We start from the raw sequence: 54,722 nt of genomic DNA, 5'->3' as shown, positions 1-54,722 counted from the left end.
CCACCAACTATATTGCATTAAACAGCCTACTCAAGAAGAAAGCAGGGTTGAAGCAACTATTCACCAGTGATGATTGGGCCAACCACAATTTTAGCCGCTCAAATACAGGTCGTTTGGTGGAAAGTATAGTGCTTGATCATGCTTTTTGGAGTCAAACAGAACATGTGTGTCAAGTGTTTGAACCTCTTTACAAAGTTTTACGGATCGTTGACACAGAAGTGTATCCTACTATGGGGGCTGTATATGAGTTGATGCGTGTAGTGAAGGATGAATTGGAAAGAAAACATGGTGCAAGGTGGGTCGTAAAAATAATTGAAGACCGATGGTATAAAACATTATACCACGATTTGCATGCAGCAGGTATAAATTATGTCATAATTTGCAATTCATTTCTTTAGTTGCATAAGTATTATTTATCTTATTAGAGTATGTGTTTCTTTGAACAGCATATTATTTGAATCCCCGATACCAATACAGACCCGGTGTTGGAGATGATGGTACCCTTATACGTGCTGTACATAATGTATACTCTAAATTAGACCCTGCATCACCAGCAGTTGGCCAATTTGGAAATGAGGTACACAATTACTTAAATTATAATAATTACTTTGTTGGATTAAACTAACACAATTTATTGTATTCAGCTAACATGGTTTAAAGATGCAAGAAGAACATTTGGAGAACTAACATCAGTTGCTGCTCGAACAAATATGTCTCCTAGTGAGTATAAACATATTTCACTATAAGTTTATAATAGAATTTGTTGGAGTTATTAGGCTTATCAACATTATTTTTCATTGTAGCTGAATGGTGGATCATGTATGGGACCGATGCACCAACTGTGAGAAAGTTAGCAATAAAAGTATTATCACAAACAGCTTCCTCATCAGCTTGTGAAAGAAATTGGAGCACATTTGCACTCATCCATACAAAGCAAAGAAATAAGTTGGCTCATAGTAGCTTGGAAAAATTAGTTTATTGCTACTACAACATGAAGCTTCAAATTCGAGATAAGGAAGCAGAAATCGATCATGTCGACCGTGGTGACCCACTAGATGTGTTTGATATTGTTGGTGAAGATGATGATACGGAGGGTAACCAACTTTTTCAATGGATTAGACCTCTTCATTTAGATGATGATGAAGGCAACCCAGCTCCCAGAGTTGCTGAAGAAGCACGTAATGAAGGGATAAATGTAGAAAGAGTATTAGAGGAGGAGGTGGGATCTAGCAGCGCTGACTCTTTCGAAGAACTTTTGCACCCAATGCCAAGCAACACTGGAATTCCACCTTTTTCCAATCCTACACAACCACAACATCGTGCTGATACTAATGATAGCTCTAGTACAAGATCAGGAGACTCACCTACCACAGGAGGTGGGAATGATGAAGGAGGTAGTGGAGCTGGAGGTAGTGGAGCTGGAGGTAGTGGTGGTGGATATGGAAACTATTATGGACCACCACCTCCCGGATATATAAGCCCCTTCACTGGTGAGGCAAACTTCACGCATGCAACACAAGATGATGACCATGGCAGTAGGCGGGCAGGACTAGGAATTGGTGCCATAGGGAAGGACTATACTCGCAGAGAAAGAGGCAAAGGGATTTTGTCAAGTCAAGAAGATGACTCGTTATCTAGAACTTCAGACTCTTTTGGATTGGGAAGTAGTAACTATGGTTATACTCATAACCAACCATTTCCCTACCCTTCATATCCCATTCCTGTTGGGATGGAATCGAGCGACTCATGGAATCAATCCCAGCCTCAATCTTCAAATGATTTTTCTTATGGACAACCTCAACCAATCTCGGATCCATATGGGTGGCATATTAACAATTACATGCAAAACTATTTTGGGGATTTATCATTTGATAACTACTCTTCACAATACACTCATTCTACACATAGAGATGATGAAGATAGTGACAAATTTGAACCTCATAGGAACTCTATGTGGTACTAAAGTGTAAAATATTGTACTAATTCATTATATATAAATGATTATGGTGTGTTTAGACTTCTTTCATTAATTACTACATATTTTCTACACTCATAATATTTGTCAGATCGCTATATAATCAACTTGATAATGTTAAATCCATCATGCAATGCATTTCCTTCCAATTTTTTGTGATAAACTAATAGATAATTGACTAAATAAACATCCTACAAAGTTTCAATACAAATTTCCAAGTTTTTCTTACAATTTCCGTGGTTTCCATGTAATTTTTATCGATATCGATATTTTACCGATATTTCCATCGATATTTCCGTGTTTTCGGACTACCGATATTTCCGATATCACCGATATTTTCTTCCTTGATTGTGAGTCATCATGACAGCAGTCAAATGCAGGGGTAAAATGGAAAAAACCAAAACGGTTAAACGAACTGACTAAGAGAGAAAAGTTAAGAGAGAAAAGTTGTTAACCCTAAATAGAAATTTTGTTGAAATATACCCAAAATAAACGGCGCATAAAAGGAAGCACTGAGCCAAAACCCTAATTACAATCTACACTACACGGCACCCGCAGCAGTCAACTCTCTCCCACTTTCTCGTCCAGTCGTCTCCTGCACCTCGAACTTCAACAGGTACGACTCTCCTTCGTTTCCAAACCAAAAATCCGATTCAAGTTAATTTTTTTTTTTTTCACAAGTTCATAAATCGATTAATTTAAGCTGATAATTCAGTAGCAGAATCGCTCTGTTTTCAAATTTCAGCTTTATTTTGAGAAATCGTTTTTGTTGCTGAATTTCGTATTTTTGTTTTCGGATTCGGCTAAGAAGCTTTGGAGGTTATGGCGCCCACTGTCAAAGTAGTTTCGGAGCAAGAGCAAGCAGCCCCAAGGCTGCAGATTTACTCCACCTCTGATACTCTCTCTTCTTTCTGGAGAGGTACTCTTTCTCTCTCTCTCTCTCGATATATCTTACATTCAGTGGCGGAAAGCGGCAAAGTTTTGAAAGGTTAAAAGGTTTTAGAAAAATTTAACAACCAAATCCTTTTAGATAGCAGACAAAATTAATGTTATTTATAATTTGTTACAATTGTTGCCGTCGAGGTTTCACGTCGCATATGATCATTATCAATAAAAGCAAAAACATCTGTCTCAATGTAAACATCCAAGCTACTCACTCAACCATTGATCTCCCATTTTGTTACGCAGTGGGGTTTTGACAATATTCATAAACGCTCTCCACATGTAAGTTCATTTTAAGTAATCTGAGTAATCCGAAAGCGTTACTAAAAAAGTGTGATAATGCCATAATCGGGACCTAAAATGGAAGTAATCTGAAAGCAAAAGAGAAAAGGGGATTATTAGAAACCCGTTCTGTCCTTTCTAATAAGCGCACTGCCAAATTATGGTTCTTTTAAGCTTAATTCCTCAAATTTGTGAAATACAACAACAACAACAACAAAGCCTTTTCCCACTAAGTGGGGTCGGCTATATGAATCCTAGAACGCCATTGCGCTCGGTTTTGTGTCATGTCCTCCGTTAGATCCAAGTACTCAAGTCTTTTCTTAGGGTCTCTTCCAAAGTTTTCCTAGGTCTTCCTCTACCCCTTCGGCCCTGAACTTCTGTCCCGTAGTCACATTTTCGAACCGGAGCGTCAGTAGGCCTTCTTTGCACATGTCCAAACCACCGGAACCGATTTTCTCTCATATTTCCTTCAATTTTGGCTACTCCTACGTTACCTCGGATATCCTCATTCCCAATCTTATCCTTTATCGTGTGCCCATACATCCCACGAAGCATCCTCATCTCCGCTACACCCATTTTGTATACATGTTGATGCTTCACCGCCTAACATTCTGTGCCATACAACATCGCTGGCCTTATTGCCGTCCTATAAAATTTTCCCTTGAGCTTCAGTGGCCTACGACGGTCACACAACACGCCGGATGCACTCTTACACTTCATCCATCCAGCTTGTATTCTATGGTTGAGATCTCCATCTAATTCTCCGTTCTCTTGTAAGATAGATCCTAGGTAGCGAAAACGGTCACTTTTTGTGATCTTCGCTAGATTGCTCCGGTCATTAGTGTGGATAAGTATATAAATGGATAGAGATAAGAAAGCAAACACAAGATGTACGTGGTTTACCCAGATTGGCTACGTCTACGGAATAGAGGAGTTCTCATTAATTGTGAAGGGTTTACACAAGTACATAGGTTCAAGCTCTCCTTTAGTGAGTACAAGTGAATGATTTAGTACAAATGACATTAGGAAATATTGTGGGAGAATGATCTCGTTACCACGAAACTTCTAAGTACCGGAGTGTGGTATCGTCTTGACTTGCCTTATTTGTCTCATAGGTAGATGTGGCATCTTCTCTGGAAGTACTCTTCCTCCATCCAGGGGTGGTATCTGTAACTGGTGGAGATGCACAAGGTAATGTATCAATTTCACTTGAAGCTTACTTGTAGTTTCAGGCTTGGTCAAGCGTGATACAAACCATGTAGTAGGAGTCCCCCAAGTCGCCGGGCTAGGGGATCTGCTGAAAGAGGTGACAGACAAGGTAAGCAATTAGAGCTCTGGCTGATTGTTCACATTCTCCCTATCTTGCAGGCAGCATGAAGGATAAAGAGAAGAAAAATGAGAAGAGATGATATGTGATACTTTTGCTTTTGAAGAAGTAACTTTCCATAGGCTTATTCTTGAACCGGGCTGGAGGGTTTTCTGGTTTCCTCCAGAGTATAAGGCCGACTGAAGAATTTGAGGGTCAAAACAAGTCCATCAAATCTAGAGTACGTTCGACCCTGCTGATATGTGATACTTTTGTTTTTGACAGAGTAGTGGATGTATCGGCACGTGTGCTGTTACGCTTGTCTCCACATGCTTCCTTGTATCATTCTCACTTGCCCTATCTGTTCCTCAGGCAGATGCGGTATCTTCCCTGGAAGCATAAGATGTTGAAGATGAGTACTCGAGAGCAATGCCAGGTAAGTAATCAGGTAAGGGGTTCCAGGCAGTCAGTTCCTGGCTGGAAGCTTGATTCCAAGTGCTGACTAATTGCTCTCTTTCTCATTGTCTTGCAGGTAAGAACAAGGCCAAAAGAAAAGACAGGGAAAAAGCATGATATGAGATACTCTTGCTTTTAACCCTGATGATATGAGATATTCTTGCTCTAGTATAGCTTGTTTACAGAGGTATTATCGGGGGGAAAGAAAGCTGAATATTTCGAAAGGCTTCGTTGGGAGTGCCCTCTCAGATAAGAGAAAGGGTCGAGCATTTTTGCAGGTCTGCCTGTCCGTTAGGGATGGAGGTCGACATATATAGGAGTCTCCCTAACATCAAGTAATAATGCTATTCCTTTACCCTGCTTGGTTATAGCACGGTAGTGGGAGCTGCCAGCTTCACATGTTTTAACTCTGTCAGAGCACTTTGAAAAAGTGGTCTGTGGTATCTGGAAAGCTGATGTTGCGTGTGAAGATTACAGACAAGCTTTATCCAAGGAGATCCAGCTCTTGAAGTTGGGAAAGTGGTGCCTCTTCGGTTTTCGAACAAGCAATCCTGTCGGGGATCTGGCTCTCGAGATTCGGAGAACGGTACCTCTTCGATTTTTGAGAAAGCAATCCTGCTGGGGGTCTGGCTCTCGAGATTCGGAGAGCGGTGTCTCTTCGATTTTTGAGAAAGTAATCATGTTGGGAGTCTGGCTCTCGAGATTCGGAGGGCGGTGCCTCTTCGATTTTGGAGCAAGCAATCTTGTTGGGAGTGTTTTCTCGAATGTGAGTAAAGGTTGGGCATGTTTGCTAGTCTACCTTGCCACGAAGCACAGAGGTTGACACACAGGGACTTTCCAATTATCCAGCAGTGGTACTGTTCATTTACCCTCTGTTCGATTTTTGAGAAAGTAATCATGTTGGGAGTCTGGCTCTCGAGATTCGGAGGGCGGTGCCTCTTCGATTTTGGAGCAAGCAATCTTGTTGGGAGTGTTTTCTCGAATGTGAGTAAAGGTTGGGCATGTTTGCTAGTCTACCTTGCCACGAAGCACAAAGGTTGACACACAGGGACTTTCCAATTATCCAGCAGTGGTACTGTTCCTTTACCCTCTCTTCGATTTTTGAGAAAGTAATCATGTTGGGAGTCTGGCTCTCGAGATTCGGAGGGCGGTGCCTCTTCGATTTTGGAGCAAGCAATCATGTTGGGAGTGTTTTCTCGAATGTGAGTAAAGGTTGGGTATGTTTGCTAGTCTACCTTGCCACGAAGCACAGAGGTTGACACACCGGGACTTTCCAATTATCCAGCAGTGGTACTGTTCCTTTACCCTTGTGGGTAATAATATGGTAGCTAGACCTTCAAAATTTATGTGTCTAAACTTTGTTAGTGTTGTTTCTTTGCAATTCCTTTACCCTTCTTGGTCAAAGCGATGTAGCGGGAGCTGCAAGCTTCACGTATCTCAACTTTGTCAGAGAACTTTGGCAAAGTTATCTGTGGTACCCATGAGTTACTGTTGCGTGTGGGAAGTTGGTGATTGAACAGTACGATTCATGTGTTTTCTACTTCGCCAGAAATCTTCGACAGAATGCCCATAATTTCCGCAAAGCTGAGTGTGCGTGTGACAGGTGCTGACAAGGCTGGAAAAGTAGGTGCCTCTTCGATTTATGGGATCGGCCCTCGTGGTCTCTTAGCAGCCCAGCTTTTGAGAAAGCAAGCCTCTTCGATTTCTGAGATCGGCCTTCGTGGTCTTTGAGCAGCCCAGCTTTTGAGAAAGCAAACGCCTCTTCGATTTCTGAGATCGACCCTCGTGGTCTCTGAGCAGCCTAGCTTTTGAGAAAGCAAACGCCTCTTCGATTTTTGAGCAGACACCTCTTCGATTTCTGAAGCTTCGTCGAGTGCAGATTTTTATAGGGGCTGACATTAAGTTCCAAAGCACACTTGAATATCCACCAGTAGAAGCTTCGTTCTTGCACTTCTAAGATCTTGATTTGTCCGACCTCTTCTCTCTTCAACACCTTTGAAAATGTCTGGCCCCTCCGACCGTCGTTTTGACTTGAACCTTGTTGAAGAGGCAGCCCCGCCTTCTCCAGACAACATATGGCGCCCATCCTTCGTCTCTTCTACTGGTCCTCTTACCGTTGGGGATTCCGTGATGAAGAATGATATGACCGCTGCGGTAGTGGCCAGGAACCTTCTCACTCCCAAAGGTAACAGACTACTTTCCAAACGGTCTGATGAGTTGGCTGTTAAGGATTCTCTGGCTCTCAGTGTTCAGTGTGCAGGTTCTGTGTCTAATATGGCCCAACGCCTATTTGCTCGAACCCGCCAAGTTGAATCATTGGCGGCTGAAGTGATGAGTCTCAAACAGGAGATTAGAGGGCTCAAGCATGAGAATAAACAGTTGCACCGGCTCGCACATGACTATGCTACAAACATGAAGAGGAAGCTTGACCAGATGAAGGAATCTGATGGTCAGGTTTTACTTGATCATCAGAGATTTGTGGGTTTGTTCCAAAGGCATTTATTGCCTTCGTCTTCTGGGGCTGTACCGCGTAATGAAGCTTCAAATGATCAACCTCTGGTGCCTCCTCCTTCTAGGGTTTTGTCCAGTACTGAGGCTTTGAATGATCCCCCTCCGGTGCCTTCTCTTTCTGGGGCTCTACCGACTGCTGAGACTTCTCCTAAGCAACCTTTGTGAAGAGTCTCTCTTGTTTGTTTATTTTGACTCAAGTATATGTACATATTTGTAACTTATCGAGAATATCAATAAATAAGTTTTCCTTCATTTCAACGTATTGTGTTAAATACACCAAAGCCTTCTTCGCTAAGTTCTTTGAATTTTCTTTTGTTGAAGCTTGTATGTTGAAGCTTTGTGAGTGGAGCATGTAGGTTGAGGTAGTGTTCCCTTAATTTCCCGAGTGAGGAAAACTTCTCGGTTGGAGACTTGGAAAATCCAAGTCACTGAGTGGGATCGGCTATATGAATTTTAGAACGCCATTGTGTTCTGTCCTGTGTCATGTCCTCCGTTAGATCCAAGTACTCTAAGTCTTTTCTTAGGGTCTCTTCCAAAGTTTTCCTAGGTCTTCCTCTACCCCTTCGGCCCTGAACCTCTGTCCTATAGTCGCATCTTCTAATCGGAGCGTCAGTAGACCTTCTTTGCACGTGTCCAAACCACCGTAACCGATTTTCTCTCATCTTTCCTTCAATTTCGACTACTCCTACTTTACCCTGGATATCCTCATTCCTAATCTTATCCTTTCTCGTGTGCCCACACATCCAACGAAGCATCCTCATCTCCGCTACACCCATTTTGTGTACGTGTTGATGCTTCACCGCCCAACATTCTGTGCCATACAGCATCGCCGGCCTTATTGCCGTCCTATAAAATTTTCCCTTGAGCTTCAGTGGCATACGGCTGTCACACAACACGCCGGATGCACTCTTCCACTTCATCCATCCAACTTGTATTCTATGGTTGAGATCTCCATCTAATTCTCCGTTCTTTTGCAAGATAGATCCTAGGTAACGAAAACGGTCGCTCTTTGGTATTTCTTGATCTCCGATCCTCACCCCTAACTCGTTTTGGCCTCCATTTGCACTGAACTTGCACTCCATATATTCTGTCTTTGATCGGCTTAGGCGAAGACCTTTAGATTCCAACACTTCTCTCCAAAGGTTAAGCTTTGCATTTACCCCTTCCTGAGTTTCATCTATCAACACTATATCGTCTGCGAAAAGCATACACCAAGGAATATCATCTTGAATATGTCCTGTTAACTCATCCATTACCAACGCAAAAAGGTAAGTACTTAAGGATGAGCCTTGATGTAATCCTACAGTTATGGGAAAGCTTTCGGTTTGTCCTTCATGAGTTCTTACGGCAGTCTTTGCTCCTTCATACATATCCTGTATAGCTTGGATATATGCTACTCGTACTTCTTTCTTCTCTAAAATCCTCCAAAGAATGTCTCTTGGGACCCTATCATACGCTTTTTCCAAATCTATAAAGACCATGTGTAAATCATTTTTCCCATCTCTATATCTTTCCATCAATTTTCGTAAGAGATAGATTGCCTCCATGGTTGAGCGCCCTGGCATGAACCCGAATTGGTTGTCCGAAACTCGTGTCTCTTGCCTCAATCTATGCTCAATGACTCTCTCCCAAAGCTTCATTGTATGACTCATTAGCTTAATACCCCTATAGTTCATGCAATTTTGTACATCGCCCTTATTCTTGTAGATAGGCACCAAAGTGCTCATTCGCCACTCATTTGGCATCTTCTTCGTTTTCAAAATCCTATTGAAAAGGTCAGTGAGCCATGTTATACCTGTCTCTCCCAAAACTTTCCACACTTCGATTGGTATATTGTCTGGGCCTACTGCTTTTCTATGCTTCATCTTCTTCAAAGCCACAACCACTTATTCCTTTCGGATTCTACGATAAAAATAGTAGTTTCTACACTCTTCTGAGTTACTCAACTCCCCTAAAGAAGCACTCCTTTCATGTCCTTCATTGAAAAGATTATGAAAATAACCTTTCCATCTGTCTTTAACTACGTTCTCTGTAGCAAGAACCTTTCCATCCTCATCCTTGATGCACCTCACTTGGTTTAGGTCCCTTGCTCTAGCTAGTTTATAGATATCCAACTCTCCTTCTTTGGTATCTAGTCGCTTATACATATCGTCATAAGCCGCTAACTTAGCTTCTCTCACAACTTTCTTCGCCTCTTGCTTCGCTTTTCTATACCTTTCACCATTTTCATCGGTCCTATTCTTGTATAAGGCTTTACAACATTCCTTCTTAGCCTTCACCTTTGTTTGTACCTCCTCATTCCACTACCAAGATTCCTTTTGGTGTGGGGCAAAGCCCTTGGACTCTCCTAATACCTCTTTTGCTACTTTTCGGATACAACTAGGCATGGAATCCCACATTTGGTTAGCCTCCCCCTCTCTATCCCACACACTGGGTGATTACTTTCTCTTTGAAAATGGCTTGTTTTTCTTCTTTTAGATTCCACCATCTAGTCCTTGGGCACTTCCAAGTCTTGTTCTTTTTTCTCACTCTTTTGATATGTACATCCATCACCAACAAGCGATGTTGATTAGCCACGCTCTCTCCTGGTATAACTTTGCAATCCTTACAAGTTATACGATCCCCTTTCCTCATTAGAAGAAATTCTATTTGTGTTTTTGACGATCCACTCTTGTAGGTGATCACATGTTCTTCTCTCTTCTTAAAGAAGGTGTTGGCTAAGAAGAGATCATATGCCATTGCAAAATCCAAGATAGCTTCCCCATCCTCGTTTCTCTCCCCAAAACCATGGCCACCATGAAAACCTCCATAGTTGCCTGTCTCCCTGCCCACGTGTCCATTTAAATCTCCTCCTATAAATAACTTCTCCGTCTGAGCAATTCCTTGCACCAAGTCTCCAAGGTCTTCCCAAAATTTCTCCTTCGAACTCGTATCCAACCCTACTTGAGGTGCGTACGCACTAATCACATTGATAAGTTCTTGTCCTATTACAATCTTGATTGCCATGATTCTATCTCCTACCCTCTTGACATCTACAACATCTTGTGTCAAGGTCTTGTCCACGATGATGTCAACACCGTTTCTCGTTCTATTTGTGCCCGAATACCATAGTTTAAACCCTGAGTTTTCTAGATCCTCTGCCTTACGACCAACCCACTTAGTTTCTTGTAGGCACATAATATTTATCCTTCTCCTCACCATAACTTCTACTACTTCCATAGATTTTCCCGTCAAGGTTCCTATATTCCACGTTCCTAAACGCATTTTGCTCTCTTGAACTCTACCCTTCTGTCCTAGCTTCTTCACCCTTCCCCGTCTAATAGGATCAAAGTACTTCTTTTGTGTGTCCTGTGTAAAGTTGATAGGAGCATATGCTCCCAAACAACTTTGAGTGGAGTCGTTCGAAAAGAAGTTTCTATAGCCCCCTTGCTCATTTAACACTGCATCCGGGTGCCGATGGAGATACAGCGACCCTTGCTCACTTATCACTGTGCTCGGGCCACACAGCGCGCCACTTACGGGTGACGCCCTAGCTTTAGCGCGATTTCGTTCTGGATTCATTTTCATAAGGATTCGACGTGATCATGGAGTGCCGGTTGTCGACTACCTGACGCCCTCCCCCTCCTCCTTTATCCGGGCTTGGGACCGGCAATGTAAGATAAACTTACACGGCGGAGTTAAATTTGTGAAATACAAATAAAAAATAATTTCAGCTAATTCAAAAAAAATGCATCAGAAACCAGCACAACCTATCATCGAGTTTGCATCAAAACAGTCAAAACAAGAACAACCCATCATCACATTTTCGTAAAAGTATCGAAATTTGCAGCTAATTCATGTCATAGACGATCAACAATCAAAAACCTAAAATCCCAATTCACAAATTCGATGAAAAGGAGAAAGAAACCTTGCGCCTTTGTAGCTTCACTGGTGCTTACATTTGATCATAAACGCCTTTTTTGCAGAAAAGTATGAAAAAGATGCCAAGAAGTACTGGGATGTGTTTTACAAGCGGCATCAAGACAAGGTGTGTTTTCAATTACTTATTTGGTTAGTAAGTTTCACCATAGCTACTTCTGTGGTTGCCGGCCCCCGAAATTAGGCTCTGTTGCATTCTTCTGTGTGCCAATATCTGGTGCCCATATCCGAATTCTGATTTTGCCTGGTGCGAAATAACTAACTGCGAATTTCTTTAATCAGTTCTTTAAAGATCGGCACTACCTGGACAAGGAGTGGGGCAAATATTTCTTGGTGAGTGAAGAATTATGATGGAGATATATGTGTAGGTTTTTGGTTTTGTAGTTTCATATCCATCCAACAGTTGCATAAGATTTTAACTTTTGTTTTTATATTTTTTATCTTTTTGACTATCAGGGCGCTGGGCGGAAAGTTATTTTAGAGGTAAATTAGTGTGCCGGTCATGCATGTTACTGTTGTTGTCTAATATCTCTGTATCAGTAGAGATCTTGTGGCATTATGTCACATATATGCCTCAACTTGATTTGGAAGAAGTATAATTTACTTCTCTTTTGTGGCAAAGTATTTATCTTAGTTTGTTAAGTGCGGTGATCTATTCTACGTTTCTATATAGAGGATCTCTGACCATTTTCCTGGAAGGACGTTACGTATTGGATTATTGATTACTGTTTTCAATGTACAGGTTGGCTGTGGAACTGGAAACACTATTTTCCCACTGGTAACGATGTATGCAGATGTTTTTGTCCATGCATGCGATTTTTCAACAAATGCTATTAACTTGGTTAAGGTATGGTTTTCTTCTACATTTAGTTGCTGATTCCATGGCAAAGGATATTTGATTGAATATGTTTGACCAACAAAATGCAAGTAGACGAAAAATAGTAAATTCAGTTTAGGTTGGTAGTTGGTACTGAATAGCCATGACAAGTGATGCATGACAAGTTTTATTGCAGACGCATAAAGACTTCACAGATACCCGTGTTAGCGCATTTGTTTGTGATCCTACCATTGATGATCTAAGCAAGCAGATTTCTTCATCGTCCGTGGATATTGTAACCATGGTATATGAATTGAACATATTGAGCAACTTTCCCCAGTGGTTAAATTTGACGAGTGAACTTTTTTACTTAGTAAAGTTGCTGACTTGTTTAAGTAGATTTTTGTGTTATCTGCAGTGTCTCCAGAGAAGATGCCTCTGTTACTGAAGAATATTAAGAAAGTTCTCAAGGTAACTGATGGTTCTAACAAACTTTTATTTCAAGCAGCTCTTTTTACGGAATTAGTGTATGCCTCTTCATAGGTGATGAAATTTGTGGATTCCTTTTTCCCAGCCAAATGGTTGTGTGCTGTTTCGTGACTATGCTACTGGTGACCTTGCTCAGGTTCCTCTCCAATATGCGTGTATTTTGAAATTCATCCTTATTATTGATTGATTGTGTCCTTTTTTTTTTTTTTTTACTTTTAAAAGATGGTTATAAGATACGGAAGTTTACTTGTAACTGTATTGGTAATGGACAGGAAAGACTGAAATGCAAGGACCAAAAGATAAGTGAAAACTTTTATGTCAGGGGTGATGGCACTGTAAGGTTTTCTTGCACATGCTTGTACGTTGAGCTAGTTTTTTCTCCGTTCTCAAGCTTGATTGTGATCCCTTATTATATTTCAGCGTGCTTTCTACTTTGCTAATGAGTTCTTAACAAGCTTATTTAAAGATAATGGTTTTGATGTCGAAGAACTTGATTTGTGCTGCAAACAAGTTGAGAACCGGTCAAGGGAGTTGGTTATGAATCGGTAAACGATCCTATTTTCACTCGTAGGTTGTGTCCTGTATGTGGATGAGGATTGTCACTTTGATTAAATCCTGCTCTTCCTTCAGGTTTTTGTTCTATTAATTAATCTTCTCTGATCAAATTGTAATTCTTGTTTTTTTATTTCAGACGTTGGGTTCAAGCCGTATTCCGCCTTTCAGACAATACAAAGTCCTCTACCAAAACGGAAGCAGCAACCAAAGTAGGTGATCTTGGTCAAGAGAAAAGCGAGCTAGAGGTCAATGAGAATATCTTGAAGAAACCTGTGAATGATTTGGATGTTGACATTTCCGACGGTGTGGCGGTGGACATGTTTGGTGTCTTACCTTCCAATGACAACGAGGTAAAATTTCGTCTTTTTTCCTTCTACAAATATGCTTAAATTTTCATAATTGTTTGCAGAAATAGAGCTTTTATTAGGTTGTGATTAGGTTGTGGCTCGACTCATTTAAGGCATTCTTGCTCTTAGGTAATTGAGCTAGAGCTAGGTGATTGGACTTGCAAGATTGAAGTGTTATCCAAAGTGTATCAACACACTTGCAAATCAACTGGTTTAATGTTGTGGGAATCAGCTCGGTTCATGGCTTCTGTTTTAACCAGAAATCCAACTATTGTCAGCGGGAAAAAGGTGTTGGAGTTGGGGTGTGGCTCCGGGGGCATTTGCTCTATGGTTGCCGCTAGATCTGCTGACCTTGTGTTTGCGACTGATGGTGACTCAAAAGCACTTGACCTACTGATGCAAAATGTCAAGTCGAATCTTAGACCGCCATTTCTGGACAAACTGATTACAAGAAGATTAGTGTGGGGAAATAGAGATCATATAGAAGCCATCAAGGAAGCTAATTCTCAAGGTTTTGATATCATCCTCGGCACAGACGTCACTTATGTAGCTGAAGCAACCTTGCCCTTATTTCAAACTGCAAAGGAGTTAATTTCATCGGACAGAAGCACCGCTGGGGATTTCAAACCGGCCCTAATCCTTTGTCATATTTTCCGTCGGGTAGATGAGCCTTCCATACTTTCAGCTGCATCCAAATTCGGGTTTAAGCTAGTCGATAAGTGGCCTATAGAAACTCCTCCTTCATCACAAAGCATCATCAAATCTTGGTTCCCTGAGAATGGTTCGGAGAATGTCGAGAGGGGAGCATTACATATCCTGTACTTCCACGCATAGCGAATTTCGTGACTCGATATTTATATTTCTTTCTTCTGTTATGACAGATTATATCAAGAAATACAGTCAATGTTCAACATTCCAGCCATTTTGTTTTTGTTGTCACGTTTTGTACTAAAATCTGTAATTTTTCTTGAAAGTTGTTTGAGTTGCTATTGAAAGCATTGGATGAAAGGAGAGCTATGACCTTCAATTGTGTAATTTTCTTCTTTTTGTTGGGTAAATAAAAGTGTGTAAAATAAAACAGAATAATAAGAGCGAGGTATAATAATTAATTCATTTTCGTGGTTTGATGGTCAAGGTTCATGCAATCTGCAAGTGACAATTTGCTCCGGTGTTTAGGGTATTTTTTCTTCATCCCATTGCTTTTCGGGATTAAACCTTCTCTTCTTCTCTTTAATTTGGTTCATGAAGTAGTAAGTTAAATCGTCTTTAGCTTATCACCGTGAATACAAATTAGTATTATGGAGCATAAAGAACATCTAGTTTTTGTGGCTAACCATGGTTTGCTGGTTAAGAACCATGCAACTTGCAAGTGGCGGATTGCTCTGGTGGTTAGGGTTTTTCTTTTCATCACATTGCGTTTTGGGTGTAAACCTTTGCTTCTTTCCTTTAGGGTAGGTTTGGGATTGTGGTACTTTAAAAAAAGCAGCTTATTAAAAAATCTGGAACATTAAATGTGTTTGGTAAAGCAAAAAGCTTGTTTAAAAAAATGTTGTCAATGACTGTAGAAAAACATAGAAAAGCAGAAGCAGGATCTATAGTGCTTCTAAAAAAATGTTTTTTCTTCTTCAAAGCATAGTAATCAGTGCTCATGTAATGAAATTTTCAAATGGCAAATATACTCGTTTTACAAAATTACAATTTTTACCCCTATATTATTGTCTTTAACAATTATTATCACATTAAATACCATATCATTTTTAGTCATTTAACATATTCAAAGTAATTTATATAAAAGTTTACCGAACTCTCAGACACTATTTATTTATTTTTATTAAAAACACTTTTACATAAAAAAAGTTTATCAAACACTCAACAACTTTATTTTATAGCTGTTTATTTTCACAACACAGTAGAAACAGTTTTTATTTTTATTTTTAAAACACAGCAATACCAAACTAACTCTTAGTAGTAAGTTAAATATTTTTAAGTTTATCACCGTGAATACAAATTAGTATTATGTAGCATAAAAACACCTAGGTTTGGTGGCCTCGAAACTGTATCATTGTCACAATACTACATAACTCCAATGTTTTTTCTGTTATGTGGAAAAATATCATGAAAGGTTAGTGGTTAAGAGCATTTACTGGCGTACGAATATCTTGTATTCGATTTCTCTAGTCATATCACTTTTATTAAAAACAAATGAGGAATTGTTTTTTCAATCTATGATAAATAATGAGATTTTAAATAAATACTTTCATAATAATATCCACATATAAATGGACCTAGTATATAACATAAGCAATAGATCTCTAATTATAACTTTTCTTTACACTTATGGGGATGTAGTCAAACTCGGATTTGAGAGGATTTTAAAAGACTTTAAAATCCTAGTGTAGTCAATTAAAAGATTTTAAAGGATTTTAGAATCTATTGATGCACAAAACCGGAGATCTTGGAACAACATAAATCTGACCGTGAATCTGCAGGAAAGTACAGAACACAAGATGTATCGTGGTTCACCCCAATGTTTGGGCTACGTCCACACTGATATTGTATTTCTTTGAGAGGATTGTGAGGGAGAGAGCCTCTTTAATGTGAGAGTGAGGCTTTAAGAGGGTGATGAGGCTCAAGAATTGGCCTCCCTTAATGAGGAGAGTGAGGGGTCATTTTATAGAATAAGGGCTCCTCACTTATTACATATTTGCCCATTCATTTATAACATAATTACATTTGAGTCCCCCGAGTATTTATACGAGATCTAAATACGGAGGTCTTAAGTATGGTACAAATAGTAGTCCCCTAAGTTTTCAGTCAAGAGAGTCTTTTGGCTGGAGACTTGAAATTCAGTCCATGTGTGGGCCGAAGTAACTAGATGTTGTCTTGAACTGATGCTCGATATGAAGCGGTGCTTAATCTGAAATGATGCTCAACTAAAAGTAGCACATGTTACGAGGCTGCTCGGTTTGTGGCTTATGTTGCTTTGGTTGGCTCGGCTTGTGGCGTTGAAGGTGAGGGAGTCCCTTTTATAGAATAAGGACTCGCTTCTCAATACATAAGTGATGGGCTAAGAGTTGATGCTCGCGGCGAGGTGGTTGCTCTCTAATGATGGTGAGAGAGTCCCTTTTATAGAATAAAGGCTCGCTCCTCAATACATAAATGATGGGCTAAAGTTGATGCTGGCGGCGAGGCGGTTGCTCAGCTGGCGGCGATGTTCTCTAATGATGGTGAGGGAGTCCTTTTTATAGAATAAAGGCTCGTTCCTCAATACATGAATAGTGGGTGCTCTCTAATGAAAGTGAGGAAGTCCCTTTTATAAAATAAGAGTTCGTTCCTCAATACATAAATAATGGTCTAAGTCCCCCAAGTATTTTTTATGAGGCCCAATATATGGTACATAGTGTAGTCCCCCAAGTCTTCAGTCAATAGAGTATGTTGGTTGGAGACTTCAAATTGAATCCATGTATGGGCCGAAGTGGCGGTTGTTCGGAGGCGGTATTTGTATACCCTGCACTGAAGTTTTGTTGGTGAAGCTTTGCAAGTGAAGCTTTGAAGTTGGAGCTTTTGTAAATGAAGCTTTCGAAGCTGATTGACATGAGTGATGCTCATGAATGTTTATGTTGATTGACATAAGTGATGCTCATGGATGTTGACATGAGTGATGCTCATGAATGTTGACATGAGTGATGCTCATGAATGTTGACATGAGTGATGCTCATGAATGTTGACATGAATGATGGTTATGAATGTTTATGTATGATTGACATGAGTGATGCTCATGTATAATTTTGGAGTACTAGACGTACTTTTGATCACCTGGTTGGTGATAATAGCGGCATGGTGCCGAATAATTTTGGAGTACTGGGCGTACCTGGTTGGTGATAATAGCGGCAGGCTGCCGAATAATTTTGGAGTACTGGGCGTACTTTTGATCACCTGGTTGGTGATAATAGCGGCAGGCTGCCGAATAATTTTTTGTAGTACTGGACGTACTTTTGATCACCTGGTTGATGATAATAGAGGCAGGGTGCCGAATAATTTTGGAGTACTAGGCGTACTTTTGATCACCTGGTTGGTGATAATAGTGGCTGCCAGCTGGGTGCCGAATAAATTTGGAGCCATAGGGCTTGTCTCTTTTGGGCATATGGGCATTCGCCCTCCACATAACATTCTAGCCCATTATTTTGGGCTTGCCCTTTTTTTTTATTTTTTTTTATTACCCTCTGATGGGGTTTATACAGATGTCTTCGAAAGATAAGAAAAATAAATCGCATCATTCAAAAATAAATCCGACCCTCTGCTCAATGGGTCACGCTCATAATGCCATCACCACCGCAATTATGTCTGCTTTTTATTTATTTTATTATTTTTTATCTTCTTTTGCTTTCTGCTTTTGCTTTTGTTTTTCTGCTTTTGTTTCTGTTTCTTTTTTTTCTTTTCCCTTTTGCAGATGGCAGACAAGGAATGATAATAGAATTAATAATAAGAAAAGAATCTTATCTCCGCTTTTACTTTTCTTGTGGTATTCGCAGGAGATGAGATCTGGGTCGGCGACTGCCTCGACCATGAGGACCTGTGTCGTGCGTAACAAAGCCTTTACAGCAAACACACCCATACCGTCCATATCGTCCACTGGTAAGATTCAGCAAACACACCCCTGCTTAAGTCTTGTCTGAGTCATCTCAGCCTGTTCTTTCAAAAGCTGCTTGTTTTCCTCCTTTAACCTGACCGCCAATGACTCCAATTCAACTCGGTAATCCTGCTTTCTCTTTCTGGACCTGGCCACGGATCTCGAGCCAAGCTCTAATCCATATTATTTTTTATAGCCCTAAAAATCCATCTCTCCACGCAACGAGAGGTGTTGTGGGTTAATTTAGTGAGTAAATTGTACAAATGGTCCCTCAACTTTAATCAAATTGGAGCAATGGTCCCTCAATTAAAAATTCATTACCATTGGTCCCTCAACTTATCAAAATGTGTAGCTATAGTCCTTTTCATCAATTTTGTCAAAATATTGTCAAAATAAGCTATGTTGGAATAACCATTTATATAATTAGGGTCCCTTAACTCATCAAAGTGTATAATTATGGTTCTTTTCGTCAACTATGTCAAAAAATTTGTCAAAACGAGTTATATTGGAAGGACTATTGTTACAATTGGGTTAAAGTTAAAGGACCATTTCTCCACTTGAATTAAAGTTCAGGGACCAATGGTAATGGATTTTTAGTTGAGGGACCATAGCTGCACGTTTTGATAAGTTGAGGGACCAAAGATAATGGATTTTTAGTTGAGGGACCATTGCTCCAATTTGATTAAAGTTGAGGGACCATTTGTACAATTTACTCTAATTTAGTTGACAGAAAAGGGTGCATTTGCATCCTTATAAGCTGCTCCTTTGGACGACGAATCTTGATCATTTACAAGGTCATGAGAAGTAACCAGGCGGTCGAGCATAGCCCATTTACTCATCCTCTGGTGATCATGATTATTATCTCTTTCGCCAGCTGCTCCAGCTCCTTCTACAATCGTATTCAGTTGATGGTTTGGTTCGCACGTGCCAACTTCTAACACTGGCTCACACGCTTGGTACCGGAGGCCCTCACTGTCACTTTTGCAGACAACATCCAAACGAGGAGCTCTCTGGTGCGGCCACTGAAAGCTTGGGTCTCTCGGGAATGCGAAGAACGTGGAATCAGTGACAACGAAGACGAAGAAGAAGGGGAGGATGAGGAGAGAGAGAGAGAGAGAGAGAGAGATCTGAGCTTCGCACTGTACTCTTCCCACGGCACAGACGCCCCATCGATACGGTACTCGCTGCCCAGGAAACCGACGAGGCAAGGAACCAAGCTCCTCAAAGCTCCGTGACCCAACGCTAGGCAGAGGGCCGACCCGATCTGCGTGTTCGGATCCTGCTTCATGAAAAGCATGTCGATTTAACGGCTTCAGAAAAGAGCCGAAAGAAAGGGGGCTTAGTGACATGGCAGAAGAGGGATCGGACAACGGAGTCCGGGTCGCGGAGGCTTTGGTGATGCTGTTGGGGAGAAGAACCAGCCTCGAGATCTTGGAAACTCATTCTTCCTCCTTTTGTTTCTTTGTTTCTTTCTGCGCTACTTGTGTTGGGGTTATAGGAGTTGCGGTGTTTGGTGGTTAGGTGCAGTCAAAGACTCATGAAGGAAATTTCGTGGGTTTGATTTTTTGTGATTTTGCAGATTCACGGTGGAGGTGAAAAAAATGAAAGAGAACCGACACAACTTTTCGTATCGTTTCCCACATACGGCGCCAAATGTTGATGCACAAAACCGGAGGTCTTGGAACAACGTAAATCTGATCGTGAATCTGCAAGAAAGTAAAGAACACAAGATGTATCGTGGTTCACCCCAATGTTTGGGCTACGTCCACACTGATATTGTATTTCTCTGAGAGGATTGTGAGGGAGAGAGCCTCTGTAATGTGAGAGTGAGGCTTTGAGATGGTGAGGGGGCTCAAGAATTGGCCTCCCTTAATGAAGAGAGTGAGGGGTCATTTTATAGAATAAGGGCTCCTCACGTATTACATATTTGCCCCTTCATTTATTACATAATTACATTTGAGTCCCCCGAGTATTTATATGAGATCTAAATACAAATGCCCTAAGTATGGTACAAACAGAATCCATTCAAATCTAGGTGTAGTCAATTAAAAGATTTAAAGGATTTTAGAATCCATCCAAATCTAAGTGTATTAAAAAAATTAAGATTTTGGAGGATTTCAATAAGTTGTGGATTTTGTGGGATTTGAGAGCAAAAAGTATGTATAACTAAAACTAAAAAGAATCCAACCACACATCCTAGGATTTCAAATCCTTCCACCACAATCCATTCAAATTCTTTACAATCCATATGAATTTTGTAGGATTCTTTAATCCTCCTAAATCCTATCAAATCTATCACTTTTAAAATCAAATCCTTTAAAATCTTAGTTTGACTACAACCCCCTTAGTACTACAATTTGGTAGTGTTCCTCATCACTTGTAAGTGAGAAGTGTTATGTTCGAAACTGGTGAATGGTGAGTTCGATATTAAAATCATTGTATAAAAAATATCACTTTTCATAATAAAATACACAAAAATAGGACTAATAACATACATAACAGATTTCAAAGAACAGACGTTTGCTTCCCATTTATTACCTAAAACACAAATTAATAAAAGTATCAAATGCATTTCTTGGTGCCACAAGCTATGTTTTGGCATACTGTTGGACCCGGGACCAAAAATACGATATCACCTCATGCAGTACCAGAATTGTATGGGAAGGGGAATTAGTTTGCCACTAATGTGTGTTGAGATATCTCTTGTTTATCTTTTTGCTTTGTTTAAGTGTTTATGTTGTAATAAACATAAAACATCAAGAAATCAAACACAGAATCCTCATTTGAACAGGAATGAATGTGAGGTAAAATTAGGCCCTTATCTACAAATAAATAGAAATACCACTAGGCCGGAGAAATAAACACTATGAATCAATCATCAATATTTTACTTATTTAATAGAACAAAATCACTTACACTACGAATCATTCAATCAAATAAATCCAGTAATGAGATAAAACCATCGGTAAGTAGTTATATTGGTATGGATCTCCATTGGAAAATCCGTAGATCAATCAGAAAGGGTCTTATTATTTTCTTCGAGTTTTTATTTTACATAAATTATCTTTCCAGATATTAATCAACATAATCAGTGGAAGAAAACTTCAAAAACAGTCTGGGATGAATGAAATATTGAATATGTTTCCAATAAATACAGTTAAATTGTCACAATAGCATTACATAAATCTTAGAAACTGCTAGGTTTTCAAATCACCAGTGCCTGTTTGCAAGAACAGCTATGGCTTCAAGCTACAAGATCTGCCCCAAGGAAGAAAGGGCTACATGCTGAAGGGGTTCATCACGATCAACAACCTAATGGTAGAAGTTACGCCAACGAAAGACGGACACATATACATCGCTATCATGGCAACCGATATGTATAGTACGGAAATCCTTCTCCCAAAGAACTCCACTTAACCAGGATATTCCAGATTTAGCTGCAAATTAGGCCAACAAGCGCTACCATTGCAAAATTTACTGCATCAAGAGAAAAAAAAAAACTTACCTCATAGATCTGAGGGTTTATATGACATCTCGATGTCGTGTCTCGACTGTTCTGACCCATGTAAGGAAGCCTGATACGATGAATAGAGTTCATAATTCGTTAATGAAAGTCAGATCAGACTTCAGAGCTTTTGTGGTCCATAAAGATAAATTTTCAGCTTTCAACCTTATGGTATTGTACCAATTATGGCAAGAGAGACCAAAATTCACCTGCCCAAACGGGGATAATTTTTCTTTGCTTCTGAATACGGCCTTGAAGTCCGCAACCAATTCAATGCTTAATAAAAAGGGATTTCGATAGCAATAAATAAAAAATAAAAATAAAAACCCTAAGAAACCCTAATCCCCAATCCCTACATAGTTTAAGACCGACATGTCGAAATCGATAAATCTCTGTGACCACGACAACATGATGCAATTAATGATCCAGTCTAGATCCCCCATCGACGCCGTCTGATTAGTAGTTATTTTCTGGGAGCAAATTTATAAGCAGAAAATTCATGAAAAATTGTAAACGCAAATATACAAAACAAACATGATTCAGAGAGTGAGAGAGAGATAGGTGGGGGTGACAGATAGAGAGTGAGCACGCAAAGCTTCGAGCATGAACCCAGCATGCAAGAAAGTACCATGTGTGCTCACTCTCTTCTGTCACCGCCCTTTACCCTTTAAAACGTTCTCTTCAATATTGCAGCACATAGAGAGAGAGAGAGAGAGAGAGAGAGAGAAAGAGAGAGAGAGAAAGAGAGAGAGAGAGAGAGAAAGAGAGAGAGGCCTCCAAAAAACCCTAGCTGTTTATCCCCAAACCCCCAAATTTTCTCTGAGATTGGAACATTTTTTTTTTTTTGGAGGGTTTCAAACCCTAATCTCTAGGGTCGCTCTATTCGACCTCACCGGGAAGGGAACCCCAATCTATCACTCTACTCATCCTCGGTTCCGCACCGTCGAGGGAACCCTAATATAGCTTACCCTTGTTTTGCTTTGCTTTGCTTTGTTATGAGAAATTGCAAGGCCTGTTGGGGCTTTATATAGAAGGAAAAAAAGAGAAAAGAGAGGAGTAACAGGAGTTGCATCGCGTATGGAATAAATCTGGGTTTATCTTCTATTGGTCATCGTCCATTATTTTAATGCCATTTTAATTTTTAATCACAGATCGAAGAGAAAGGAAAAATAAAGTCGTCTAGAACTTTATCTAAACCATCTCTAATGTTTAAACCCCAACTACATACACTTAACCAGTTACTGTCACCGATGCATCTAGTAATTATAAATCTTCCAGTCCCTTCCTCCTCTCCTTTATTTTGATATGTGACCATCCCTTCCTCTTCTAGCCTCTTCTCCTTCATATTAAATAATATATTTATAGACTTAATTTGGACATGTTGTTTTGTGTAGACCTAGCATTTGTGTCGTGTTTCTCGTGTTCGTGTCGTTTTCGTATCATACTCGATAGCTTAACGGGTCATGTCGTGTAATACTCGTTAAAGTAAACGGGTAATATGACCCGACCTGAAATCAACTTGTTAATATTATCAGGTAATATGACCCGACCCGTTACCCGTTAAGAAAAATATATTTTAAATCAATAAAAATGAAAATGAAAAACATAATTTGATTCAAAAAAATGTATAACATAATACTAAATTAGTATATACATACTAAATTTTGGAGTTGACCCATTCATGAAAGTTGTAAAGCTTTTCATTACGAGTGATTACATTTTTCACACTTCTACAATAATTATTCTTAATTTTATTAATTTTGCACTCAAATAAAAAAATATTGTTCATGAGATTTGGAGGGTTTTAAAAATATAAACGACCATGTAACCATCATCTAAGCATTGATGATGCAATTTTAAACGTTTGTTATGCTTTCATATCTTTCAGACTTATACCTTAATGATTATGAATTTTGTTTATTTTGAACTCCTTTAAAAGTACTATTCATGAGAGTTTGTATGGTTTTAAAAATTCAAATGATCATATACCTATCCTCAAGGCGTAGAGGATGCGACTACGAGCGTTTGCATATTTTTTCATATTTTTCACACATGTAAATTAATTATTATAATTTTTTAATGTGTTTGGTATTTTTAAATTACTTGATATTTTTATTTTTAATGTGTTTTATGATTTTTAATCTCAATCTTTGCCTATAATATACTATAAAAATAAATAAATAAATAAAACTTAAAATTTAAAATTTATATAGAATAATAGTTAATAAACAATATATACATAGTCATTATATCTATTGTATTTTATAGTAAGTTTGTTTTAGTAGTTTAAAATTTTAAAATCATCAAAATAACTTTTTTCTTATCGTGTTGAAACAGGTTACCCGTGTGTCACTCTCATGTAAACCTTTTAAGAACCCGTTATTCACGTGTTATTATCGTGTGACCCGATAATAACCCAATTAGTTATCGTGTTGACTCGAAATCCGTTAGTTTCGTGTCGTTTACGTGTTGTGTTAATAGGTCGTGTAAAAAAATTGCCAAGTCTAGTTTTGTGTCCCAACCTAGCACCAAATTTATGCATACATTTTAAGAGTTTATTACAATAAATTGTATTGTGCGATGATGGCGTGTGGACTTCTTTTAGAGTCAATATAGACAAGGGCGGAGCCAGGATTTTTTTCTTGGATGGGCTAGCTAAAAATAGTACCATAAAATCCTATGTTTATTTTTTTGCTTATACAAAATTATATAATAATCAATATAAAAGAACAACAATATAATATAAACTATTCTCAAAATCATAACCCTAACTAATAACTTTAAGGATCATATAAATAATTAACATACTAATTAAATCAAGAATAATTAAATAAAGAGATTAAGAACGTACCAAATTTGACATTCATTGGAGAATTGCAATAGAAAGTAAGGAATTGCAGAGATAGAGATTTAATTGTGGATTTAAAGAAATTATTTTTCTTGAGTGAGTGAGACACGTAGAGGCTAAATTACATAGGGTAAATGGTTTGTTTCCTTAAAGAATAGGATAAAGGGGGATTGGAGATAGAACTAATTTATAATTTTTAGCATAAGATGTATTATTTACTACTTATCCTCTACTAAATATACATTAAATAATAATTTGTCTTGAAATTGAGTAGGATATAAGCATGAGTTTACAAAAGAATAGATCTATTCACAAACCCATTTTTACTTCCAACACAACCTTATTAATATTTTGTCAGTGATCATCTTCAATTCATTCAATCCGAACAACCGACAATTAAGAGAGGTGTATAAAAAGTAAAAATTTGTGCATGGATATCACTACCCTTACATAAAACCTCCCTGGGCTACAACCCATCTTAGTCTTGTGGGTGGCTATGCCATTGAAAATAGATTTGCACCAATAATATAGTGTGAGTGATTAGTTGTCCATGTGAATGAGTGAAAGTCTTTGCCGTTCATGCGAGTGGGTGATTTTTAGCTGTCTATAAATGTGAAGGATGAGAGCCAAAGATAATAGTCCATGCATGCGTGGGTGGTTCCTATATTCACATGCATAAATTAATACAAAATGTGGCACTTTCTCTATAAGAAACCCAATGAACACATAGGATATTCAAAAGAAGGAAACTTAGGAAATGAAAAAGTGACCAAGCTGTTACGATCTTTAGTAGCTAAAACATGATACTTAAATCATTGTTGTCATTGAAATCATATGCAGATATCAGCAGTATCCACATTTGCTAGCTGGATTGGCCGAAATGGGCACAATGCCTTGAATATCCATGACACAAACAAAACACGGGGATACAAATATATCTGCAAAGTCGAACATACAAAAGCACCATGCTTCCTTAATCAAATCATAAACTAATTAAGTGCAAATCACAATTAAGCTCAAATTAACAAAGCAATGTTGCCGGCCAGTCCTTTGGAAAAAGAAAAAGAACAAGAAGAATTGCTTTCGCACAACTTGGCCAATAACAGGTCAACAGATCCATTGTTCTTGATCATACTATACACAAGCCGGCGCAAAAAAATAAGATAAAAAATCGGCGCTAAAGCAGTTTAAAGTATATATGCTTTATAATAATTGATTCATTTTTATTGTTGGAATAATAATTAACTAAGAAAATGTAAAAGAAGGAATATATCAAAGACAAGGGCAATGTCACAAGTCTCTCTAAGCGACCTATTAGTGCAAAAATGCGTTGTTTGTGGGACGTCATGCCTTTGTTACATTCCCTAATGAAATATATAGTATGTGATTAGATTTGATACCCGCAAAAAGTAAAATTTGTATACGTAACTGAAAGTTAATGCAGCACATTTAGATTAAATCGTGATAATCTAGCAGAGTAAAACTAGATTCAAGAGATTTTGGTGCTTCTTGAAATGCAATCATGCTCAACTAAGGATCGTTTCTGGAGAGATGTCAGGGACAAATTTATTGCAACCGTCGGATTAATCTAACGGCTTGAAATTCTTAATAACTTATCATAAAGTACACCCGATTAAGAACAAACTCATGGTCGTGAGTTCTGTTTCACAGAAAAGCTTTCTCGTTTCTTTTTCCCCATCCTGCTAACAAACTAGATAGGCCATCCTCGACAATAACAAGATTACACTTTTCAAGTGAGTTGGGAAACTTTTCCTTTCTTTGGAGGGATTTTACGAACAATCGGGAGGACTAACCTTCAATCCCTAAAAATTAAAAGTATAAAAACCCAGATATACTGAAACTTTGACTAGACAATTCCAAGATGTTTAAAGATTCAATCACTCCAAGATGGCATTTCAGGTCCTCAAAGGACTCCAATACGATTTTGAACAAATATTAATCAAATTAAGTACAGCCATTATTTTTCAAATATGGCAAGTGCCTTCGCCCATGAGCGGTAGGTCTCGGGTTCGAGACTTGGGAGCAGCCTCTCCATAAATGGGGGTAAGGCTAGCCGACATTCACCTCTCCCAGACCCTGCGTAAAGCGGGAGCCTTGTGCACTGGGTACGACGACCATTATTTTTCTACCAAAAAAATTTAAAGCTATGATTTCACTTTGACTCCTTGATCGATTTGTGCTTTCTACAACAAAGAAATGGCTCAACATTTAACACCCATCTGCTTTATCTACACACTGCTGTCAGCATCACTGCAAGACAAGAGTGTGTAGTGATTGTAGATGTTATCTTTCTCTTATGCTCTTATAAGAGAGAAGTGTGTAGTGATTTCTTTGGAGTGTTAGTTTGAACTTTTCAATACACTCATTTTTTATTTGGAATGATCCAAATTTATTATAATTAAAAGGATATAATATCGCTTAGGTCCGATTCTCGTTAAAGGTGAATTTGAACCACATTATTGTTAGTCAATTGTGAGGATAAGCCCATTCCTGCCCACTCCCTCCCTTAGTGTAGATAATATTGTTGGTTCAATAATTAAAAAAAAAGGATACAGACTTACAATTCGATATTTCAGTAATCCTATATAAATGGGTCTAGATATGTATCAGGATTGATATGATTCAATAATAATTTGATTCAACTTAATTGAACATATTATCTATTTTCTATGTTGTTTTTTTTTTATTTTGTCGAATTTCCATATTATTTGTTAGGTATTATACTTGTAAGTAACCTCATTCGAACTATCGGATTATCTAATGCATAATAGACAAATATAATAATGTTATTTAAAAAAAGTTCTTAAATTAAATCTGATAATGATCTGATTCAATTTGGATCAAATATAGATTGACAAGTCAAATATGATAATCTGAATAAATTGAAATTTGATAACCCTATTATAAATGAATGCGCATATGGATTAAGGCTGACACAATCTAAATTCGACTAATTTACAAGTCTATCTTAATCGATATTACATGTCAATCGATGATGTATTGCTGGCTATGTAGCTTACCAAGTACCAGGGAATGATGATAAGTAGTTGGGTAGGAATAAAAATATCCCATTATGGAAGTGGGCATGCCTTTTGTATGGCCTAAGACTTACCCTTTTGGGAGTGGGAAATGAGGGAAGTGCTTTGAATGAGGATCCTTGTGTTCGTTCATCGTAAATTATACGGTCAGTTTTCTTCAGGTATTATTTATGTTTAATTTTAAATAAAAAATTTAAAATGATTTCTAACCACACGATGTATAATAAATAAACATGATTAAAGGATCTCCTAGATCCTCACAAAGAAGATCTGAAGAGGATGCTCGTTCCTTACATATATACATTTCATGCATGTTTCAAAAGCCCCAGCTGAAATATAATATTATTCCAAAGAGAAGTGTTATTGACATTCAAAAAATCTTATTCTACACTCCTCACAAATGTATTTTTTTTTCTAAATATAAAAAATTTAGAATGTAAAATGAGGAATTTGAAGTGTCAATCCAAAAATCACCACTTGCATTGCCAGTCATAATGATAAAGCATCTTCTCTTGCCATCGAGGTATATATATATAGAGTTCATGGTCCATGCTCCATGGAACACTTTTTTGTGGTAAGCGGTAACCTTAATGGCAGTCGAGAGACACTTGGAGCCTTTGGACCAGCAGCAGCATGCTTTCATTTTATCCTTTTCCACTTTCGGCAGCAACCAAAACGGGTGAGGAGCTCATCTCGATCTTTTATCAGGGTGCATGCCACTGACACGTGGCATGCTAGGGTTTAGCTAGCTACTTGTTGGTCGAAGGCCACCAACCAAATTTTATCCTCCAATAATGTGTTTATTTGTTTTGTTTTTTATTTTTAACAAACTGTTGCGTTAATAAGTTAAATTGTTAAATGTCAGTGAAGTGGAAGTTTGGTGAGGATTAAACCCGCACCAAAATGCAACAGGATCCAATAATGTATGTTAAGGTCATCAAATTTGTGCACTAAATAACATATCACATAAATACACGTTAGTATTTCGATAATATGTCAAGGAATAATGTCATGTAACCTAAGATATGTGAATATATAAAACATGGATACATTTTTAAATATCAATAACATAATTTTGTGAGTTTGAGTGATCCTAATAACTGCCTAGCAATGTATACATGAGTTTTATATGACTAAAAAAACGTGCGTCCGTATTTACACTTAAGTTTGAATTCTATTATGTATAATTTAAATAAATTAGTTTAGAATATTGTTCAGAAACTCCCTAACTTTATATATGCGTAACATGCCTTCTAGTAATGGCTTTATTAAAGCTTGTTACAAGGGTGCATATGATATGAGAATCAATTGAGTAAGCATGCTAGCTATTAGTGTTCTGCGATCAGTCAATTTAGTTAGATTGTGTTGGATTATATGAGAATCTTTGTGGTCCATTGGTACGTGTCAATAATGTGTGGTCGGGTTGAACTTTCAACCATTGATAACCCAACTTTTGACTTTATTAGTTGTGTTTGAGGAAGAAAAACACAGAAACACTTGCTTTTTCATGGAGAACCGGATCCCTTCCGGATCTATACATACTGAGCAGGTGATCCGGGCCGTTGAAATTTGTTCCAACGATTACAATTATTATAACTTTACAAGATCCTTTATTTATAGCCGTTGGGTCAAATTTTAATTGTCTGGATCACCTGCTTAGCAATCTGGATTGTTGAAATTTGTTTCAACAACTACAATTATTATAACTTTAAAGAATCCTCTGTTTATAGTCGTTTGGTCAAATTTCAGCTGTCTTAGATCGCCTGCTTAGCAAGCTCAGTTTTATTGGACGGAGGGGATCCGGTTCCTTTTGTTGGTGCTGCCGTATTTGAATTCAAGCTAATTCTGGCCCGACGATGTCCCATCCATTCCAATCGAAGTTGAGGGATAAACATCTATCTATCAATCCACAAATCAATTCACCGAAATCTGATGCTCTATATAGAGAAGACTTACTTGTATGAAGATAATAAATAAAATAAAAGAATTTTACCAAAAAAAAATAAAAAAAAATAAAAGAAGAAAAAAATTATTTACATATTTATTTTTACTTCTCACAGACTTTTCAGTCACTGATCTTCTTCAATTTATTTGATCTGACTGTCGAAAATTGTTAAGTTGTGTGAGAAGTAAAAATAAATGTGTGAATACCACTACCCATAAGAAAATATTGCACTTATTCACTTATCCCATAAGTCATAATTATTATCGATCTCACACTTCTACCGTATTATAACAATAATTACAAGTAGTGTAAATTAATTAATTTCCTAGGAGAAATTTTCAAAATGTCTGATATTTAAGCGGTTATTCTACGTGTCATAAAATAAGTAGAGGAAAACAAATAAATATGTTATTTCATTCATTTTTATTATAACATGTGAAATGCCTTTTTTTAAATATCCGGTATTTAAAAAAATCTCAACCGTATAAGCCACAATATCCTTGATCAATGGATTTGCCCGTGGAGATTTCTGCCAACAAGGAAACCATGTGAACAGTGAACTGGATCAGAGAGGTATGTGCATGATCACGTGCTCCCTACCCCAGCAATATACATGCATTGGTCGATAAGGGAGGCGGCTGGTGGCATATATGCCCTGATCGCTTATCTGATCCACAGCGATTATGAATTGTGCAACAGAAATAAAAGCTGCATGTATCGCATTTTCTCGTTCTTTTGTTAACTGCATTTGTCTGTTTTGGCAGATTACATCGAGGACTGCGTGTGAGAAGAAGATGATAAAATGAAGGCCTCTGAATCTGTTTCTCTCCCGAGTCCACTTCATCTTTTCTTTTAGATAGGAAGACTGGCGATATAAATCAAAGGCAGTTTAGATGTTTATCACATACTGCTACTAGTACAACGGCACCGAGTCTTAGTTACTATTCACAAGGGCGACAGAGTGTGATACCTAATTATATTTAGTCTTAGTTTAAGCGATAATGAGTAGAGTATAATGGTATTAGTCAGGATCCATTAAGTGAAATATAATCTTAGTCAACACGCATTGCTTCTCAACTTGCATCTTACGTACATGCACAACACAGTAGGCGTGAGATTCTATCACAAAAGAACTCGATGATATTTGAAGTGGAACCACATGAATTAGCCCACATTTAAAGCTTTCAATTTTCCTATATGAGATTCTTGTGTTCTACCTCGCCCCTTAATGTGGAACCACTTCATTATGGGCCACACGCGTAACTACTTTCACATCGATCTCAAAGGCAAAACAAAGCATTAAACAAGGTAATTTAGGCAAGACAAGGTGGACCTAGTTGGCCCAATTGATCAATCAACTCACTCTAATACTAAGTTAACATTTCATATACTCGACCAATCGCCCCCTATTATTGGTCGCACAATTTGCATCTAATGACCTGCACAACACTACAAGCGAGAGGTTCAACAAACGAAATATTTCGCAACTGACCTAACATAAAATCAGGTACCTAATTCTAATAAGTATCATTCTTATTGGGAATTTCCACTTAAGGTTTCTTTCGTCTTAGACGTGGACCTATTTAATATGTCACGTTTAGGTCTATCAACTCTTTTTTTTACAGATATTAGTATATAGTCTAGTGATCATTATCTTCTCTATTTAAAAGTAAAAAGTATCATATTTGATTCATTTAAACAAATTCAATAATTAATTAAATAGTGGTAGTACAAGCCCCACACTCGTCAGAATATCGCTGTATCACGCTACTGTTACCTTAAAACAAAACAAAAAATAGTTGTAGGAACATTTGGGCCAGAAACAAATAATCAGGAAATCAACTCATTTGCACGACTGGAAAAAAAAGGCTTTCACCTCGCTCTCCTCTTCAGCCCAGTTTCCTAATTAGGACCCAATAGCTATGTTTTGTTCTTCAACCACTATCAAATTCAAGCCCAATACACACAAATACGAGGGGCTTAGAAGCACCTCATTCCTCTATAAGGAAAAGGTAAGTCTGCTTACATGGCCACCAAACATTAATTTTGGTGGGCATATTCTCGACTCCCTAAAAAGATAAAGGTGATAATAAGATTCAAATTATAGGAGAGTCGAGAAAATAAGTGACATACCATCAGTTGTCATGAGAGAGAATGAGGGAGAGGTCGTCTCTGCAAATGACGGAGTTGAAGATGTATTTGAATTATTTCCTTTAAGTTTTTAATTATGTAACATCGTGAGTGTAATTATATTGGCTAGATAAAAATGTGCTTCCCTATGTATTTGAGTTTAAAATCTCATCCCACAATTTAAACTAATTTGAAGAAAAATATTGTTTGTATTAAAAGAAAAAAAATGAAGTTTAAGAAAGAAAATAATAGCAAAGTAGAACATTAAAGGTGAAAGTTTTTTTTTTGGATGAGTTGAGGTAAAAGTTCTTAGTCGTTATATATATGATGCATGTTAATCTGTTTGTTATCGATATGATTTCATGCAAGTAACATTTTTTTATTAACAACGGTAGCTTTAGCTAGTTAAACTATTAGTTTGGGGTTGCTGTGTGAAAAAAAGGAAGGTTACAGCAGCCTCGGCTTTCTGCTATTTTGTACCCATGATTTTGACAAAAAACAATTTTTTTTTTATTTACCAAACACAATTTTAACCTTAACTTTTTAAAATAACCTCAACAATGCCTAACTCGCCTCTAGTAGAGTGGATCGGTGGGGATTGAACCGAAAACTTGAAATAAAAACGAAATTACAAGGGCAAAACCGAAAAATTAAAATATTAATCCATCGAAGATCCCTCACATAATTTCCCTTTCCCATAATCTTCACGTACAACTCTTTCACCTTCTCTAGTCTTCTTCTTTTGCATTGCTGCGTTTCTCCTCAACTCCTCCAACCAATATTACACACACAGAGATCCGACGAGTTTGGGAAAACCCTAACCCTGATTCAATCCACAATCCCGTCAATAAAACGCATCAGTCCGTCCAACTCCCGACTGCTATCAGGTTGGCTCTGTTTTTATTTGTTTTAATTCCTTTTAGGAACTAATTTAATTATGCTCTAGTTGAATTTCTCGATCCTTTTGCAGATAATTTGTTCATTCAGCATGGTTAGGTCGATTATATATACGTGAGTAATTGCTATGGTTTGCTAGTTAAGATCCATGCAATTTGCAAATGGCGGACTTCTCTGGTGTTTAGGGTTTTTCTTTTCATCACGTTGCGTTTTGGGTGTAAACCTTCTCTTTTTTCCTTTAGGGCTGGTTTGGGATTATGGTGCTTTAAAAAAAAAACAGCTTATTAAAAAATATGGAACATTAAATGTGTTTGGTAAAACAAAAAAAAAAAGTGCTTGTTTAAAAAACTGTTGACAATGACAGTTGAAAAGCAGAAGCAAGGTCTACCATGCTTTTAAATTTTTTTTTTCAAAGCATAATAATTAGTGCTCATGTAATAAAATTTTCAAATGGCAAATATACCCGTTTTACAAAATTACAATTTTTGCCCCTACATTATTATTTTTAACAATTATTATATCACATTAAATACCATATCCTTTTTAGTCATTTAACATATTCAAAGTAATTTATATAAAAGTTTATCAAACACTTAAACACCATTTTTTTTATTTTATTAAAAGCACTTTTACATAAAAAAAAAGTTTACCAAACACTCAACAACTTTATTTTACAGTTATTTATTTTCACAACACAGTAGAAGCAGTGGAAAAAAAAAACACAGCAATACCAAACTAGCTCTTAGTAGTAAGTTAAATATTTTTAAGTTTATCACCGTGAATACTAATTAGTATTACGGAGCATAAAAACACCTAGTTTTTGTGGCTTGAAATTGTATCATTGTCACAATACTACATAACTCCAATGTTTTTTCTGTTATGTGGAAAAATATTATGAAAGGTTAGTGGTTAAGAACATTTACTGGTGTACGGATATCTTGTATTCGATTTCTCCAGTCATATCACTTTTATTAAAAACAAATGAGGTACTGTTTTTTCAATCTATGATAAATAATGATATTTTAAATAAATACTTTTCATGATAATATCCACATATAAATGGACCTAGTATACAACATAAACAATTGACACGCTCTGATCTCGATGACCGGGGGACAACGGGATGGCCACGTGCTGGCCGACATCCGAGGGTGACGCAAGCCATTTAATGAATGCATATGCCAAGAACATATGAAACATGCATATAAATTTCGCGCGAACTACGCAATATAATATTCAAATACAAACCTTACCAAAATAATATAATAATATTCCGCCATCAATAAAATGATAGTGATAATGCATGACATGTTCAGAGCATACATTTTGTTTGTACCATACTTAGGGCCTCCTTATTTAGATCTCGTATAAATACTCGGGGGACTTAAATGTAATTATGTAATAAAGGAAGGAGCAAATATGTAATAAGTGAGGAGCCCTTATTCTATAAAAGGGACTCATCACCCTCACAACAAGGGCAATCCTCCTTACCCCCAGAGACCTCACTCTCACCTCACAAACTCCCTCACATTTAGAGAGCCTCATTCTCACACTACAGAGGCTCTTTCCTTCACAATCTTCTCAGAGAAATACAATAATCAGTGTGGACGTAGCCCAAACATTGGGGTGAACCACGATACATTTTGTGTTATTTACTTTCTTGCAGATTCACGGTCGGATTTACGTTGTTCCAAGACCCCTCCGGTTTTGTGCATCAACATTTGGCGTCGTCTGTGGGAATCGACACGAAAAGTTATGTCGGTTCTTTCTCAATTTTTCACCTTCGCCGTGAATCTGCAAAAACCCAAAAAAACCCCCAAATCTCTTTCTCCTTCGCAACCCAGTTTCTCTCTCCTCAATTTTGGCACATTTCAGAGAGCGGTGACAGACACCTTCATTTCCTACTTCTTACCATTCACATCCTCCCCTCCCTATTTTCTCAGTAACCAAACACACCAAAAAAAAACATGGGGCCGTACCGATCATGGCAGGTCGTGGCAGTCCTCATCTTCATGATCTTCACTGTCTCATCGGCCCTCGACATGTCGATCATCTCCTACGACAGTAACAACCACCTCGGAGACAGTAAGTCGTCGGGCAGCTGGAGGACCGACAATGTGGTGATGTCGATATACGAGGGGTGGCTGGCGGAGCACGGAAAGGCATACAATGCTTTGGGAGAGAAGGAGAGAAGTTTCCAGATCTTCAAGGACAACCTTAGGTACATCGACGAACAAAACTCCAAGAACCTTAGCTACAAGCTCGGTCTGAATATGTTCGTCGATCTGTTGAATGATGAGTACCGGAACACTTACCTCGGCGCCAAGACCCGTGCACAGATGAAGCAGGTGTCCAACAGAAACACCAAGAGCGACCGGTACGCGCCACGTGTAGGCGATTCGTTGCTTGACTCCGTTGATTGGAGGAAGGAGGGCGCGGTGAGTCCAGTCAAAGACCAAGGCAGCTGCAGGAGTTGCTGGACATTCTCAACTATCTCCGCCGTAGAAGGTATCAATAAGCTAGTCACTGGTGATCTCATCTCCTTATCTGAGCAGGAACTGGTAGACTACGATAGAGCATACAATGAAGGCTGCAATGGAGGTCTTATGGACTATGGCTTCAAGTTCATCATAAAAAATGGCGGCATTGATAGCGAAGAGGACTATCCTTACAAAGGATATGATGCCACATGTGACACCTACAGGACTCCAAAATTGATATTTTCCACAGGTTTCTTGAGCTCCAGTCCGCGCTTGAAGGGTCCGTCCTGGGAAAGGTCTCTGTTCCGCCGGTGGAGTTGCCACCAAGTTTTACGCCGTTGAAGTTGGATTATGAGGAGATATTGAATGCTTGGTCCGATAAGGGACCACTATACATTGATGGAGGAGATTCCCCACAAACTGTACCTGACTTGATGCATCAGCAGGATCATCAGCTTTTTTAGCTCAATGAAGAAAAGAGAGAAAGCAAAAGCAAGTGAGAGACACACGGGTCGACCGAGAAAAAGAGAAAAGCAAAAGTAAAAAAGGAAAAGCATTTATGGGTTGTCTTCCATTTGGAGGATCCAGCTGAAAGAAGCTTTCCCATCAATTGTTCTCACTTTCTTTGGATTCCCTTCTACTCATTCATTTCGGCGCAGAGGCAGACTGTAAAGATTAATTAGGTGCACATGCATGACAGCAGCGCACAGACAGAAAGCAGAAAGCAAAAGCAAGGAATAAACACCCACACTGCAAAAGCAAGGAGTAAACACCCACCAGAATGATGTGATTTACTTTTCTTGTTTTTGAATGATGTAGTTTATTTTTTTCTTATCTTTCAGAGACATCTATATAACCCCATCAGAAGGTAATAATAATAAAAAAAAAATGGCAAGCCCAAAATAATGGGCTGCAATGTTATGTGGATGGCGAATGCCCCTATGCCCAAAAGAGCCAGGCCCTATAACTCCACAATTATTCGGCACCCTACCGTTATTATCACCAACCAGGTGATCAAAAGTACGTCTAGTACTTCCAAAATTATTCGGCACCCTGCCGTTATTATCACCAACCAGGTGATCAAAAGTATCACCAACCAGGTGATCAAAAGTACGCCCAGTACTTCCAAAATTATTCAGCAATCTACCACTATTATCACCAACCAGGTGATCAAAAGTACGTCCAGTATTCCAAAATTATACATGAGCATCACTCATGTTAATCATACATAAGCATTCATGAGCATCACTCATGTCAATCATACATAAACATTCATGACCATCATTCATGTCAACATTTATGAGCATCACTCATGTTAACATTCATGAGCATCATTATGTCAACATCCATGAGCATCACTCATGTCAATCAACATAAACATTCATGAGCATCACTCATGTCAATCTAGCTTCGAAAACTTCATTTACAGAGCTCTAGCTTCAAAAGCTTTATTTACAGAGCTCTAACTTCAAAAGCTTTATTTACAGAGCTCTAACTTCGAGAGCTCCAACTTCAAAAGCTTTATTTACAGAGCTCTAGCTTCAAAGCTTCACTTGCAAAGCTTCACCTACAAAGCTTCAGTCAAATACCGCCTCTCAACAATCGCCACTTCGGCCCATACATAGATTCGATTTGAAGTCTTCAGCCAACAGACTCTATTGACCGAAGACTTGGGGGACTACATTATGTACCATATATTGGGCCTCAACTGGGCTTCATGAAAAATACCTGGGGGACTTAGCCCATTATTTATGTATTGAGGAGTGAACCCTTATTTTATAAAAGGGACTCTCTCACTTTCATTAGAAAGCACCCATTATTTATGTGTTGAGGAGTGAGCCCTTATTCTATAAAAGGGACTACCTCACTTTCATTAGAGAGCACCAATTATTCATGTACTGAGGAGCGAGCCCTTATTTTATAAAATGGACTCCCTTATCTTCATTAGAAAGCATCGCCGCCTGCTGAGCAACCGCCTCGCCGTGAGCATCACTCCTAACCTATCATTTATGTATTGATGAGCGAGCCCTTAGTTTATAAAAGGGACTCCCTCACCATCATTAGAGAGCATCGCCGCCTGCTGAGCAACCACCTCGCCGCGAGCATCAACTCTAGCCCATCATTTATGTATTGAGGAGCGAGCCTTTATTTTATAAAAGGGACTCCCTTACCTTCAACGCCACAAGCCGAGCCAACCAAGGCAACATAAGCCACAAGCCAAGCAGCCTCGCAACATGTGCTATTTCTAGTTGAACATCATTTCATTTCGAGCACCGCCTCATATCAAGTATCAGTTCAAGACATCTAGTTACTTCGGCCCACACATGGACTGAATTTCAAGTCTCCAGCCAAAAGACTCTCTTTACTGAAGACTTGGGGACTACTGTTTGTACCATACTTAGGGCCTCCGTATTTAGACCTCGTATAAATACTCGGGGGACTTAAATGTAATTATGTAATAAAGGAAGGGGCAAATATGTAATAAGTGAAAAGCCCTTATTCTATAAAAGGGACTCATCACCCTCACAATTAGGGCAAGCCTCCTCACCCCCAGAGACCTCACTCTCACCTCACAAACTCCCTCACATTCAGAGAGCCTCATTCTCACACTACAGAGGCTCTCTCACTCACAATCTTCTCAGAGAAATACAATAATCAGTGTCGACGTAGCCCAAACATTGGGGTGAACCACGATACATCTTGTGTTATTTACTTTCTTGCAGATTCACGGTCGGATTTACGTTGTTCCAAGACCCATCCGGTTTTGTGCATCAACACATTTAATTCATAATACAAGCGGAATGTGTGACATAAAGTGCTATTACAAGTGAATTCAAAAGCAGAGATGATGACACGATATCATTGGTAAGGGAATGCCTCGTAGCTCGGATCGTATGCTTCGTTCCTATGTCATGAGGGAGCGCAAAACAAAACATGAGTGGACCAAGTTGATATATATAATACTAAAACAGTTATTCATCAACGTATTACAAAGAACATGAAAATTGATAAAGCATGGTATTCCAAAATATTCTCAGTAAAACATGATATCTCATAATAAGTAAAATCTAATTTACTCATAAAACGTAACCATTAAATCATGTTTTTCATGTATGCATTTCTAATATTAAAATATGAATTTTAGAAGGGGTCCACTCACATATACTCCGTCGTCGAAGAGCCGTGCAAAATAGGAGGGATAGAAACGCCGTTAAAAATAGTACCTAAGCACATAAAGGGTCCAATTAATAAAACTCTACCATAACGATTGAATTTCTGAAAAAGCACGTCATAAACGGATTCAGGACATCTAAAAACATAAGGGGGACCTCGAGTACCCCCCACGTGCCGCTGCAAAGTGGCTGCTTCGAGGTCACCTGCCGAGATGGGTCGTGGGAAAGTTTGCCGGAAAAGTCGTCAGCGCCGCTATGGACGGCAACGTGTGTGCTCCACGCGCTGACACTAACGACACTTCATACGCAAACCAAGCGGCAGCTGGGTCTGGGCTCCGACTGGTTTTGGGCCTGGGCTTGGGGTTTCTAGGCTGGGAGGTTTGGGCCTAGGTTTATTTGGACGAAGGCCCAAGTCAGCATGGCCTAAAGGCTTGGGTTCTAAAGGATTTTGGGCTTGGGTCCTAACGGGTTTTGGGCTTGAAAGCCCCGCCCAAAGCTCTGGGCTGGAGGACTCGTTTTAGGGTCTTTGGTTAAGTATGACCCTTTTTTGACGATGGAGAAGACCGGAGCTTCCTGAGCTTATATCGACTCTGTTACTCAACTCTAGGGTGCGATCTAGCTATCAAATTAAAGCTTAGAAAGAGAGGAAGATATTCGTACCTAAAACACGCCATGAGGTGGCTGGAGTAGGCCAGAGTTTAATTCGAAATCCACGGGGCTCGCCAGAGTCTCTAAGCCTTTGCACCAGTTCCCTTGGTGCTACCTTCTTGATCCTGGGTTCAAGGGTTGGTGTCTGTGGGTCGTGGGTTCAAAAGTTGGTATGTGTGTCGTCGGAGGGGTGAGAGCACAGAGAGAGAGATTTGCGAGAGGGAGAGAAAGTGTAAGCTGAGAGATAAAGTACTCGGGGGAGAGAAGAGAGAATGAGAGAAAGTGAGGAGATGGAGCTGCCATGTGGCAGTCAGTGAGAGAGGGAAAGTTAGGAGAAAATCCAAAAAGGGGATTTGGATTGGGCAGTGGATAGGGGACAAAAATCCTAAGTGGGGCCCATGGTTCGCAAATTAATAATGTAAAGAACAAAACATAAAAATATTTGAAAAACATAGAATCTTCATTATAAATCCAAATCTGAATCTGTTTGCGCCTACACGTTTATGGCAATAAGTACGTTAAGAATAAATTAGAAAAAGTAAAACTACACGTTTCGACGAGACGGTCAAACAAAGTCAACTCAAAGGCAAAATGGTAATTTCATAAGTCCATAATTATGAAAATATACTAAATTTGGGACAGGGTTTCACAACCATAGATCTCTAATTATAACTTTTCTTTACACTTAGTACTATAGTTTGGTAGTGTTCCTCATCACTTGTAAGTGAGAAGCGTTAGGTTCGAAACTAGTGAATGACAAGTTCGATATTAAAATCATTGTATAAAAAATATCACTTTTCATAATAAAATACACAAAAATAGGACTAATAACCTAACTAACAGATTTCAAAGAACAGACGTTTGCTTCCCATTTATTACCTAAAACACAAATTAATTAATAGAAGTATCAGATGCATTTCTTGGTGCCACAAGCTATGTTTTGGCATACTGTTGGACCCGGGACCAAAAATACGATATCACCTCATGCAGTACTAGAATTGTATGGGGAGAAGAATTAGAGCTCGTTTGGTTGTGCTTTTGAAAGAGCCAAAAACGCTTCCTAATGAGTAAAAGCGCTTCAGTTTAAAAAAATGGTTGTTTGGCAAACACTTTAAAAGTGCTTTTAGCTAGAAGTAGAAGCATTAAGAAGCGTTTTCTAAGAAGAGGTGCTTCCTCCTAAAAGTGTTGCACAAAGAAAACAAGGGAAGCACTTTGCTCCCTTTAATGAGTTTTTTTCAATCCCAAAATTATCCTTATTTTTTAATTTGCAAAGTCTAAAATGCCATTCCACTTTATAAAATCATCAAAACTACCATCACCAATTTTTTCTAGGGTTGCACGTTGAAAACCCAAAATGTTTTTTATTTTCAGATTATTTTGAAGGCTAGAGCAGTCCACTTGGTCTCCATCTCTTCCTCTCCATCTTCCCAAATCTCTCTACATCTTCATAACCTGAAATTTTTGTGGAGGTATGTATGTTATTTCTTATCTTAAATTTGTACGTGGTGTGACAATTTTATCGATTATATATTATTTTTGTCAAAATCATTGTGAATTGACTCGAAAGCAATAAAATATGGCCTCAAAATTGAAACAAAAAGGAGAAAACATAAACTAAACCTTTGGCCTCTTGTTGATAGAGAATAAGTGTCCCCTGCATATATGGATTTTTTAAAACATCACCCTGTTTAAGAGAAAAGAAGACCCTCTTATTATTATCTGTAGCATTATATGGATTTTTAAAATAGTAAAGCAATACACAAAGTCATTCAAACAAGAAGGTTTCATATCCTTTGAGTCGAACATGCATATAGATTATTATTAGCCCACAAGTCATAACTAATTATTAGTCGAACATGCATATAGATTATTACAGCTTCCACGATAATATGACCTGTTGTTAATATCCATGAGCTTAAATCCCTCATGTATGCCAACAACTTCCTCCATCGACAAATGCTCAGTACTACCTATTAATTTAAAATCCCAAAAGAAAAAAAAACATTAGTAACTGAAGGCACATACAAATCGAATGTACAATTAAAACAACTTAACAATTAGTTGCTTGTTAAGGTTACAAATACTGCAAGTAGTGGTGTACTGCATTATATAGCAAGCATTAGATTACAAATCATGCATTATTGTTTTTAACTTACTTTCATGTTGTTAGTTAGGACGTAAGCAGTGGTGTATGCTCTTATTACGTGCTATGGGTTTTTTTTCTTTCTTTCTCTTCATAGATATGTCAAAAAATATAGTTAAGGATGTACACGATGCAAGTGGGAAAGGTAATGAAAAAAAAAAAGCAAGGCAATGTGGGATGATGCAAGTGTTGAGACATTTATAAGCATTTGTGTAGTTGAGACATTAGCCAAAAATCAAACAAGTGACATCTTAATAGGATTAGATGGAAAAATGTTATTAATAAGAAATTTAATGACCTTACTCAAAGGTCATATGTTCATAAACAACTCAAGAACAAATGGACATCACTTAAGAAAGAATGGCAATTGTGGACATCTTTAGTTGATAAAGAGACTGGCTTAGGATGGGATCCTGTGAAGCAAACCATCATTGCAAGTGATGAGTGGTGGGAGAAAAAAGTGAAGGTGAGAAATTATTATCTCAAATCAATGGAGAATCCAGCTTCATATTTATGTTCTTTTATCACAATTTGTGAATTGCAAAATATCGAAATAGTGGACTGAAAAATGTTGACCAACTGGACATTTTGTTTAAAGAATGAGCCGTTATAGGTGTAGGCGCGTGGGCACCCTCACAAGGGTTGATGAGTAATAATGTCCAGAAAGAGATATTTAATCAGAGGCATTCATCCCTAAGGTGCACAATAGAAAGAACTTTTGGTGTTTGGAAAAACAGATGGATAATGATTTGTCTTATGCGTAACTTCCCTTTTGAAAAACAGGTACAAATTGTTGTTGCTTCAATGGCTTTGCATAATTTTATTAGAAATCATTCCATGACATATCAAGAGTTCCAATCATATGATGATGATGATGAGCTACTTCCGCCTGGACATGAGGAAGATCATAGAGATGAAGAGATTGTTGATGAAAATTTTACTCATAGGCGAGAGTTAGATGTTGAACGAGAAAGAATTGATAATCTTCTTATATCTAGTTAATACTTATTTCATATTTAATTGTCATGCAACTATAATTTGTTCTTATTTTTTAAGAAACAAACATATATTCTCAATAAGTATGTATCATTTTGTTAATGATCATTATTTCTTTAATTGAATTTTCATCAACACTTTAATCAACTTGTATGCTAATTATATACAAAAAATACTTATGAAAAAATTATTGAGAATTATTAAGGAAAAGCGTTTTCTTATTTGATAACCAAACACTCTATTTAATATCAAAAACACTTCTATACAATACAAAAAACACTTAGTAGTTGTATGCCAAGCAAACTGCTTCCTCATAAAAGCGCTACACAAAAGTGCTACAAACAAAAAGCGCTAGTGAGTAAAAGCACTTTCTAAAGTAGCACATCCAAACGAGCCCTTAGTTTGTCATTAATGTGTGTTGCCCTTATCTATAAATAAATAGAAATATCACTAGACCGGAGAATAAACACTACGAATCAATCATCAATATTTTACTTATTTGCTAGAACAAAATCACTTACACAACGAATCAATCAATCAAATAAATCCAATAATAAGATAAAACCATCGATAATTAGGTATATTGGTATCGATCTCCATTGGAAAATCCGTGGATCAATCAGAAAGGGTCTTATTATTTTCTTCGAGTTTTTATTTTACATAAATTATCTTTCCAGATGTTAATCAACATAATCAGTGGAAGAAAACTTCAAAAACAGTCTGGGATAAATGAAATATTGAATATGTTTCCAATAAATACAGTTAATTTGTCACAATAGCATTACATAAATCTTAGAAACTGCTAGGTTTTCAAATCTCCATTGCCTGTTTGCAAGAACAGCTATGGCTTCAAGCTACAAGATCTGCCCAAAGGAAGAAAGGGCTACATGCTGAAGGGGTTCTTCGCGATCAACAACCTGATGGTAGAAGTTACGCCAACGAACGACGGACACATATACACCGCTATCATGGCAACCAAAATGTATAGTACGGAAATTCTTCTCCCAAAGAACTCTTCACTTCACCAGAATATTCCAGATTTGGCTGCAAATTAGGCCATCAAGCACCACCATTGCAATATTTACTGCATCAAGAGAAAAAAAATCCTTACCTCATAGATTTGAGGGTTTATATGACATATCGATGTCGTGCCTCGACTGTTCTTACCCATGTAAGGAAGCCTGATACGATGAATACAGTTCATAATTCGTTAATGAAAGTCAGGTCAGACTTCAGAGCTTTTGTGTCCATAAAGATAAATTTTCAGCTTTCAACCTTATGGTATTGTACCAATTATGACAAGAGAGACCAAAATTCACCTGCCTACCAAATGGGGATAATTTTTCATTGCTTCTGAATACGGACTTGAAGTCAGCAACAAATTTAATGCCTAATATAAAGGGATTTCGATAGCAATAAATAAAAAATAAAAATAAAAACCCTAAGAAACCCTAATCCCTAAACCCTACATAGTTCGAGACCGACATGTCGAAATCGATAAATCTTTGTTACCACGACAACATGATGGAATTAATGATCCAGTCTAGATCCCCCATAGACCCCGTCTGATCAGTAACTATTTTCTGGGAGTAAATATTATCAAGCTTGATCAAGCTTGGTTAACAAATTTATAAGCAGAAAATTCAAGAAAAATCGTAAACGCAAATATACAAAACAAACATGATTCAGAGAGTGAGAGAGAGATAGGTGGGGGCGACAGATAGAGATTAAGCACGCAAAGCTTCGAGCATGAACCCAGCATGCAAGAAAATACCATGTGTGCTCACTCTCTTCTGTCACCGCCTTTTACCCTTTAAAACCTTCTCTTCAATATTGCAGCACAGAGAGAGAGAGAGAGGCCTCCAAAAAACCCTAGCTGTTTATCCCCAGCCCCCCAAATTTTCTATGAGATTGGAACATTTGTTTTTTTTTTTTTTTTTTTTTTTGGAGGGTTTCAAACCCTAATCTCTAGGGTCGCTCTATTCGACCTCACCGGGAAGGGAACCCCAATCTATCACTCTACTCACCCTCGGATCCTCACCGTTGAGGGAACCCTAATAGCTTACCCTTGTTTTGCTTTGCTTTGCTTTGATATGAGAAATTGCAAGGCCTGTTGAGGCTTTATATAGAAGGAAAAAAAGAGAAAAGAGAGGAGTAGCAGGAGTTGCATCGCGTATGGAATAAACTGGGTTTGTCTTCTATTGGTCATCGTCCATTATTTTAATGCCATTTTAATTTTTAATCACAGATCGAAGAGAAAGGAAAAATAAAGTCGTCTAGAACTTTATCTCTTCCCATCCCCAATGTTCAAACCAACCACATACATTTATTCAGTTACTGTCACCGATGCATCTTGTAATTATAAATCTTCCAGTCCTTTCCTCCTCTCCTTTATTTTGATAGATGACAATCCCTTCCTTTCAAGGACGAGGCCCTATCTCTTTTCCTCTTCTGGCCTCTTGTCCTCCGTATTAAATAATATATTTATGGACTTAATTTGGACATGTTGTTTTGTGTCCCAACCTAGCACCAAATTTATGCATACATTTTAAGAGTTTATTACAATAAATTGTATTGTGCGATGATGGCGTATGGACTTTTTTTAGAGTCAATATAGATTTGCACCAATAATATAGTGTGAGTGATTAACTGTCCATGTGAGTGAGTGAACTTTAGTCTTAACCGTTTATGTGAATGAGTTATTTTTAGCCGTCTATAAATGTGAAGGATGAGAGCCAAAGATAATAGTCCATGCATGCGTGAGTGGTTCCTATATTCACATGCATAAATTAATACAAAATGTGGCACTTTCTCTATAAGAAACCCAATGAACACATATGATATTCAAAAGAAGGAAACTTGGGAAATGAAAGTGACCAAGCTGTTACGATCTTTAGTAACTAAAACATGATACTTAAATCTTTGTTGTCATTGAAATCATATGCAGATATCAGCAGTGTCCCCATTTGCTAGCTGGATTGGCCGAAATGGGCACAATGCCTTGAATATCCATGACACAAACAAAACACGGGGATATAAATATATCTGCAAAGTCGAACATGCAAAAGCACCATGCTTCCTTAATCAAATCATAAACTAATTAAGTGCAAATCACAATTAAGCTCAAATTAACAAAGCAATGTTGCAGGGCCAGTCCTTTGGAAAAAGAAAAAGAACAAGAAGAATTGCTTTCGCACAAATTGGCCAATAACAGGTCAACAGATCCATTGTTCTTGATCATACTATACACAAGCCGGCGCAAAAAAAAAAAAAAGGATAAAAAATCGGCGTTAAAGCAGTTTAAAGTATATATGCTTTATAATAATTGATTCATTTTTATTGTTGGAATAATAATTAACTAAGAAAATGTAAAAGAAGGAATATATCAAAGACAAGGGCAATGTCACAAGTCTCTCTAAGTGACCTATCAGTGCAAAAATGCGTGGTTTGTGGGACGTCATGCCTTTGTTACATTCCCTAATGAAATATATAGTATGTGATTAGATTTGATACTTGCATAAAGTAAAATTTGTATACGTATAACTGAAAGTCTATGCAGCCCATTTAGATTAAATCGTGATAATCTAGCAGAGTAAAACTAGATTCAAGAGATTTTGGTGCTTCTTGAAATGCAGTCATGCTCAACTAAGGATCGTTTCTGGAGAGGAGATGTCAGGGACAAATATATTGCAATCGTCGGATTAATCTAACGGGTTGAAATTCTTAATAACTTATCATAAAGTACCCCCGATTAAGAACAAACTCATGGCCGTGAGTTCTGTTTCACAAAAAAGCTTTCTCATTTCTTTTTCCCCATCCTGCTAACAAACTAGATAAGTCATCTTCGACATAGCAATAACAAGATTACAGTTTTCAAGTGAGTTGGGAAACTTTTCCCTTCTTTGAAGGGATTTTACAAACAATCGGAAGACTAAACCTTGAAACCCTAAAAATTAAAGTATAAAAAACCCAGATATACTGAAATTTTGACTAGACAATTCCAAGATGTTTAAAGATTCAATCACTCCAAGATGGCATCTCAGGTCCTCAAAGGACTCCAATGCGATTTTGAACAAATATTTATCAAATTATATACATCCATTATTATTATTATTTTTTTACCAAAAAAGTCAAGCTAATTTCACTTTTACGCCTTGATCGATTAGTGCTTTCTACAACAAAGAAATGGCTGAACATTGAACACCCATTTGCTTTATCTACACACTGCTGTCAGCATCACTGCAAGACAAGAGTGTGTAGTGATTGTAAATGTCATCTTTCTCTTTTGCTCTTATAAGAGATGAGTGTGTAGTGATTTATTTGGATTGTTAGTTTGAACTTGTCAATACACTCAATTTTGATTCGGAATGATCCAAATTTATTATAATTAACAACATATAATATCGCTTAGGTTCGATCCTCATCAAAGACAAATTTGAATCATATTATTGTTAGCTCATTGTGAGGCTAAGCCCACCCCTGCCTTGAATGTAGTTAATATCGCTTGTTCAAAAAGAATAAAAAAAAATAAAAAGAGGATATAAAATGAGACTTACAATTCGATATTTCTGTGATCCTATTATAAATGGGTCTAGATATGATTCAATAATAATTTGATTCAACTTAATAGAAGATATTATCCATACTCTATTATATTATTATTATTATTATTATTATTATTTTGTTGAATTTCTATATTATTTGTTAGGTATTATACTTTGTAAGTAACCTCATTCGAGCTATCGGATTATCTAATGAATAATAGACAAATACAATAATATTATTTAAAAAAAGTTTAATTCTTAAATTAAATCCAATAATGATCTAATTCAATTTGGATCAAATATAGATTGACAAGTCAAATATGATAATTCGAATCTGAATAGATCCAAATTTGATAATCCTATTATAAATGAATGCGCATATGGATTAAAGCTGACACAATCCAAATTCGACTAATTTAATCGATGATGTATTGCTGGCTATGTAGCTTACCAAGTACCAGGGAATGATGATGAGTGGTAGGGTAGGAAGAAAAAATATACCCATTATGGAAGTGGGAATGCCTTTTGTATGGCCTAAGACTTACCCTTTTGGGAGTGGGAAATGAGGGAGGTGCTTACATACATTGCATTCATGTTTCAACAACCCTAGCTGAAATAGAATATTATTTCAAAAGTCACCACTTGCATTGCCAATCATGATGATAAAGCATCTTCTCTTGCCAGAGAAATTTTAGTTGTAATAGGAATACGGATGATACATCACGTATTTTTATACAAGTGGTGAAAAATTTTAATTTTTAAGTTATTAACCTTTTAACACACATAATCCACAATTTCTATAAGGACACATGGTGTACTACCTCGTGTGATGGTCATATTTAAAAATCTCTCATTGCCATCGTGGTTTATATATATAATACAGTCCATGGTCCTGGTCCATGGAACACTTTTTCGTGGTAAGCGGTAACCCTAATGGCAGGCGAGAGACCCTTGGAGCCTTTGGACCAGCAGGAGCATGCTTTCATTTATCCTTTTCCACTTTCGGCAGCAACCAAAACGGGTGAGGAGCTTATCTCGACCTTTTATCAGGGTGCATGCCACTGACATGTGGCATGCTAGGGTTTAGCTCGCTACTTGTGGGTCGAAGGCCACCAACCAAATTTTATCCTCCAATAATGTGTTTTTTATACAAACTATTGCGTCAATAGGTTAAATTGTTAAATGTTAGTGAAATGGAGGATTGGTGGGGATTAAACCTGCAACAGAATGCAACAGAATCCAATAATGTATGTTTGGGTCATCAAATTTGGGCATCAGATAACATATCACATAAATACACGTTGGTATTTCGATAACATGTCAAGGAATAATGTAATGTAACATAAGATATGTGATTAAATACAACACGGACACATTTTTAAATATCAATAATATAATTTTGTGAGTTTGAGTGATCCTAGTAACTGCCTAGCAATGTATACATGAGTTTAATATGACTAAAAAAGCGTGCGTCCGTATTTACACTTAAGTTTGAATTCCGTTATGTATAATTTAAATGAATTAGTTTAACATATCGCTCATATATAGAAACTACCTAACTTTATATGCCTAACATGCCTTCTAGTAATGGCTTTATTATTAAAGCTCATTACAAGGGTGCATATGATATGAGAATCAATTGAGTAAGCATGCTAGCTATTAGTGTTCTGCGATCAATCAATTTAGTTAGATTGTGTTGGATTAAATCGGAATCTTTGTGGTCCATTGGTACGTGTCAATAATGTGTGGTCGGGGTAGATTTTCAACCTACTGATAACCCAACTTTTGGCTTTATTAGTTGTGTTTGAGGAAGAAAAACACAGAAACACTTGCTTTTTTGTTGGTGCTGCAGTATTTGAATTCAAGCTAATTCTGGCCCGACGATGTCCCATCCATTCCAAACAAAGTTGAGGGATAAACATCTATCTATCAATCCAACAAATCAATTCACGGAAATCTGATGCTCTATATAGAGAACACTTACTTGTATGAAGATAAATATAAAAGAAGAAAAATGTTATTCATATACTTATTTTTACTTCTTACAGCCTTACTAATTTTTAGTTATTGATCTTTTTCAATTTATTTGATCTGACAACTGGAAATTAAAGAAGGTGTGTGAGAAGTAAAAATAAGTGTGTGAATACCACTACTTATAAGAAAATATTGCACTTATTCACTTATCCCATAAGTCATAAGTATTATCGATCTCATACTTCTACTGTATTATAACAATATTTACAAGTAGTATAAATTAATCAATTTCCTAGCAGTACAAGGAATTTTTTTTCAAAATATCCGGTATTTAAGCGGTTATTCTATGTGTGATAAAATAAGTGGAAAAATACAAATAAATATGTTAATTTCATCCACTTTTATAATGGCCTGTGAAATGCCCTTTTTAAATATCCGGTACTCTCTCATGTACAAGCCACAATATCCTTGATCAGTTCGCACCAATGGATTTGCCAGTGGAGATTTCTGCCAACAAGGAAACCATGTGAACAGTGAACTGAATCAGAGACGTATGTGCATGATCACGTGCTCCCTACCACAGCAATATACATGCATTGGTCGATAAGGGAGGCGGCCGGTGGCATATATGCCCTGATCACTTGTCTGATCCGCAACGATTATGAACAGCGCAGCAGAAATAAAAGCTGCATATTTTGCGTTTTCTCGTTCTTTTGTTAACTGCATTTGTCTGTTTTGGCAGATTACATCGAGGACTGCGTGTGAGAAGAAGATGATAACATGAAGGCCTCTGAATCTGTTTCTTTCCCGAGCCCACTTCAACGGCACCGAGTCTTAGTTTCTATTCATGAGGGCGACAGAGAGTTTGATATCTAATTATATTTAGTCTTAGTTTAAGCGATAATGAGTAGAGTATAAGGGTGCGTTTGTTGCGCCGGACTGTCTCGGACTGGACTAGCTGCCGGGACTAAGCTGGACTGGCTTAGACTGGACTAAGCTGGACTAACTTAGTGAAGCGTTTGGTGCAGTCTCGGACTAAGAAGCAGGATAAGAAAAACAATACTGTTCACCAGATTTGTGTTTGCTTAGACTAGAACTACAAATTGTTGCCATTGTGTAATAGAGTAATGCTACAAATCTCATGATATGGGTTAATTGGAGCATATTTTTGCCATGTATATTATGAATCTTAAAAAAAATTGACAATTGTTTTGTTTCTATTACCTGCTAATAGAATTGGGTTTAATTTGCAAATGTAGCTTGATTTAAACTCTATCACCCAACAGAAGAAAAATAATAGTGGCCAATACATGCAACTTCAACAAATACAAGTACATAAGATCTCCATAATTTAGAAAATCCTAGTTAACATTAGTTAACATTAGCCAAAATAGATCTCCATAATTTACAAAATGGCTAGTTAACATAAGCCAAAATACTAGTGCAAAGCTAAGTTATAAGTCATAACATAAGATTGTATGATTAATAAAATACATCCATGTTAACGTAAATAAAATACATCCATGTTAACATTAGCCAAAATCCTCATCCGCTTGCGTTGTCGCTTAAAAGCCTTTGGACGAACACTTTCTTGAGTTCCGGTTTGATTGCCCTGAACACTCCCACATTTTTTGGTTTATCCAAAATAAGAGACAATGCATCAATTTGATCCATAGGAGAGAGACCCATTGCTTCAAGTTCATTAGCTATGTCAGTATGATCTGCAGTACCTTGAACTAAAGCTTCAGTTATCATTTGCATCCTCTTCCCACTTTCAACATAAAAATCTTTCAGTCCACTGATAAGTGCCTCAGTTCCATCACTTGAACTTCCCACAGCTCTTTTCCTCTTTCTTTGGCTATTTTCAGATAGGGTGCTTTGTTGGCTTTGTTGGTTCATTGAAGAAACAAAATTTTCACCTCCAATATCACTTTCACCAACATGATCATGACTTTGTTCCTCCACCATTTGAGCAGGGGTTTCGGCTACATTACCCGTAGCCCGATCTTTTCCAAATATATATGCAAATCTATCAAACAGTGGAAAAGGTTTGCTTCTCCATCCATCGGCTTCTTTATTTCTCTAAGATTATATCAACATAGCAAAACTAAAATTTAGCATGCGTAACAAATATAGCAGCAAGAATATAACTAATGCATAAATAAAATAGGATATGAACCTGCACATAAGTTTGCCATGCGTCATCACTGTCAACTTCAACGCACTTTTTGACATCATTCCATGCAAATTCACTTGTGTTTATCATGTCAACGACCATACTATATGTTTTTTTCCATTTCTTCAACTTGGACTCAATATGTGGATTTGCCTTTATATTTGAATGAGGACATAAAACATTGACAGCTTTTGCTATTTCAACCAAAGTACCTTGTTTGAAATCACCGGTGTCACACCGTTGCTTCCGAGCAACAAAATCCTCAAGAACTCCTAGTAATACTTCTTCCTCAAATGCTTCCCATTTACGCCTTCTTCCTTTTGGCTCTTGAGTAGCATTCAAAATATTATCGTTATCCATACCTAAACAAAAAATATTTTAATGAAGGAAAATATCATACAAATAATCAATTTGCATAATATCCAATCAACTTGCATAATATCCAATCAACTTGCATAATATCCAATTAATTTGCATACCATCCAATCATTGTGCTAATATCTAACAAATGCATGATAAAAAGGAATACTAAAATAAAATGTTATCATTAAAACATATAGCTAGTTCGGTTGCTGGTTCCTAATTGCTCTCCACTCATTATACATTTCCTGAGCCATATCATTCCTCATTGCAGTCCACTGGTCCGATGTTTGAACACTACCAACATATTCACCTTCTTCTGTATTTTGTCCATCTTCTATTATTGGCAAATTCTCCATTGGATCTACTGACATCTCTTGCCTAATAAGATTGTGTAGTAGGCAACAAGCGGTAATTATTCGACCTTGTGTCCTTATCGGATAGAAAGATGGACTCCTTAGTATCGACCACCTTCCTTTTAGCAAGCCAAAACAGCGTTCAATTACATTCCTTGCCTTAGAATGCTTCATGTTAAAATATTCTTCCTTATTAGAAGGTGTTCTTCCCTCCCATTCAGATAAATGATAAGGTATTCCTCTATAGGGTGCAAGGAATCCTTCACCATTTGTATAACCATCATCTACAAGGTAATAACAACCTAATGAAAAAAAAAACAGACCTTATTAGTGTTTTGTAGTTGACAAACAGAACTAAACCTAACTTACAAAGTTGAGACTAAGTAATAGTCTTACCCGCTGGTACCTTAAAACCATTAGGCCTACTAATCGCATCATGTAGCACTCTAGAGTCTGATGCGGAACCCTCCCACCCCGGAAACACATATATGAATTGCATATCTCCTGAACACACACCTAACACATTAGTTGCGACTCGACCCTTTCTTGTTCGGTATCTTGGTTTGTCAATTTCAGGTACATGCACATCAATGTGTGTTCCATCCAATGCTCCCAAGCAATTCTTAAAAACCAAAAATAATAAACTTTTTGTTAATTTATACAAAGGGAATGAAGAGTTAAAGCTTAGGGAAAATGAAAAAAATTTCTCATCATAGCTTAAAACATCGCCACCTAGCATCTGTAGAATCAATAGGCACAGGCTGGGGGACTTTTAGTAGGGTACCTTGTAATCGCAAAATTCCTTGCAATACGCTATTGAAATACCTACTTATAGTCTCTCCCGACCTATAAAATCTACCGCCAACACTACGATTCTTAGTATGATGTGCTAATATTTGTAAAGTCATACACACCTGTTCCTCTACAGACACCAAACCATCAGTTTTTACCCTCCCATCTTGACGAAGTAAGTCGCATAATATGCCAAAAGTCCTTCTATCCATTCTCAATTCGTTAACACATTCAGTATCAGTATTCCCTATTATACCATTCAGATAACACAAACTAATCTCTCGTCTAATAAGTGAACGGTTAGTCAATGTGGGTCGTTCAACATGTCTCTGTTTGCCACGTAGCATCATCACCACAAGAATCGTACAAATACAAATTGTCTCCAAATAAGACATCTCTAACAATAAGATCAATAAAAGCTTCATTCGATCCATATCTATCCAAACAAAAAAAAAAACAATAAACAAATTAACTAAATCATTAACCCGAGGCAACAAATATACATATGGCGTTGAAAAAAAAAAGTTATCATTAACCCGAGGCAACAAATATACAGGTGGCGTTGAAAAAAAAAAATTTCATTAACCCGAGGCAACAAATATACAGGTGGCGTTGAAAAAAAAAAGTTTTCATTAACCCGAGGCAACAAATATACAGGTGGCGTTGAAAAAAAAAAACTTTTCATTAACCTGAGGCAACAAATATACAGGTGGCGTTGAAAAAAAAAAATTTTCATTAACCCGAGGCAACAAATATACAGGTGGCGTTGAAAAAAAAAAAGTTTTCATTAACCCGAGGCAACAAATATACAGGTGGCGTTGAAAAAAAAAAACTTTTCATTAACCCGAGGCAACAAATATACAGGTGGCGCATGTGGCGTTGAAAAAAAAAAAGTTTTCATTAACCCGAGGCAACAAATATACAGGTGGCGTTGAAAAAAAAAAACTTTTCATTAACCCGAGGCAACAAATATACAGGTGGCGTTGAAAAAAAAAAAGTTTTCATTAACCCGAGGCAACAAATATACAGGTGGCGTTGAAAAAAAAACACTTTTCATTAACCCGAGGCAACAAATATACAGGTGGCGTTGAAAAAAAAAAAGGTTTTCATTAACCCGAGGCATCATATTCAAAATGTTCTACTCTTATACATCTATAAACATGTGTCTAAGAACACTAGTATGAGGATTGCTATCATTGCTAGGCATTGCATGTGAAAAGGGAAATTAAAGGACACCTGTAATGCAGTAGCCTTAGCCTTAGCCTTCCGTTTATGCTCCTCTTCTCTGCAACCAACAACCACAACAAATTGCAATTCAGCATCAACCCCACACAATACAAAACATTCACATTGTATACACACTGCAAACACAGTACATACATACACACACTACATACACTGCATACACTACACACACACTACATACACTACACACACACACTGCATACATACACACTGCAAACACAGTACATACATACACACACTCACATACACTACACACACACATTACATACACTACACACACACCCTGCAAGTACACACACAATGCATACATACATACACACACTGCATACACCCTGCATACACCCTGCATACATACACACTGCATACATAGTACACAAACACACACACTGTATACACCTTGCACACACAGTACACAAACACACACACACTACATACACTACACACACACACTGCATACACTACACACACACCCTGCAAGTACACACACAATGCATACATACATACACACCCTGCATACACCCTGCATACATACACACTGCATACACAGTACACAAACACACACACTGCATACACCTTGCACACACAGTACACACACACTGCACACACACACACTGCATACACACTCATTCACACACACACTGCACACACACACACTGCTTACACACTGCACACACACACACTACACACACACTCACACTCACACTCACACTCACTACATACACTACACACACACACTGCATACATACACACTGCAAACACAGTACACTACACACACTACATACACTTCATACACTACACCCTGCATACATACACTACACACACACTGCAAACACAGTACACTACACACACACACTACATACACTACACACACACACTGCATACACTACACACACACCCTGCAAGTACACACACACTGCATACACCCTGCATACATACACACTGCAAACACAGTACATACATACACACACTACATACACTGCATACACTACACACACACTACATACACTACACACACACACTGCATACATACACACTGCAAACACAGTACATACATACACACACTACATACACTACACACACACACACACACACACTACATACACTACACACACACACTGCATACACTACACACACACCCTGCAATACACACACAGTGCATACATACATACACACACTGCATACACCCTGCATACACCCTGCATACATACACACTGCATACACAG

At 37.7% G+C, this 54,722-nt stretch overlaps 2 protein-coding genes and 2 long non-coding RNA genes across 6 annotated transcripts; 3 read left to right on the top strand and 1 right to left on the bottom strand.

Moving 5' to 3' along the window:
• The first annotated feature begins 2,424 nt into the window (after positions 1 to 2,424).
• On the top strand, positions 2,425 to 14,606 carry LOC126632715 (uncharacterized). 3 transcript variants are annotated; one of them, XM_050303175.1, is made up of 13 exons: positions 2,425 to 2,591; positions 2,787 to 2,894; positions 11,438 to 11,499; positions 11,673 to 11,723; positions 11,847 to 11,873; positions 12,133 to 12,237; positions 12,404 to 12,511; positions 12,607 to 12,678; positions 12,782 to 12,832; positions 12,969 to 13,031; positions 13,117 to 13,241; positions 13,388 to 13,601; positions 13,728 to 14,606. In XM_050303175.1, exons 2-13 carry the CDS (start codon positions 2,798 to 2,800, stop codon positions 14,430 to 14,432), a joined length of 1,680 nt encoding a protein of 559 aa, XP_050159132.1. In that variant the 5' UTR covers positions 2,425 to 2,591; positions 2,787 to 2,797; the 3' UTR covers positions 14,433 to 14,606. The 3 variants fall into 3 exon arrangements, with proteins under 3 accessions (XP_050159132.1, XP_050159134.1, XP_050159133.1); XM_050303176.1 differs by having other exon boundaries at positions 2,443 to 2,591; positions 2,784 to 2,894; XM_050303177.1 differs by lacking the exon at positions 11,847 to 11,873.
• Positions 14,607 to 34,142: 19,536 nt separating this feature from the next.
• Positions 34,143 to 36,038, top strand: LOC126632720 (cysteine proteinase RD21A-like). The gene has a single exon (XM_050303186.1). The coding sequence runs from the start codon at positions 34,580 to 34,582 to the stop codon at positions 35,432 to 35,434; it is 855 nt and encodes a 284-aa protein (XP_050159143.1). The 5' UTR covers positions 34,143 to 34,579; the 3' UTR covers positions 35,435 to 36,038.
• A 13,007-nt stretch (positions 36,039 to 49,045) lies between these two features.
• On the top strand, positions 49,046 to 49,788 carry LOC126632725 (uncharacterized). The gene is made up of 2 exons (XR_007626799.1): positions 49,046 to 49,121; positions 49,313 to 49,788. It is a non-coding gene; the product is annotated as an uncharacterized LOC126632725 (long non-coding RNA).
• Positions 49,789 to 52,441: 2,653 nt separating this feature from the next.
• On the bottom strand, positions 52,442 to 53,540 carry LOC126632726 (uncharacterized). Its single transcript, XR_007626800.1, has 2 exons — positions 53,491 to 53,540; positions 52,442 to 52,690 (listed from the first exon to the last, which is right to left on the bottom strand). It is a non-coding gene; the product is annotated as an uncharacterized LOC126632726 (long non-coding RNA).
• Between the last annotated feature and the right edge of the window lie 1,182 nt (positions 53,541 to 54,722).

This window comes from Malus sylvestris, chromosome 8 (genome assembly GCF_916048215.2).
Source record: "Malus sylvestris chromosome 8, drMalSylv7.2, whole genome shotgun sequence".
NCBI classification, from domain to species: Eukaryota; Viridiplantae; Streptophyta; class Magnoliopsida; order Rosales; family Rosaceae; genus Malus; species Malus sylvestris.
Note: the sequence above shows the minus strand (reverse complement) of the source record. Positions and strands in the feature narration are given on the sequence as shown.

Excerpts from the sequence above, each read along its gene's own strand:
- LOC126632715 (XM_050303175.1), top strand. The coding sequence starts at position 2,798 with ATGGCGCCCACTGTCAAAGTAGTTTCGGAGCAAGAGCAAGCAGCCCCA. Across the intron at positions 11,724-11,846 it reads AGTGGGGCAAATATTTCTTG|GGCGCTGGGCGGAAAGTTAT; the intron begins GTGAGTGAAGAA and ends TTTGACTATCAG. Across the intron at positions 11,874-12,132 it reads GGCGGAAAGTTATTTTAGAG|GTTGGCTGTGGAACTGGAAA; the intron begins GTAAATTAGTGT and ends TTCAATGTACAG.
- LOC126632720 (XM_050303186.1), top strand. The coding sequence starts at position 34,580 with ATGGGGCCGTACCGATCATGGCAGGTCGTGGCAGTCCTCATCTTCATG.